Below are 72089 nucleotides of genomic sequence, written 5' to 3'. Positions count from 1 at the left end.
TCTAATTGCCCTTTTAGCTCTATAAATGCACAAGTATTCTGGACGACTTCACCTCTATTTAAGAACAATTATTCATAGAGTTATTGTTCATTTCAAACTCCTCATTGACTTGAACTCTCTTGACTTAGATTTCTAAGACTCCTTCTTCCATTCAAACTCCTTGCTTCTTTAGACTCTTTCTTCAAATCAAATTCATTGATTCTTTTGTATTGTAGCGAACTCCAACTCTTCAATTCAATAGTAACTTGAAGAGTTCTACTTCAATTAAGACTCCTTCTTCAATTAAAACTACTTACCTCTTTAGACTCCTTCTTCTAATCAAACTCATTGATTCACTTGTGTTTATCACGAAATTAACATTATCTATTTCTTGATTTCTGCACTCATATCTTTATTTATTTTAGAAGCTTTCCCGAATTCAACTGCTTGTGACAGTGTACCTTTGAACCATGTTGATTGACATGTTTCATTTTTCTTTGTCTACATAAATTTTAATCGTAGAAAATTTCATCGATTCTCGACCTTGTGATCCTCAAATTTTGAGGGTGGATACAAAGAAACTATTGTATTTAAAGATTGTACCAAGAAATCATATATATGTGGGGATAAAAAAAAGTACTGCCACGAAGACAATGGAGATCAAATGTGTAAGACTCATAATCAAATTGCAAATATTTTATGAAGCCTCTCAATCAGTAAGAAGATTTTAAAAGATTGAAATCATGATTGAGTAAAGAGCAAATTCAAACTTACTTCTAGATTTTGTTTTGGGATAAAGTTGAATGATGAGTTTATCTTTCTATCTTTATACAAGTATAATCTTATCTGGAAAGACCTAAAGAACTAACTTATAAGTATTATCTATCATTTGCACCAACCAAAAAAAGCTTCTTATTCTTCCTTTTCTCATTTCCTACCATATATTTACTAATAATTTAATTGGTAAGTATTATCTATCATTTGCACAAATATTGTATTTATTTCAAACTATAATTTTTTTTTAAATAATTCTTTAAACCCAAACTCAATGTCAATTAAACTATATCACATAAATTTACACGAATTTTTTGGTTATTGTTTGATGCACATATAAGAGAAAATACTTACCTCCATGTAGTGCTCGAGTTCAGTGCTTTTGTCCACCGTCATTGTTTCTCTTGCACGTGCACGGTATCTCTCAATTATCTTCTGCATGCTGAATCATCCCAAAATTATTAGTATTGTAAAGCTTTCATCAAGCCTAAATTTTGAAGTGCTAGATTTGTGCTTTTGTAGCAGTAGATGAAGTCATGAATATATATATATACACTCTCAATAGATGCTACTGAAAATATTATTCTTGCGGGTTGCTAAATTGTATCTTAATCAATATAGCATGCATGTTTTATGATAAATTTTTAGTCCATTGTTATTCCAGAATATTGAAATTTTATTTCGATGGGATGTACAAATAAAAGTTTCACGTTAATAGCTAGAAAAAAACAAAATTGTATAGTGCAAGATGCAACCTTCTTGCGTGCCTTTTGGGATCTACCGGAAGACACTCATTCAGTAGTTAACTTTAAAATTGATTTTGCTATGAAGGTGTCACTGTTTATATAAATTAACTGTTCTCTAAACTGTCAAAGAGAAGTATGCTGGAAAATGATCAATGAATGCCAGCAATTGAAAGTGTCGTTGTATGATCAGTCACCTGTAATTGCATTAGTTATAGTCCCTATTCCCAAAGAGTATGGCGCACCCTCCACACAAGCACCGCCCGACGAAGGGGAGACGGGGAAAGCTACATGCCCAAAACTTTTGACCCTTCTTTCTAAATAGGGTGCCCGAGGCACCTCATCTTCTCATTTTGTCGTTGCTCATTCCCGTTAGGCTGAAGTGTTTGGCCTTTCTTTCTCCGCGCCTGCTCAGGCTTTGCTGACCTATCTCGTGGTAAAAAGAAGAAAATACAAAAGAATAGTAAACGGAGCACACCACAGAAAGATTCTAAATATGAGAAGTCCCCCTTGAATTCGAGAAGAAGGAAATGAAGAACAAGAACGAAACGAAATAAAGTGTTTCTAACTCTAGTTTCGGATGAGCTTCTCTCAATTATGTCTAGTAATAGAATAGGGTGGCTTGCTCTGACCAAGACTCCACTTTTTGCTCTGTCCGTAGAGCATATGAATTTCCTGGAATGTAGATAGACCAAAAGAGGGAATGAAGGGATAGGAATAGGAATTATAGTACCATTGGAAAAACAAGCACATGTGGGAACATCTCTACTGACGAACCATTTCAATAGTACAGGTGTTGCCGTGCCACGAGGCACGACCACGAAAGTAATGAAAAAGAAAAAGTTACGTAGTTAGACCATCTGTTCTATCCGTAAGTCATATACATCGTCAGCAAAAAGAATATTTACACTATCATGTCACATTTATTTATATGTCAAAGTAAGTAATTTATCTTATTTTCAAGATATATGAAGACTTCCTTCCATATAAATATCTTTTTGATGACTAAAAAACTCTTTGGTACACAAAATATAATAAGCGAGGATATTACATGGGAGTAATCCTACCATTTTAGTACATCCAAAATTACCTAACACTTAAAACCAAACATGAATAAAATTAATCTCAAAATTATTATTCTTATTTCACGTAACAAATAACCTCTTTCATTCGGTTGAAGTAATTAGTGGAAGTAAGTATTTCCAAAACAATGTCACTAGCCCTTCCTATAGGCTAGGTAATAAGATCTCTTGGAAAAGGTAACTTTTATTTGTCTTCATTGAGAGTAACTTGTAATTAGTTTCTCCATTAATTAGTAGGTTTCCAAACACAACCAAGTAGACTAATTTTAGTTGGATTTTAATTATTTCCCCAAAAATGAGGGTATTTACTAGAGGAATTAAATAGGACGGTGACTTGACATAAAAAGATGCATATAGAGCAGTAGTAATCAACGCTATCTAGTACCATATATACTGCTCAAAAGGATTTAAAGCAACCAAATATATGTACCTCCACACCCACTCCCCACTCCCAAGAAAAAAGACTTTCCTCGATATACAACAACGTACTCAGTGAAATATATTGGATACATGTTGTAACTATTTCTCTGAAATAAAAAGGTTGTTTCAAAAAGATTCTCGACTTTAATTTTCCTCAATGCAAAAGAAGTGTATGTTGTATCAGTGATATCATACTGTAATAAATTTAGAGGCCCCTTTTGGATATTGCATAAAATAACACATCTGCATCTAGCATCTCAACCTTCTAGGTCATACCAATATGAACTTCAAATTCAATTTGTTTAACTCTCAAAATCCACTTGAATGGCTACTTAACTTTAATTTTGTTGATGAGTGTTCATTAAGTACTCATTTAATTTGGTTTTTAACATGTCCCTTCATATGCGAGCTTAATTCTTTTATGGGTTTAAGCACGTACGTTGTTAAATTTTTATTTTTATTTTGCTAATGGGGTACTGATTCAAACACAAGATCTATGCCTAGTCTGATATCATATTTAAGTTCTTCAATAAAATAGTAACACAGTTAACAATTAAGTTCGATTTCCCACCCTCTAATCCCATTCCCCTCCACATGATTCTATAAAACTATATATTGTGTTGTAATTATTTTTCCGGAACTCATTGAGTGTTAGTTATAAAAGATCAATATATATTTTTAAGGTCGTACATTAATTGGATCAAACTTGAAATCCAAGTGTTTCTCTGAATTTCTCAGGAAATCAAAGATAGAGAACACCTTAATAAGAAATACTATTGATCATCAGTATCTTAATCTATTCAAGTTACTTGATTCAAGATCAAGACAAATGCAAGGTTTGAACCACAGTCACTGAATTGGACAAACCCGTTAACTCATACCTTAACTCTTCCCCATAATCATCACCTGTAAAATTAGATCTTGAACCTAACTCATGCCTCAGAAACTAACTCAAAAATACGATAATTGTCCAAACATTATAAGGAAATCACTCGTCTCACTAACCACATATTTGAGATTTTTTTCATTTGTCAACAAAATTTATTTTTTCCTTGATGAATAATGCAATAAATGAGATATGAACAAGTTACAAATGTGTGATGAGAAGCAATTAATTTTTTCATTTGTCAACAAAATTTATTTTTTCCTTGATGAATAATGCAATAAATGAGATATGAACAAGTTACAAATGTGTGATGAGAAGCAATTAATGAACAACAATCAAGACATATATACCGAGTAGTGGTAAAACATAAATTGATGCAGACGAGGTTATGACTAGACCAACTTAAGAAAAAACAGTATCATCGTACTTTCAAAGTACATAAAGCCCACACCTCTTTAATTGGAAATCAGAACAACAATGGCAAACCCAGAATTAAGAAAAATGTATACATTGAATACAGTGAAATTAATAAGATTAATTTATGGAAAAAAAAAGAAAAAAAAATAGTACTTACTTGGAGCTAGCAAATTCAAAAAGTCTTCCTTTATGTGAGAAAATAATGAAAGCAACTTCAGCATCACAAAGAACTGATAATTCATAAGCTTTCTTCGCAAGTCCATTCCGCCTTTTTGAGAACGTCACTTGCCTGCTCGTTGAATTTTCTATTCTTTTCATTTCTACTTTTCCTCTCACCATTTCTATTCCTGCAAAGATTAATTATTATAGCTCGAAGGATAAAATTACAACGAAGAAACAAATTGATGGACTATAAGTACCTCAAAACATATTTCAGAAACAGATGAATTAATTTCAGCAAAAAAAAGGACTTTGGAAAACCCTAGCTGTGAAAACAAGCTAGAGTGCAGTAGCAGGAAAAAAAATAGTACTATAATGGCTTCAAAATCTCAGAAAAAAAACACATTTAGCTAGAAAAATTAAAGGACGAAGACATTGAGAATTTGCGTACCGATTTTCCGGGAAAATGGAAAGAGGATGGCAAAAGAAAATAATTAAGGAATTAGATTCCTAGAAAATATATATAAATATAAACAGAAGAAGAAGCAAGAATATATATGAAGGATCTTTATTTATGGGATTGATGTATGCATCTCTTCATTTGCGGACCACAAAACCCAAAACATTAATTTTCCCATATATTTGTGTAATGGGGTTTGGATTAATTTATTTTTAGTGATTTTTGACTTTTAAGCTATTTTTTTTTTATTTTGAAAGTGTTTGGATAACATAAAAAATGTACCTTTTTAAAGCTGAAGAGGTACTAAAATTTCACTTTTACCCTGTATATTTCATTTTTCAAGAGTCAAACAATTTAAGTTTGATGGAGAATAATTCAAAATATTTAAAAGATATACAAAATATTTACAGTAATAAATAGACTTATTTAAATTTTGAAATCCAAAATATATCACATAAATAAATAACTTATAAGCCACATACAAAAAGAGTCAATTCAAACACCTCTTAATTTGTTCTCTTATTTATGTCTTTTTCCATCACTCTTATTACCCACTAACTAAACCAAAAAAAAAGAGGAAAGAAAAGCACAAAAAAAATAAACCTTATTTTTATCTTGTTTTAGTCATCTCATCCTCAGAAAGCAACAGCATATATAGATTATTTTTTTTAAGAAAAGGAGAGACCGCTAATTCAGCCCATAGAAATGGAGATTACACTTTTATTTTATTCGATAAAAACAGTTGTTGTTAGAAATAAATTTATATTATCCCTTATAGTATACTATTTTTAAGAAAATATTTAAATAAAAAATTATTGTAAATGAAAACCTTAATTAAAATCCCTTGCCACCGAAAAAAAGAGATTTGCCTTCTGGGTTGAGCTCATCGCACCGGGCTTACCTAGTGCGGATCACCTTTCCATGTGGTTTGTGAGCTATTGCATAAGAACAAGAATTTTAATCTATGCGCATCCAAAGAATAGCGACCGCAGATTTCCCTTATCTTAAAAAAAATGAAAACCTTAATTAGTAACAAGCTAAGATTGGGAAGTAATAGGAGGGTCCACATAAATATATAAAGTGTATGTAGAGAAAAATTAAATAGCCTTAGAATATAAAGTTGGGCAGACACGGTAAAGCATTTTGAAACGTTTGGCAGAAAAATGGCCAATGGTAGCAAGCCTTGTCACGTGGCTCACTTCCTTAGGCCGAGTCAGCTTCTTCCCAACTGATATTTATAAAGCTGAAAGATTCAAATATGTCATCAGAACTTGGAGAAAAGATTCACTTATGATATTGGTAAAAGGTTTGGATTATCTAGGTCATTTTTGTTTGAGAAATTTTTTATTTATAATATTATTTGTTAACTAAAAATAATTTTGATTTATAAAATCAATTTTTATACATGATCAATTATGATTCGTCGACATCATTAATTAGTTTATTTTTTAAAAGGGAAGAGGCTCAACTATGCCAACAAACTTTGTGAAAAGGCTCAAAATATGTCATTCATTAAAAATTTGGTTCATCTATGTTATTCGTTAAAAGTTTGATTCATCTATGTCATTTCATTTAACAAATAATGACATGGATGAATTTTTTCTCAACGATAAAATGTTATAAATGAGTCAAACTTTTAGAGATCATTTGGTAGCTGGATAAAACAAATTGTATCCATGTATTAGAATCTGTATAACTTATACGACGTTTGGTAGGTGGATAAAAAAAAATATTCATGTATATAATTAGTACGTTGTTTGGTAGGTGGATAAAAAAAAGTTATTCATATATATATAATTAATACAGTGTTTGGTAGGTGGATAAGAAAAAAAGTTATTTATGTATAAAATTAATACGACGTTTGGTTGACAATTTTGAAACTCGCATAACTAATACATATATAAGTTATGAGGAAATTTGTGTATTATTTATGCGGAGTAGAAGGTGGAATAATTAATATGTGTATAGCTAATTGATATGTAAAAAATTAAAATGACAATATTTTACCCTTATCACTCTCACATGACTACTTTTTTCTTCTACATAATTAAAGAAATGTTTTAATTTAAGTACAAAGTTAAAGAAGGAAAAATACAAAGTTCAAGAAGGAAAGGATATAATTGTAAAAAATGTTATAGTTTTAAAATATATAATTTTACAAATTTTTAATATAAAAAAAAAACATCCAAAGAAATAATTTATGCATAACTAAACTCCGTATAACTAAACTCTGCATAGCTAATACTTGTATAGCTTATACCTACATATCTAATACATACATAACTAATACTCATATTACTAATACCTACATTACTAATAATTGCTTAACTAATACTCACATTACTAATACCTGTAGAACTAATACCCGCATTACTAATACATATATGATTATATCCAACTACCAAACTACCCCTTAATGAATGACCTTTTTCTCAAAGTTTGATGGCATATGTCAGTCTTTTCCTTTTACAAAATGTTGTTATACTAAACTTTCTTCGGTTCACTTTTATCTGTTCATTATTTCAAAAATAGATTTTACTTTATGTATTATTTTTAACATAACAAGGAAAATAACTATTTTTTTTAGGGAAAATGCATAAGTATCCCCTCAACCTATGCCCAAAATCTCAGAGACACACATATACTATATATACTAAGGTCCTATTACCCCCCAAACTTATTTTATAAATAATTTTTTATCCCTTTTCGACCTACGTGGTACTATCTTCTGGGCCCAGCGCGTGCTGACAATTTTTTCAAGCTATCTTGTTGATAGTGCCACGTAGGCCGAAAAGGGGTAGAAAATTATTTATAAAATAAGTTTGGGGGGTAATAGGACCTTAGTATAGTATAAGTGTGTCTCTGAAATTTCGGGCATAGGTTGAGGGTTTTTTTTTTTTATATTTTACCTTTAGCATTAAGTACTTATTCTCTAAGAAATATTCAAGATACTGAATATCAACTAATAAGGATAGTGTAGTAAAGATAATCATATCAGCGTTGTTTTTTCTAATGAGTGCTCCAAGTCCAAATGTAATTAGTAAAAGTGAATTAATGAAGTACTCTTTTCATTTCATTTTACTTGACTTCTATATCAAAATTAAATATTTCATTTTTCTTGTTTATTAGGAGAGTTTTATTTTTTATTTCATACTACCGTTGGAACATGTTTGGTATAATGGATAAAGGAAGATAATTTTAGGATAATTTTTTTGTACCTATTAATTCCTTGTTTGGTTACAAAGTTTGAAATAACTTAGCCCAGGATAATAATTAGTACTGGTATGAGTTCCCCCTGCATCTGGATTAACTAATAATCCTAAAATAACTTATTCTGCAGTAAAATAGTTAAAATGACAATAAAACCCCCTCAAACTCTTTTTGTACATCACTTTTCACATCAATTACACTTATGGGGAGTATATTTGAAAACAAAAAAAATGTTCTTAAAAATATGCAATGCATAGTATTTTTAATACAACAAATCAAACATTCACTATTAGGGGTTGTTTGATAGTTGATTAGAGTTATGCATATATTACTATAGCCATTAGTTCCGAGTGAATTTATATATTATTTTATGCATGTATTAGTTATGAAGGGATTAGTTAAACATATATTAGATATTCTATATTATATCCTACATAAAATAATATATAGAATTTCTCATAACTTATACATGTATTAGTTTATGCAGGTTTTAAAACTGTCAATCGAATATCGTCGTATTAATTTTATACATGAATAACTTATTTTCTATCTAGCCACCAAACGTTGATAAGTTATATGGAAATTAATATTGTTAACTTGTTTTAGTCTCATGGGACTATTGATCCAGCTACCAAACGACCCCTAAGAAATAATACCATAATAATTAATCCTATTATAACTAATCTTCAAACAAAACGACCAACCCCTAGTACTCCCTATGTCCATTTTTATTTGTGTAGTATTGACAGACACACTTCTTAAAGAGTAATAAATAGAATGATAATTTTATTGTATTGTCTTTTGAGTATAATAAATTCAATACTTTAAAAAATGCATTGGAAAAAGACCATATATAGTTAATTATAAGGGTAAATTGGGAATTATGTGATAAATTATTTCTTGATTTTCTAAATTGGACAAGTAAGAGTGAACATTTAATTTTAAGATTTATTTAAAAGTCTCATGGTTATTGAAATTGGTGTCATTCAAGGGTGGTAATTACACAATAGAGTAATTATAATGACCTATTAAATTAAGACACTGAAACATTAATTTACATAACTATCCCTTCTAACTATTTTTTAAAAAAAAAGACTGAAATTTTAATTTTCAAGATCCTAATACCCCTAACTTTTGTTCAGAGTGGTTTCATCTCACCCCTTATGAGCTGAGTGTATTGAACTGTCTATTAGCGAGTAAGACGAGCTAAAAAATATTTTTAAAAGTTATTTTAGTATCTGTTTAGTTAAAAAATTTATTTTCCTTAATTTACTCAATTTATTTTATTATATATTTTTAATTCTTTCTTGTTCTTCATCTTCTTAGACCCAAGTCATTAGCCGAGAGAAATTGAGTTTCAAACTAGGTACCTGAAGAGAGGGAGATCAAAAATCATGTTGAATATAAGATCACTAACAAGTTCTCAAAAAAGATCTAAGGTACGTGAGGTTACAACATTCAAAAATAAGGAGGAGTAGAGTAGAATTAATATTTGAAAATGATCTGGGTGTGATAAAGTGTGTAAGAGAATATGTATGCACTAGATAACAAAGGGATAACAAAGGCAATCGAAAAATCTTGAGAAAACCATATTTAGAATAACTTTTGTGAAGTAGTTGATATGGTGATTTGAAAGACAAAGAAAAAAGATATGGTGATATTTGATAAGTATATAGCAGTGTTAAATGCACGCTCTCAAAATTGAAATGGAAGACAAATATGAAAGAGAAGAGCAAGTCTTTATTTCAATTATAGTTCGACTTCGACGTTTTTTATGCACCATTTTTTTGAGATGTACAAGGACAATAGATACAATGATGAACATCATAATTTTATTTTTAAAAATTGGTACATTTTGGTACTCACCTCCCATATCGATTTTGGACTGATTTTATTTTTGTTTCAAACTAAGTTTTAATTAAAGATTTAAATTGAGTGAAAAATTAACAGATTTCCGATTTATGTGACATAAAATAAATATATCCAAATAAATTTAGTACAATCATCAATGAATAAAACAAAGTAGGAAGATCCATTAATAGAAGGAACGGGTGAAGGTCCCCAAACATCAAAATAAATTAATTGAAAAGGGCTACTGCTAAAAACACAAGAATGGAAAAAGTATAAGCGTCTACTCTTGCCTAGTTGACAAAGTTCCCAAACATTAGCAAAAATAAAATTAGAAATAGATGGCCTAAAATGAGATATAAGCCGCCAAAGAAGAGCTTTATTTGGATGAGTCAATCGATGGTGTCAACTAATGAGAGAAGTGTGTTCACTAAGAAATACTGAAGGTTGGAAAGATTGAAAATGAGGTGATGAAGGTTGAAGAAGGTAAATGTCATGTGTTCCTTGAAATAGTTTCCTACCCTGCAAATCCTTCACATGACAAACACAAGGATAAGATTCCATTTATACATTGTTATCACGAATTATTTTAGCAACACTAAAGTAAATTCTTGAAAATTTGTGGAATATGGAGAATATTATTAAGATGAATGGACTCCGTCGTCTACAGATAGAATTGATGAGCCAATGTGCGAAATAAAATTTTTCATAACATTATCAATCGATAAATCATCATTGTTGGTGTAATTATGTCTATAGGGATTAGCTATGTTTGAGATCACGTGATGTGTAGCACCCGAATCAAAGTACCAAACATGATCAACTTTAGCTGAATAAGAAGCACTTGTTTGGAAATTGATCGGAACGGTGGTTGCCTGTTGGTGGAAAATTTATTGGAGCGATTATAGTAATAATGAGCATCATGATTATTTTTACCACATATTTGACATTGAATACGTTGCTTGAGATTGAATATTATTGGACCGAGAGGAAGATGAATATTGGCGATATACCATAGATTAAACGTGATACGAGAATTGTGGACAAGGTGAATATATAGTGAGGAAGGTCCAAGAATAGATAAATGGTTTGCGTTAAATAAGTGGAGCGGTTGAAGAAATGATTGATTGTGTTTTAACAGAGCACGAGAAGGAGAAAAGCCAAATTGAGTGTTGATGGTGGCAGAGCAAAGTTCTTCAACTAAGCATCTTTCTTCTTAAAGAAGAAGTCCAAACAGTTCTTCAAAAGTGATAAGACTAGAACACATACTAATTGTAACCTTGAAAATTTTAAATGAAGAATCAAGGTTATTAAGAACAAATGAAATGAAGTCATCATCTTGTGTAAAGTAGAAACTTTCTGTTAAAGAATTGACGATTGCTTAGTTTTTCTTAAAGTACTCTGCGATATAGAGATTGTCTTTAGAATATTTTGAAGTTGAGATTTTAATTGCTTGACTCGAGCACGCGTTTATGATTGAAACATCCACTCGATTTTGGTTCAAGCATCATAGGAAGAGGAGGCTCGAGTTAACTGACCAAAAAGAGGATCATAAATTATTTGAAGAAGCCAAACGAGAATAAGAAGATCGCTGCAACACCATTCCTCATAAATAGGGTTAGAAGTATTTTTTGTTTTTCTAGATAGCATATAAATACTCTTAAAATAAGGTTTTTTTTTTCTTTGCTTACTTATTAAATACTAAAAAAATTAATTTTTTTTGTAAAAAATATTTTTCTTCATACTAAACACACTCAAGTTAATTTGAGTATAGAGAAGAGTAATTAATAGCAGCATATAAAATTTTATCTAAAAATAAGATAACACTATGATGTTTAGTTATGTATTTGAGTAATAAATCTAAATCTAAATCTAAAATCTGTATAAGAATATAATATTTTGTTGGTGTCACCAAAACAATATTTGCATGAAATTATGGGAAATTTTTGTGTATTACATTACTAATAAATAAATATTTTTCAATAAAGGTATACCAACCAATTCAGTAGATCATTTTTGTTGATTCTTTTAATTAATAGTGACCCTATCTTTATAGGGTCAATAGAATATAAAATAAGAATATATATATATTACTTACTAGTATGCACGGATTAAATTTTCTAGCAACAAAACTATCATTTTAGATTAATTAATTCATGATCACAATATTTTCTTAACTATTAATCATAGTAAAATATCGTTAATTCATTTTAATTATCGTATAAATAATTTATATATTATTAATTGATAAAATAGCTAAATGCCCACCTAATTTATCACCGGATTTCCAACTACACACTTAAACTTCACGGAGGTCCTATCACCCTCCTGAACTGTTTAAAATTGAAATTATTGTACCCCTCAAAAACCACAACCACATTTATGTTGATGGGTGAAGCTCACATGTTTGACACGTGGAAATTCCATTAAAAAAAGTTTTTCTTCAATTTTTTCATTATTCTTTACTCTTTTCTTCTATTTTTTCACCATCTCTGCAAACCCAAAAATATTTTCACAATTTTCTCCATTACTATATACACCAAAGGTCTACCAATCACTACAATCTCTCGTCCATTAATTAATTTAGTGTATATCATTTCAATGAATGTTGACTTGGTACAAAAAAAACCTTAGGAAAAAAGAGAAGCCGACGATGTGTTCCACATCATCATCATCGGCGGCGGCGACGACTACAATATTGAAAAGGAGAAGGTCAGCAAGGATTTTGATTCCCATTTGTCGTTTCGCCCACTATTTGATTGGTGTTAAGATCATTTCCGTGAATGCTTATGTAAAATTTCTCAAATTAGCGTTAATGAATACATAACAATGGAGGAAAGTTGAATTTGGCGAGCCGGTCCGGAAAAGCTTCTCGATCATGTGAACAGATCGAGATACAGATCTTAGGCCGCTTGATGGTACAAACAAGCACTCCATTATTGTTTTCAATCGCCATAGCCAAAAATATTTTTATTCTCAAAATCAAATTTGGGTTTCATCGGAAATTCAAAATTCTTCGTTGGTTTGTGTTATGACCCTGAAAATGAATAGGTGAAACTAGAGCCTTACGAGTGTGTTGTAGATTTGATGTGAGGTTTTATGTTGCAAAATATCTTCCCGAACTTAGGTTGAGGGCTTTAGGGGTTAAACGTCAAGGTACGACCCCCCAAGGACCAACCAAGGGTCCTTGAGGGGGACCCTAAAGCCTAACCCCAAGGCTGCCCCAACTTAGCAAAATCTGCCAAAAATTCATGATCTACGGATGGCACATACGGGACGTAGGTCCATCCACGCCTCGTGGGGGTGGTCCGTAGGTCAAGGCCCCAAATGGTGACCCTTAGACCCAAACCACGGACCTGCAGGACGGGGCGTCACCCCATCTACTATCCGTAGGTCATGGGGCGTAGGTCACCACTGCTATTCTGTCAAGATTCGGCCAAGGTAAAGGTTAAATGGTAAATTCCTTTTAAGGTTAGTTAAGTGAGGGAACGGTTATTATTGATTTATTAGAGTTTTTAAAAGTATTAAAACACCTTTTTCAATTCATTATTTCCCAACACTCAAAATAGAAACTACCCTCTCCAAATAATTCTCTCTCTAGAAACCACCATTTGAGAAGAATGAGTCAAGGTTTCAAGCTCAAGATTTCATCTTCCTCACCCAATTTTCATGGAGTTTCTTCCCTAAAGGTATGGTAGTCTTCATCCTTGATTAAGTTCCATTCAAGGACCCCTATCAAAAGATGATTTCAAGTTTCCAAATCCCCCAAAAACCTAGGGTTTTCATTCTAAGCATGGGTTCAATTCCAAAACGTTTTCAAAGGTTTATATGTGATGAATTATTGAATTAATGGTGAATTATGATGAATTCCCTTATGAACCCATGTTTTTCCCAAAATACTAAATTGGAAGTTTGTGATTTGGGTTGATTGATTATATGATCATGTTGAATTGTTTATGTTTATATTGAATTAGTTATTGAATTATGATATTCCCCTTATCTAATGTAGTATTCTAGATGTTTGGATAGACATTGATTCATAGCCTTGGAGGGAAATATCATGAAGGATTTATGTATGATCATGATGTGAAGTATATGTGTATGATCTCAATGAAAGTATTATGATCATGTTTAGAATGCAATTGTGTTAGTATTGAAAGCTTATTCTCAATTTAACACTTATGAATGATGATGATATATGTGAAAGGTTATTCTCACATACACACACTCATGAATGAAGTTTCTAAGATTATATTAATGATGATGTCTTGATTGAAAGGCTATTCTCAATTGTACACTAATGAATGATAATGACATGTTGTGAAAGGACTTTCTCACAATATGAGGATTCTTAGTTGGAAGGCTATTCTCATCTTTGAATTTATGAGCTATCTAATTAATGAATGTTGGGTTTGAGATGGATACTCATCCATGAGTTGAGGCGGGGTATCTAGTAACAATTTTATCACGACCCAAGGCTAGCCCCTAGATGCGACATGGCATACTTGACCCCGATGGGGTTTCATACAAGCCTCATAGCATTTCATTGCATTCGATAATAGAAAATAGTACATAATTTAAAGCTTTCTTTAAAATCATACAATCAAAATACCCATTTAAAACACTTTGAAACAACGAAAGTCTATTGTCTCACATGGCCATCTAAAAACAACATCCGAAACATAAGTAGGGTCACGACCCTTTACAATCGAAAAGTCTAACAATAGTCTTTTACATGAAAGAAAATGAAACTTCTAAACACTTGTCCTCGATCTATGAGGACATACCACTTAGTCTTGGAGAATCTCAATCCAAACTTCAACTAGAGAGAAAGCAACTCACTTGCCGGAACCTACACTTGTAGTAAAACATGAAGAAAATATGGGTTAACACAATTAAGTACTAAGTATGATAGCCATGCAAAAGCATGCTTAAAATGGACATTTTATTTGAAAGTCATGCTTTTATGCCATTTTGATAAAACTCCATGAACATAAGTATAAGAGGCATAATATTCAAGCATAACCAACATACAAGTCATTTCATTACGATAGAGACATAATCAACATATAAGTCATTACCTTCACATTAAGCCTTCACCTCAAGTAACCCTCAAGCTATACCTTGTGCAAACTACAATGTATGGATAACTTCTCATACCACCATCCACACTAAAGTACCACCTTAAGGTCACCAAAAGTGAACTTACCATTCAACCTTTCCATCTTTAAATAATACTCATCCATAAGATACATAAACATTTCATAAGTCATATCATCACATAAAGACCATCATCTAGGGCAAATCTAAGTCATATTTGTGCAATGTACAAGTAGCATCTCATACTACTACTCACACTAAGTACTCATTTGAAGACACCATAGACAAGGCACATTCATACTCAATAGTCATGACAACAAAGTAACTCATAATACAATCCAAGTATAGCATACATCATCTCATTTAAGCATATAAGAGTCAACATTCTTCATTAGCTTCATTTAGGACACATTCATACATGTAACGACCCTTTTGGTCGTTTTGAGTACTAGAGCTTTTTATTTCATAAAATACTTTCTGATAGATTCTAAATGAGTATTTTGGACTATTCATAACTACATTTATGAATTTAGTGGGGTAGTTTTAGTAATTAATTTTGTTGGTGGTTAAAGAAAATAAAATTAGAATTAATAGTGGGCCACTTCTACCACTCCCATAATTAGGCTTATCCCATAATTAGGCTTAATAATAATTAGGGATTTCCATCGTGAGTTAGAAACTCAACAGAACTTCAACTACAACGATACAATTTGCAGAGAGGCCGACGAGTACTTCAGGTAAATCTAATATCCAATATGTATTTGGTGAATATGAACAAAGGTTTTATGATTATTATTAGATTATCGTTATTAGACGAGAATTTGAAGAGAACGAGATTTTAGTGGTAGTGTTAGGTTGACATCTGGTGATTAATGGTGATAGGTGGTTGAATTGTGATTAATTTCTGAGTGGTGATGTAAGGAAATTATGTAGTGCAAGGGTAGTAATATGGATTGTCGTTAAACTGTAAGGGAAATTGTGGGTAGTGATTATTGTTGCCTTGGGTTGAATAATTGGGTGAAAACTTTGGTGGAGACAAACTTGTCTCCATGTTCATTATTTGATTAAATTATTGTTAAGTACTAAAACAATAGGTGGCAAATTATTGTCTATTGAGTTTAGTGAGTGGATTGCAGGCGAAAACTTTATAAACTTGAATGGTCACTGTCATGTTCTGATAATTTTGAAATGGCTTTCGTGTGTTTGCTGCCACTGGTATCGTGACCAGTGGCTTCAGTTTTACCATATTATAAACTAAAATTTGATTTATTGAGATAGAGGTAATTAAATATAAGGTGTACTATATTATATGAATTACATTAAAGTTATGCTAATGGGAGGAATTAAGACTTACCCTTAGGTTTGAACTTTAGGAAGTTGATTATAGAATTAGGTGAGTTTTTGAGTATAGGCTGGACATAGAATAATATGAGTGTTAATAGGCTTGTTAACTTACAAATTATGCATATATACTTGATAGATTGGAAAGGTTCGGAGGCATTGAGGAAAGGAAAGGCATTGGAGAAGTAGCTTGCCTGACGTCAGTTCTTCGGTGGAGGTAGGTTATGGTTTATTCTATTTCGATAGTTAAACTCTTAATAGTGACTGATATGTATTGAGTGCTATTGTGAAGTTCTCTATGTACTTGATTGTGTGGTTGTGTGGTTTGGTTGTATGGTTTGTGATTGGTCTAAAATTCTGAGATCGTGAATTTTTTATAATATGAAACCCTCTCTATCGAAGTGATGCCTTGAATAAAAAAGGCTTGATGAAATAAATTAATGGTATAATTGGATCGGAGTGTCACGTTTCGACACGATATAATTAGATCGGAGTGTCACGTTCCGACACGATATTATTGGATTGGAGTGTCACGTTCCGACACGGTATAATTGGATCGGAGTGTCACGTTCCGACATGGTATTATTGGATCGGACTGTCACATTCCGACACAATAACATTAAAGGAAAAAGATATTGAATTAACTTAATGTACTCAATCTCAAAGAACCCATTTCCCAAATGAGCGTGGTGTGGAGGCATGAATCCTCATATGTGTGCTTGATATTGTGATTGATTGCGTACTTACTTTAGTATTGTTGTCACTGGTTCATGTTGTTCTTTGCTTGCCACCTGCTAAGTGTCATAGTTGATTTTATTATATTATTTACTGTATAATAGTTTCTATTTTGGGTTGACCGATAATACCTACTCAGTACGTGTTCCTTGAACTGACCCCTACTTGTGTTTTCTTCGTTTTTCTTTTGTGGAGTGCAACAAGTGTACCATCGACTTCGACTCGCCCTCAACTCTAGCCAGTCTCCAGCACATTAGATTTCAGGGTGAGCTATTCCTTCTAGCTCGTGCTGGATTCTCTCAGTCATGGCATAATGTCCTTAAATTTCGGACATGAACCATCGTATTTACTTTTTGGGGTCTCTAATACTTTTAGACTTGGTATTTTAAAAATAGATGTCCTTGATGTGATGACTTTCAGGTTTTGAGGATAATGTATAATAGATTTTAGAGGTTGATTTGATTGGTTACTTTAACAAGTTTTGAGCTCCGCATTTTACTGTTATTCGTAGTTGAATTATTGATTTATGTTGGGGTTTAGATTCTTGGTTCGCCCACTTAGGAAGTTAAGTATGGGTGCCACTCACGACTCGTTTTGGGTTGTGACAATACATTAGTCATTAAGACTTAGAGAACTCACTATGACCCCCTCAAAGTCTACTTATGCAATGCATGGATGACATCCCATACTACCACTCACACTTCATAAAACTCATCAAGAAACCATAATGCACATCTCACATGATGAGAATATGCATTAACCAACATAGACCATAAGAGCTAACCATGGAATCCGGTGTCATATGGGCCCACACCGTAAAAAGGTGGTCTACTTACCTAAGGTAGGGCAGGTAATTTTTTAGCTTGGATGGAAATCCACTAGCTAATATCCTATGTGGGCACATAGTTATGGGATAAGAAGATGTTCATTGGAACCCAAGCCTAACATTGGGAGAGTTTTCATCTTACCATATCCACTCGGTGCTTAGCCTCCATTCCCATAGAGTATTCATTTTCATTACATTATTGTTCTTGAGAGGAATGTCATTGGCCTATCGACCCAAGACACCTCATTACACATGAAAGGAATGCCATAAGCCTATCGATTCATGGTACATTACATGGATAGCTCATTGAATCCTCAAGAAGGGCCACCAACATTAGGTCTACCGATACAAGGTTCATCATTTCACACATGAAAGGGCTACCAACACCAGGACTACCGATTCAAGGTTTATCATCACATTAGTTTCTAGACCCATCATGAAAGGCCACCAACACTAGGTCTACCGGTTCAAGATATAGTCTAGAATACTTCATCATTCATTCATGAAAGGAATGCCATAATCCTATCGATTCATATCCATCAAGTCAATACATATTCATTACACAAGAGAAGATGCCTAAGTCTACCAACTCAAGGTTCAACAATCAACTATACTTACATTCATTTAAGAAGAGGATGCATAAGCCTACCAATTCAAGATACATCATCATATTACTTTCATCTATACAAGAAAAGGATGAATAAGCTTACCAATTCAAGATATACAATACATAGAAAGAAATCCTTCACATTTCATCATCCATCATTCATGAGTGTTAATTGAGAATATGCTTTCAACAATAACACAATTACATTCTAAACATGATTATCATACTATCATTGAATTCACACCTGCATACTTCACATCATAGTCATACATAGATCCTTCATGAACTTGCCTTTCAAGGCTATGAACCAACATCAATCCATAAATTTAAGATACTACAATAGATAAGGAAATTGACATGATTCAATCATTACTTCAATATAAACATAAACAATTCAACATACTTCCACAATCAATCAATACCCAATCTCATATCACAACATAGAGTTTTGGGGGAAAACATGGGTTCAAGGAAGAAATCATCTTAATTTATCTTTAAATCCACAATTCATTCATAATTCAATGCAATAAAGCCTTTGAAAATTGTTTGGAATCGAACCCATGCCAAGATTGAAAACTGGGATATTGGAGAAAACATAGGAGACTCAATCACTTTTGAAATTGGCTCCTTGAAATAAACTAAGTCAAGGATGAAGATCACCATACCTTTTATGGAAGGAATCCACGAAAATCCCTTGAAAAACTTGAATTCTTGACCTTGGAAGCTTGAATCTTCCCCTCCATGGAAGTTTCTAGAGAAAAAACTTTTGAGAAGAGAAGTAGGTTCTATTTGGGTTTTGAAATAATGAATTGGAAAATAGAGTTTAATACTTTTAATACTCTTAAAATACCATAATTAACCCAAAATAACCGTCCCCTCACTTAACTAAATTATTTAGTAATTTACCAAACCACTCTCACTTGGCCGAACTAAGACAACAAACCAGATGGTGACTCACGACACCAACCCACGGACCATGGATTGGGTCACGCCCCATCCTGGTCAACCGTGGTTCATGGTTGTGGCTTGGTTTTGGGGGCCTTGACCTTCGGAGGCCATCCATGGGGCGTGGATGGACCTATGGGGCGTGGTCCCCTTCCGTAGGTCACCATATTTTTGGGCAGTTTTGGTTTTCTTTGGGTTCTTGGGGTTAGGCTTTAGGGTCCTCCTCAAAGACCCCTAGGGTGGTCCTTGGGGAGTCATACCTTGACATTTAACCCCTAAACCCCTCAACCATAGCTCGGTACAACATTTTATAACAAGAAACCTTACAACAACTCAAACACACACTAGTTAGGCTCTAGCTTCACCTATTCGTTTTACGAGTCGTTACAAATCTCTTATTCCCATAATAATGAAATAAAGTAATGATTGTTAAGTACTCCGTGGGGAATAAAGCTAAGCACCGAGTGGATATGGCTTGAGATGGGTTCTCATCCGTGAGTTGATACGGGGTATCTAGTAGCAATCTCTTAAGATGGATGCTCATCCGTGAGTTGAGGCGGGGTATCTAGTAGCAATCTCCATATCCCATAACTATGTGCCCACATAGGTTATTAGCTAGTGGATCCACCTAAGCTAAAAGTAATGGTCCTACCTTAGGCAAATAGGAATCCATTATCCGATGTGGGTAACACCGGGATTTCATGAATTTGCTCACACTGTCTATGTCGATTAAGGCTTACCTCTATAAAGAATGATAATGAACTATGGCTTCTCAAGAATGCACTACTTAGTGTGAGTGGGGTTATGGGACTTCCTCCATGCATTGCACAAGTAGGCTTTGAGAGGGGCTATGATGTGTTCCTCTAATGTCTTAATGTCTAATGAATAAATGTGCTCTTAATGAAGCTAATGAGAATGTTGACTTAAAGGCTTATTGTAATGATGCATGCTTTACTTGAATTGTATTATGAGTTACTTTCCTTGTCATGACTTATGAAATGTGAAGGTTCCTTATGCATGAGTATTCTCTAAAAAATGAGTTTGAATAATGGTAAGTTCATCTATAGTGGCCTCAAGGTGGTACTTAGTAGGGATAGTAGTATGGGATGATATTCTTATATTGCACAAGTATAGCTTAAGGTTACCTAAGGTGACGGCTCTAATATGTTGAAATGACTTATATGTTGAATGTGATTGTATTTTATGCCTCTTGTGCTTAAGTTCATGAAGTTTTCTCAAATTGGCATATGACATGATTTTCGAATAAAATGTCCTTTTTAAGCATGGTTTTTGCATGGCTATCATACTTAGTACATTAAATGTGTTAACCCATATTTCTTCTATTTTTCTACAAAGTGTAGGTTCCGGCATTTGAGTTGCTTCCTTCTAGTCAAAGGGCTTGGATTGATTTCCCTCCATGGCTTGTGGTATGTCCTCATGGATCCGAGGACAAGTGATTTATTGATGTTTCATGTCTTTCATTGTACTAGATACTTCTTAGACTTACTATTATAAAGATCTGTGACCCTACTTTTGATTCAAAGATGTTTTTAGATGGCCATGTGAGACAAGTAGACTTCCGTTGTTTTAAATGATGTTTTCGATTGTATGGATTAAAAGAGTTTTAAATTCTGCACTATTTCTATTATCTTATGCGATGACATGCTATGAGGTTTGTATAAGGCTTTTCGGAGTCTTGTACAGTGTGTTACGTCCGGGGTATAGTGTCTCGGGTCGTAATAGTTTAGATTAAAATTACAAATTTGGAGCTTCGAAGAACCCAAATTAAAATTTGCCAACCGAATTAATCTTGTGGGTTGACCATGTACAAGATGATTAACAACTCCAATAATATTGATAAAGAAAAGAATAAGGAAAAAAATAATAAAAGATATATATATATATATATATATATCTTTTTGGTGCTCACTCTCTTAGGGAGAATGAAATACACTCACTTCGCCACATAAGCATATTTGGAGATGATAATTTCAATTTTAAACAGTTCAGGGGGGGTGATAGGACCCCCGTGAAGTTTGAGTGTGTAGTTGAGAATTCGGTAATAGATTGTGAGGCATTTGTTCATTTTCTCATTGTTAATTCATATATGAATAATCATAACGTATCATGACCCCTTATTTTTTAGAGCAACTTTCACATTTCCCGATTTTTTATTATAGCATAGTAACTAAATATTACTTCTTTGTATCATATTAGTTGTAAGGTTGTTAAATGATATATATATATATATATATATATATACTTGTCTCAATTTACTCTCTTTGTCTTACAATTGGTGTTTAAATTTTTTTTAAAACTATTTTTACTTGTTCATTCAAACAAAACAATCCGCTTTGCAATAATAGTTTATAAAGTTTGGCGAGACACAAATGTCATGTATTCTAACGTAAAATCCAGTTAAAAGAGGCCTTATTTCATACTCTACCGATAAGTAAGGGGCAATAGGAAACTATTTGTTCTTCGTAGGAATCATATTTTTTAAGATGTCTTAGGATACTTTAAGGAAAATGCTAGGAGCAAGATGTTAGTTATCACGGTTTTAATTATTTCATCATAAATTATTCTGGAATAAGTTATTCAATCGTTTATATGAAATAATTTATTACGATACTAAGGTATAAATAATTCAAGAATTATCTAAAACTTCCAATCAAATACAAGATAAAATAATCATGCATTTTTTTATGAGATTATTATACATTATACCTCACTTCAAACAAGTCCATATTAATAAAAATGGTAAGTAAATTGCCAAAAAGATAATATATTCAAAAAATATGATTAATCAGGTTAATTTAATAAAATAAAATCTAGTCATTTTTTTTCTTAAATGATATGCCAAGTCAATATTATTGACACTCCATGTTGACCTACTTTTTCAAAATTGGCACTTTAAAGTTTTTATTTAAATACTTTAAAATGCATTTTTGCAATTTTAATTTGTTTTATTGATAATAATTCTTATTTATAAACATTAACATTTTTATAACTCTAACAATGATTTTCTCAATTGAGCAAATACGTCCATAGTGACTATCAATTTATTTTAAATTTCATTTAATTTTAATCATTATTATTTTTGTCACAATCCATTGAATATAAATAAAACATTATTTCAATTTCACTAAATCATCATTTTCTTTCAATTGTTATAATTATTTATTAATAATTTTTTTTTATTAGCAAAGTTTATATAGCCCATGATTTTGTAAAAATATAATTTTAAACTAGTAAGTGCGGTGTGAAAAAGTTTTAAAGATATTTTTAAAATTTCCAAATCCAAATAAATTAGATAACAAATTTTAACACATAAATTTGTAATTTTAACTTGATATATGAGATATTGATTTCATTAAAAAAAATCCTTAAATAAGCACCGTCTAATAGCTATTCTTTTGTGTTAGTTATAATAATTGAAAATTTATGACTTTATTATCCATTCGAATGAGTTCTTTTATAGAGTTATGACATAGTAATAAGAATAAAAATAATAAATTTATGAGAAAAAGGAAGGAAGATATACATTTGATAGTAGATTAACAAAATAAGGATTTAGACATTACCGTAAGGATCAACTTAAATTTTGCTTCCATTAAAATCATGTAATTTTCTTAAGAATTGACATTCAAATTAGCATAAAAATAGTAAATTTATGGAGAAAAAAAGAGATAATTTCATAGTCTTTCCTTCAAATTTGGCTTTATAACACTCACCTCTTAATATTATTATATTACATTTACCTACCTTATTTCAATTTTCTTGTAATACTTCTAAGTAAATACAAATATAGATTATTGTTCAAAATTATATATTTGGACTAATATGTTCCTCAAAAGCAACTTAAGAATCTCAAACAAAGAATTTTCTAGGCAGCATCATACATATTGATAGAATTTTCATCTAGATTCCTAGATATTTAAATAAAATATTTGATAAAGTAAATAAATGATCAATCTTACATCTCTATAAGAAGAGTACTATTAAAAGCCTTTTTTTAAAAAAAAAAAAATTGCCCTTATTTTAACCTATTTCAGTAGTTGCCTTTATTGTGGATAGAAAACAGAGGTTTTAGTTGTTCATCAGTGATGAATCATCAATTTTTTCCCCTTTTTAAAAAAATCAAATTGGTGGAAGAAACTATTAGGCCTCTTCAATAAATGGAAAGGTGTAAATTTGAAGAGAGAAATTATTGGGAAAAAAAATATTAAAATCTCACAAAAAAATATATTACAATGTTAGACATGGAGAGATTTCATATCACCTTATTTATATGTTGATTTATTATAGACGTAGATATTTTTTTCCCTTATGATTATTTATTATATAAATAAACAGTAGATGAATATTAATTTGAAGAGAGAAATTGTTGGGAAAAAAAGTCCAAAATCTCACAAAAAAAGATATTACAATGTTAGACATGGAGAGATTCCGCATCACCTTATTTATGTGTTGATTTATTATAGATATAGATATTTTTTTTTTCCTTATGGTTATTTATATAAATAAACAGATTAATCAAAGAAAAAAAATCATAATCTTTTAAGAGATATGGTAAATACTAAAAGAGACAAAAAAAAAGAAAAGATATTACTCACACACAAAAATAATAATCATTATGCTTTAAAAGAGAAGTCATGTTATCATTCTATTCAAAGTATAAATTTACAATGAAGAAAAGATAACTATTCTTACCTAATATTAATACTTTGCCATCAAAAATGTAAGTGTTACCATTTTTGTTGGCAAAATGGCAAAATTTGATAACAAAACAATATGATGAAAATCAATATGTTACCACGTAAGGCAAATCACGAATAAAAACTAATAATTCAAGCTTGCCTAGAAAGAAAAAAAAATTGTCCAATGAGAATAAATTGAACAATTGAGATTTTCCTTTCTCCCTTCTCTTAAACTTAATATGGTAATGTTAACATTTTTTTCACCAACAATATATATCCCGCATTAATATAAAAAAAACAAAAAAAAACAAATCAATAACCTTAAAAAAGAAAAGGAGTTGTTATTATGGATTAATAAAAGGAGTGAAATTTTCTATGTTACGTCATTTTCTATACCTAATTTTATATTATATAGAGATAGAGATTTAGATATAGATCTATAGATTGTTAGTGGAAAAAAATAAAAATAAATGAGAGAAAATGTCTCTTGTCTTTGTTTCTTTTCCTATGGTCTCTTTGAGTAGTATGTTATGATTGATATATTTTCTTTACCCTCAAATAGAAATTAAGCAAACATTGAAAAGGATGCCAACAAAAAGTAAAAAAAGAATTGAAACGAAAAAAAATAATTAAATATATATATTGAATATATCTTCACCTTATTCCTCTCTAAAATTTTAAAGCATGAAGCTTCTGATTATTTTCTTACATTAGCTCATATAGAATTGAGTACTGCGGCCATTCACCTACAAAATCAAATACAAACTTTTTCATAATTTTAAACAAAAAAAAAAAACATAAAGCAAACAAAATCAAATACAAATTTTTTCATAATTTTGCAGAAAAAGAAATCACAAAAAGCAAAAAGAGAGGAGAAAAAAAATAAAGAGGCAGAGAAGAAGATGCCAACCCAAAAACTCCAACAAATTATTTGAATTCATACGCCCCTCTTATTTTTATAATATTTATATCAATACATGACCGCAACAAATCGGTAAATATCATTTACATTTTCTTTCATGATGGATATTAAAAGTGATAAATTAATACGAATTTTTGTAACAACAGAATTGCATATGAAAAGGTGGATAGTACTAACTACTCTTGATACACCTTAATTGTATGCATTAAATTTTGGCAAAAGGGTCTAGTGGACCCTTGTACTTGTACACATTTGTATTATGAACCCTCCTACTTAACGTTTTATCAATTGAACCCTTAAACCAAATAAATTGCAATATATCGAACCCATCATATGTGGCATTAAATTGGCTGAGTTGGCAGGAGTGTGTGCTTACACTCGCGTGTAAGCAAGTAAACATCATATTTGAATTAAAAAGAGCTATTAAAATTATAAAAGAATAAAATAGTAATTATTTTTTAAAAAAAAATCTTCTTCTTCCCCATTTTACTTTCTTTTTCAGATAACCCAATCCCTGCCCTAACCCCTGTCCCTAATCCCTTATCTCTTTCTTCTCTACACTTTAGCAGAGTTCTTAACACTAATCCATTTTTCGCTAGAACGGGAGGCGGCGAGGAGGTTTGTTGGTGGCCGAAGAGAATGGAGAGGAGAGGCAGTCTTGGTTTGCTGGTGGTGTGGTGAAAGGAAGACAATGGAGAGGAGACTGAGGTGGGTGAGGTTGAGAGGAGTTGGTCACGGTGGCGAAAAGGTTTGCTTGTCAAAGCTGGTAATGCGGCAACCTAGGAATGCTGATTTTGTGAGATTGAAAAAGGAGGAAAGGAAAATGGTGAGAATGTGCAGCGGAGATAGAGATGGATATGAGAGAGAGAATATTGTCTCGCTAGCAAGAAGAGTGGCGGCGACGGCTTTCTGATCTGGTGGCTTGAGGCTATTTCACGGTGGAAATGGGTTGGGGAGAAGAAGATGGCGGGTGATTTGGTGTGTGGAGTCCCAAATTTTATTTTAATTGAATAAATTAAAATTTTATTATTTCACTGGGTATGTTGTTGTTGTTGTTAATATTTTTGATTTATAATTAAAAATATAGTTAATGGAGATAATTATGACATGTTTTTGATTTATGTGACATGGATCTGACGTGTCATCTATTTATGGGCGAGTGAATTACACACATGGTAGGAGGGGTTTTAAAATCTTGTTTTGATTGAGTTTAAGGGTTCAGTTGGTAAGGAGTTATGTAGAAGGGTCTACAATACAAATTCAAACAAGTATAGGGATTTACCAGACTATTTCGCCTTAAATTTTGCTGTAATATCATAAATTACTGGGTTGGGTCATTATAGTTGTGGACGTGGGCTGAGCTTTACTACAATTTAATATTATCTGAATTTAATAGGTGTCACGTGGGCTGGAGCTAAACAATTAAGGAAAAATTATCGAAATACCACCTTTTAGTTCATTTATTACCATTATCCCCTATTAGTTTTACAAAAGGTTCATTTATTACCATTATCCCCTATTCGTTTTACAAATCTCCAAAACCCCTCATTTTTCTCTTAAGTCAAAAATCACGGATACAAAAATTAATAATGTATCCGCTTAATTAATAATGTATCCGACCCTCTTTACTAATATATCCGCTTAATTAATAATCATTTTTCTCATTTTACTAATGTATACGCTTAATTAATAATGTATCCGACCCTCTTTTTAATGTATTAACGCTTATATTATTGTATCTGTTTTTTTAAATTTTTGAGGGATTACTGTAATTATAAACTTATAAGGGATAAATTATAATTTTGCCTTAAAAGTATATGATTTCACAAATTTGTCCAACAATTAAATTGTGGGTATTTGTTATTTCATTTATTAAGCTATTATATGGAGGGGAAATTAGGAGAAAAATCCAAAAAAAATGAGAGAAAAGATAATTGCAAATGGTGGCCTTAGAGGCATGCACATCAACTGTCTCATCATTCAGCCTAAATTGGGTGAAATCCTAAAATCTAGCCCATTTTTTGTTGTCAACGACCACCGCCCAAAACCCCTCTTCATCCACCACCAGACCACCACGGAACCCCATTTCTTACCCTCTTCTCCGACCCACTAGAAAACCAACCAGCCACTAGTAACCATCCATCGCAGCTCAACTCCAGCCACGAGCTACCACCAAACACACCACCGCGAACCTCACTGTTCCCCTCCCTCACCCCGTTACTCCGTCTCTGGCGCAAGACTGCGAACCAGAAACTCCGGCAAATCAGATGCGCTACTGGCCAGAAACGATCAGATCCAGCGTTCTCCGGCGATCTATGTATCACTCTCTTTTTTTAAGTTTTATTTATTCTCTGTTCTATGGTTGCAAATTATTTGATAGTATTATTTTCTGGGTGGATTAGTTGTTCCAGTGATTTTCTTTGTTGTTTAGTTTTATTTTATTTATTTATGTGTTGATATATTTGCTTTTGTATAGATCTGTTCAGAGCTGTTAAAATTCTCAATCATTTTTGTGGTAGATTTTTCTATATTATATTTTCCGCCAATTATTTGCACTATGTTGTTATTCCCTCTGTCCCAATTTATGTGACTCACTTTCCTTTTTGGTCAATTCTAAAAAGAATGACACATTTCCTTATTTGGTAAATATTTAATGACATTATCCCTATTTTACCCTTCTTGAATCTTATTATTTCAATAGTTGCACTTTTTAAATTTAAAGAAAAAAAGTTATTAAAATGTAGTAAAGTACAACTACTTTTCTCTTTTTGCTGATGGTCAACGGTACTTTAACACTTTTTTCAATACTTTGTCATAACCTATTCTTTCTTTTCACCACTTCTGAAAATTCAACACTCATTTTAAAATCACTGATTGGAAAAACTGTAAAAGGAAGAATTGAAAAATTAAAGATGAAGTATCTCTACTTATATGGAGTCCATTAGCTAATATTTTAAAATTTGGCAAAAAATTTGACGCTAGAAACTGAAAATTTTAATCTTTTCCCACATATTTTTTTATGTTATCAATTTTTTGAAACTATAATTAAAATCATGAAAAAAAAATAATTTTTACCTGCAATGGCAAAAACTCAATCATTTTGGAGTCTTTCTTCTTCATTGAAAGATTAAGGGAGAGATAATGGAGAATAGAGAGTGGAGAAGAAAGAAGAGAGAAATAAATATATTGGACTCTTTTGGATTTATATTAATGACTGATGTGACATTAACTTATGAGAGAGAGAAAAGTCATAAATTTTTCTATTCAAAGTGAGATATAGTATTTTTTATTTATTTAACAATTTAGACTTATTAATAAGGGTATTTTCGAAACATTATAGAGTCTTTCCATTTTTCGTGAAGTTTGTGCCAAATCAAAGTACATCATATAAAATGGGACGGAGGAAGTACAATTTTACAATCTCTGTGCTTTGTTATGTTGCTACATTTTGTGCATTTGATTGATTTTATTAGGGGTATTCTGATTATTTGTTCTGTTAATTTTTTAAAAATTGTACTTGTCATTTTGTTGAAATTCCTACCTTTTCGAATAAGTCGTCATACTCAAAAAAAATTATTCAATTAAATTGATTTAAAAGAAGTTTGATTTGTTTTTAATAGTCACCTAATTTTTAAAAATTACTCTCTCAATTTTAAAAAGAATGACTAAATTTCTTTTTTAGTCTATTTTAAAAAGAATAACGCCTTTCCTTCTTTGACAACCTTTTAACTTCATTTTCACGTGGTATGTGTAAGATCACAAGATTAAAAGACATTTTTATATATTTGACATAATTTTAATTTAGAATCACAAGATTAAAAAGTCTTATTTATTTTTTTAAACTCCGTTTCAAGTCAAAGAAGATCATTCTTTTTTAAACAGATGAATTACTAATTATCTAACAAAAATAATCTACGAAACCAATTAGATTCTAGTTAAAAAGGTTCAAGTTATTTTGAATGATAGTGTTAGCACTTTTAAGAATTCCCAACGATGGGTCTTGTCTGAACTCATTTTTTCAATTGAAAATGAGTTGAAAATAGTGCACAAATATAATAAACATGAAATATACGTAAATACTAAATTAAATCATTAATATAAGAAATGGCTTAATATTTGTGTAAAATATATACATAAACAATAATAATGAATTAAAATATTATTCGAATGTCTTTCGAATTCGTTGGAAAATAATTATGAGTACTTGTGAATACACTTAGTAAAAGTGTTAATAATAAATTAATATGAATGAAAATAAATGATGGAAAGGGTGGTGGTGGTGGTTTTGTGTTGTGTTCGTGGCGGTTGGTTTAGTTGTTGTCGGAAAAGGAGAAAGGGGTCGTTTGGGTGGTGGTTGTTGGGGATTATCTGTCGTTAAAAAATATTAAGGAGAGAAATCCTTTAAAAAAATCTTAATATTTCAATCCAAATCTGAAGATTATCCAAGACCATTTACTATGGAAAGAAGTAAATAATTATATAGGCAATTCGAAATAATTATATCTCCAAAATCATGGGCTTAAAATCGTGGCTATCAAAATCATGAGTCAATTAATCTAGTTGTGCATATTCATCTATGTTCAAAGTGAATTAATAGATGTTTTAATTATAATAAAATAAATGATAACAATGTAAGTAATGGTATGTAAAAAATACAAGGGAAAATGCATAAGTACCCCCCCAACCTATACCCGAAATCTCAGAGACACACCTAACCTTTACTAAGGTCCTATTACCTCCCTGAATTTATTTTATATATAATTTTCTACCCCTTTTCAGCCTACGTGGCACATCTTGTGGGCCCAGCACGTGTTGACAATTTTTTCAAGAATAGTGCCACGTAGGCCGAAAAGGGGTAGAAAATTATATATAAAATAAGTTCGGGGGGGGTACTTATGCATTTTCCCAAAATACAATTAACAAAAATGTGATTTAATAAAATTGAAAAATCTAATTTTGATTAAATCACAGTTCTGAGCTCATGATTTTGTAGAAATAGTGGTTTTGAATGATCTAGTGGATAATTTTTAGATTTGTAATGAAATTTTCAGATATTTTTACTCTTTAAACATTTTCCCTCTTTACTATTTTGTCCCGTAACAAGGTTGCTGGAGTTCGATCAAATCATAAACTAGCCACCACCAACAGCGAACCAGCCCCCCCAATTTCCTTAACAGCTCCATCAGAGCAACAAATCAAACCCTTTTCCCTTTGTTCGTACATAAGCCGAACAACTAGGTCATTCAAACGAGCCCACCATTGTTCCTCTTCTCCCCTTTCACCATACTGGCGAACCATCCCAAAATCGTTGCCCTTATTCTACAAACACTCACCAAATAACCCCTTGTCTTTCTCAGTGAACACCAGATAACCAAACAAACCCCAACACTCCAACCTCATGCCATGCCACGCCACGAGCTCTAAGCTCTAGTGAACAACAACAGCCAACCAAACAACCCTATTTCCTCTCCCCATTACCCTCATCTCCAATGAACTAGAAATTGAAGCTAAATGCCAACAAACCAGTGAATACCTGTTGTTGGCCCCCTATTTCAAACTAGCCGAAACAGTTCACAACATAATATGGTTGTCACTCTGATTTTGGAAAAAAAATTGTTTTATTTTTCCTTTAGAGTCGCCACCTAAATTTTAAGGAATATATTAGGAAAATCATTGTTATATGTAAATGTAAACTCATTTTTGATTTGCGAAACCAATGAGATTCTAAGTAAGGGTTTTGGTTACTCGAGTGGAAGGTATTAAGCATCCCTCAGAGCCTATCCGAAAATAGTCTTTAAACTCAATTTAGAAAAACATAATTAGGAAAACTTGTTTATTTATTTGCTTTAAAAATCAATGATAAGTAAATCTCGTTAGTTTAAGAATAAGAGTAAAATACAACGTATTACACATATACGTCTATAAAATAAAATTAATAGTAGTATGCTTATCATATGGTAAAATAAATAAATGCACTTAAAATGTATGACAAGTTTTTATATGTTGGAAAATATAGATGTATCATAATAAACTTATCCTAAAAATATATAGATGTTGAATTTATGAAAATACGTCATTTTATTAAGACGTGAAAGAAAATTAAATAAGATAGTAGTTGAATGTAAATATATAGTAGTATGTGTGAAAAATGAAGTTTAATAAAATAAATGATGATACTAAGTGTTAAAATATTATATAAAGTTTGTGATCTTAAGTATAATATATTGGGATAAGGATCTGAAAAATACCCCAACTTTGGTTGGATTTGCTGTTGCAATACTAAACTTTCATGAAGACCTATTACCCCCCTAGACTATTTAATACTGTATTTTTTACCCCCTGAACTATTTAATAGTGTATTTTAAAGATATATATGTGCCCACGTGGACACATTACTATTTATAATTTTACATTATTTTTTATGTCCACGTGGGCAAATATATATGTTTAAAATACGATATGAAATAGTCTAGGGAGGTAATAGGTCCTCATGAAAGTTTAGTATTGCAACAACAAATTCGACCAAAGTTGAGGTATTTTTCAGACCCTTATCCCTAATATATTCATGTAAGTTGTTTAAAACATATGAACACTTGCTATTTATTTATATGTACAGACGAATTGACGATAGATTAGATGTAGTAAAATAATATGTATATTTAAGTGTAGAGATTTATAAATTATAAAAATAAATAACGTTCATAAAAGGGATAGTAGATAAAAAATAATAGGTTATGTGAAAAATATAGAATTTATACATTTATGTGTATGACATGTATATGTATATACCTTGTATTTTGAACCTGTTGACATATCTAAAATCTTGAAAAATCATGTTAAGAAACTAAAATAATATTCGATTTGAAAAGCAATAATAGTAAATATATTTTTTCATAAAAAGGGGTGATGTAAAAAAAATATAAAATAGGCCTAGCTGGAGTTTCTACTTGAAACTCATTTTGGCCTAAAATATTACTAAATATAAAATAGGCCTAGCTGGAGTTTCTTTTCCCAATGGTCAATTTGAAGATAAATGAATAGTGAACTGATGTATATCATTTTTTACACATGAGAACCGATTCTAATTGAGCTGAAAATGAGCACAAAAAAAATATAAACAGCCAGCAACAATTCACAAAAATAACCATCTGGACTACAACAAAATGAACCCCAAAAGAACTCATAATCATAGGACATAATATAACATGTAACCTTAACATAAGCAAGAATCATATCATATTTTTTTGTACCAAACGAGCCGAGAACTAACCATAGAATATATAAGACAACAAAGATACGAATACAAGTGGAGATAAATAGCATCCTATGCAATTACAAACTCAAACAAATCACACTAGTTATGATAAACAACTATAAGAAACCATATCCAATCATATAGCAAAAATATGCCTAAAGAAGAGCTCCCTATTACGAAGTGTGAAAATTGAAAACAAATAGCATCTAAGCAGAGGTTTGGAGAAACAGAACCATACTTGAAATTATTAGTAAGCAAATTTAACACAAAACATCTCAACTACGAGCAGCATAATGAAATCAAATAGAAAAAGGGAGAGATTATTGACCTTGTGTAGAGCAGCAAACTAAAGCTTCAACGTTTAGAGATTCCGACTTCGAAACTTCCTCCTCGACTCGAAACAAAAAAATGAAAACAAAGAACAAAAAGAGAGACAATTTTTAAACTCTAAAAGCTCTGAAGTGTTGGAGTTCTTCAATCGTTTTCCTCGATGCTGCTGGATTTTCTGGATGGTTGTTGGAGATTTTTAGTCGATTATTGGATGTTTTGTTGAGACCCGAAGTCCATCCTTTTATAGTCGATTTGGGCTCCAAGAATTCAAAATTTGAATTCTTGGAAACACAACTCTCAGAGGAAACAACAAAGAAATCATGAAGGGGAAGAAAAATTTCTCAAAAATTGACCTTTTCAAGTCGATTTGAGAGGGTTGAGTGATTGATGGGGAATTTTTCGGCGGCTCAGATTTGTTCTCTGACGAAGGGGATTGGGGAGCACGTGGGGGCGGCCATGGGGTGATGGGAGAAGAGCGCCTAGGGCGTTTGTGGGTGGCGATGGGAGAGGAGCTTGGGTCGTCGTTTTGGGGTGAAAAATTGAAAATTTGAAGTTGAAAATATTTTTTAAAAACAAACTTAAATCTTTTTTTCGGGGTTGGGGGCTAGTAGGGGGTGGGTGGGGGGGTCGAGGGTTGGGGTGAAAAAATAAAATTTTGAAGTTGAAAATATATTTTAAAAACAAACTTAATTTTTTTTTGGGGGGTAGGGGGGCTGGGTAGGAGTGAAAAAAATAAATATTTGAAATTGAAAATATTTTTGAAAAACAAACTTAAAATGATTTTTTGGGGGTGGGGGTGATAGGGGGTGGGTGGGTGGGGGGTCAAGGGTACGGGTGAAAAAATGAAATTTTGAAATTGAAAATATTTTTTAAAAACAAACTTAAATTTTTTTTTTTTGGGGGGGGGGGGGGGGGTTGGTAGTGGGTGGGTATGTAGGAGGTCGAGGGGTGGTGAGTAGGGGCTGGGTGGGTGGGGAGGGGGGTCAAGTGAAAAAATAAAATTTTGAAATTGAAAATACTTTTTAAAAACAAACTTAAATTTTTTTTTGGGGGGGGGGGTTGGTAGTGGGTGGGTGTGTGGGAGGTCGAGGGGTGGTGAGTAGGGGCTGGGTGGGTTGGGGGGGGGGGGGGGTCAAGTGAAAAAATAAAATTTTGAAATTGAAAATATTTTTTAAAAACAAACTCAATTTTTTTTTTGGGGGGGAGGAGGGGGAGGGGGTGGGGGATGGGTGATCAAGGATTGGGATGAAAAAATAAAAAATTGAAGTTGAAAATATTTTTTAAAAACAAACTTAAAAACAATAAAAAATTGATAGCGGGGGGGGGGGGGTGGGGGGGCAGGGTAGTGGGTAAAAAATAAAAAAATGAAATTAGAAATATCTTTTAAAACAATTTTTAATATTTTTTTTGGGAGGGGGTAGGGGTGAGGGTGGGGTAAAGAAATTGAATTTAAAAACAAACTTTAAATTTTTCATTTTTTTGGGGGGAGGGGGGTGGTTGGGGGCTGGTTTGAGGGTAGGGACAAAATAAATTGATTTTTTCAATAAAAAAATAATTGTAATTTGAAGTTGGAAGAGAGTTTTGGAAAATGTTTTCCTTAAGTTTCGAAGGGCAGTCATTTTCCTTAAATTTGAGGAAAATGAGTTGATTTGGAAAAACATTTTCCAAAAAATTTAACCCAACCAAACATGAGAAAACTGAAAAATATTTTCCGAAAAATGTTTTCCTTCATACCAAACACACCCTGCATGTTTTGTCGGAGTTGGTATGCATGGTTGGTTCGCTGGTGGGGTTCTGGTTCAGAGCTATTGCTCGCAGCTTCGTGGTAGTCAAAGCTCAAAGCTTATTTCATTTTTGGGTCGCTGGTGGCTCACTTTTGCTAGAACCACAATAGGATTGTGTTTGGTTTATTGGAACTTTGAAGCTTGCTGGCCGTGGTTTTGTTTGCTGGTGTTGTGGAAACAACAATGGTGGTTTATTTAAGGTGGTGGTGGTTGGAAGGGTATGGAACTAGGTGGGGGTGGTTTTGTGTTTATGGCAGTTGGTTTGTTGGTTGTTGTTGGAATTGGAGGATAGGGTTGTTTGGGTGGTGGTACCTTGACTGTTGGTTTGGCGGAACTATGAGGAGCTCGTCGAAAATAATTAAGGAGACAAATCCCTTGGGAAAAAAAATAATCTGAAAATCGTATCATATCTTTAAAAATTACTTATTATTGTTTACTTTGTGATCTAGAAAATGTTTAAATAGGCAATACGAAATCTCTCTTCTCTATAAAATATTTGGCTCAAAACCACGGGTTATTAAAACTATGAGCTAATTAATTATGTGTTTACAATATTAATTTGTGTTTCTGTAAATTAGTAAATTGTGCTAATAATAATAATAAAATAAATATGAATAAATCATAACAAATGCATGGCATATAAAAAAATCAAGTCAATGTTGGGTGTCAACAATTGTCATTTTGTTTGGCTAGAATTCTGGACAAACAAAGTTGATTAACTCAACTTTCATTTGATGATTTGTTATAATTTATTTGTATTCATTTTATTAGTACAATGTTTTAACACAAATGATTATTTTATACACAGATATTTAATTAGACCACGGTTTTGAGCTCATGATTTTGATAACCTATGTTTTTATAGAATTAGTTATTTTTAGAATTGTGGTCAATCAAATGATTTTGTTTGGTTGACTAACTTTTAATTGCCTATTTAAGCAATTTCTTAGTCATTAAGTAAATAATTGTGGATATTTTTTAGAATTTTGGTGCGATTTTCAGATTTTTAAAAACTCTTTTGAGCTCTGATCAACCATAAACCAGTTACCCTTGCTACTAGCAGTAGCATCGAACTAGACCCCTCATTTCTAGCTCCACTGGAGCAACTAACCAAAACCCTTCTTCCCCAACAAGTAAAGCTCAGAAAAGTGGATTTAGTATTTTAAATTTGTGGGTTCTCAATAAAATAAATTTATATGGAATAATAATCCAACAAATAATGAGTTTTGAATTTTTCATCACTTCACCACTCCAACCCCTATTTAAATTAAAAATTAAAGTAAAAATAAATAACTAGAACCAACAAATACTACACTATTTATTGGTGAAGGAAAAAACTATGAACAAACAACAAAATTAAAAGTAAGATTTCAAACAACAGAGCAACTAAAAAACGTTATGATGACAACAAACAATACATCTTTACTATATTATAATACAGATGGGACAATAAATTATTATTATTTTGTAGAAGTATAATGTGAGTTTTGACAAACAACAGCCAACCTAACAACCTTCTCCCTTCACCTTGTTATCTTCAATCTTCGGTAAATCAAAACTCAAAGCTTTGAATGCCTCCCAACCAGCGAACCCCTGTTCGAACTAGCTCTGGCAAAAGAGCCAAAGCGTCATTGCTGTTGCTTTATCTTCGCACTAGTTACAATCATTTGTTTGTTCTCCAGTAAGTATAATGTATTTGTTGCATTCTCTTATTTCTTGTTCAAACTATTGGACTGTTTTTTAGTATTTTTTTTTTTTTATTCCAATGTTGTTTCCAAAAAATGCTATTTGGAATAAATATTTTCTGGCACTTAATTTAGTGTTTGGTTGGAAAGTTTGAAATAGCTTATTCCAAAATTAATAAATAGAATCGGAATAAGTTATTCCTCCCAAGAAATGGTATAATAGTCTTATAATAATTTGTCATGGAATAAATTTATCGACAAAACTATCCTTTAATACTAGTTCTTGTTGATATTTTTGGTTCTCTGTTTTTTAAACAAAGTACATATCTCATTACGTCTCAAAAAAGAACCACTTTACCTATTCGTGCTTTTGCTAGTTCGTTGTGAAGAAAATGTCAATCACCCAATATATACACAACTATTAAGATGGAAATGGGCGAGTGTTTCAACTTTTGTTTACCCAAGACTCAAATTGTATTGAAGTTAATCATTTATTGGACTTGGACATATGGTATTGTCATATAAATATAGTGATTTTGGATGGAAAATCTTGAGTTCCTCTATGCTGCTGTCCATTTTACGTTTCTGTTGAGAAGAAGATAGATTAAGCACTAAGCACATATTTCATTTAAATCGTACAAATGCATTTTAAGCCAATTTATTGTTGTTGTACTGATTGTTATTGTTTGAGGCCAAACTCTGCTATATTTCTGATTATTCACAACTAAAATTTAAGTAATAAGTTGCTTCATCTTTATAGTAAATGTGTATGTAAAAGAGTTTTCTGATCTGATCACATCATATGTGTTGTGAATCAAGTCGACTTTGTACTGGCCTATGTGTTAGGAATTTTGAATGAGACTGATTTATATGGAATTATTGGGTCGAGTAATATGCTGGAGAATTTTATATGGGATTCAGGCCCAATTAGTTATTGTTAAAAAGGTCTAGGGATTAGAAAGAACGGTTATGTAAATTATGTCGAAACTTTGGCTTTCAGTTATCTCGCATCCCCTTTCTTTGTTCTAGTATCTCATCCCCTTCTAGTTACCTTCTTTTATGTTGATCTATCTGTAATTAGTATGTTATTACTTTGTTGTGTGTATTAAACGTTGTAATGTGTATCCAGTAAATATTATATATCAGTGTTTGTGTTGGAAATCAAGTTTGTTTCATTGGTGCTTTCATCCAGAGGTCTCTCAAATGGAGGACCATAGAGTACTCAAGGATTTCATTGATGATTCAATACGAGAAATAAAGGATTATATCCGTAAAGATCTCACAGAATTTCGTTCGATGTTGCTGAAGGTTTTGAGGGGAAAGGCTACATCTTTTGAACCTCAAAATACAGTTACAAATGCAAAATTATGACAGTTTCGAGGCAAGAATCCGAAGGCTTGGATAGTCCAAGCAGAGCATTATTTCAATTTCCATAAAATTGAGGAAGATCAGAAGCTTAACGTGGCGTTGTTCTACCTTGATGGTGAAGCATTAAAATGGTACCAATGGCTATTTAGAAATAATCAACTAATTGATTGGCTGCATTTTGCTGATATGGTGAGAATTCGATTTAAACAAAAAGGATTTGAGTCCACGGGAGGGAGATTTGCTAATTTCGAACATGTAACATATGTGACGGAGTACCAAAATTGTTGTGAGGATAGCCTCGGTGAGTCAGGTTTACTATTCCCAAGTCATACATATGTTCATCCACAATGGAGAAACATAACCAATTCACTTTTATCGCAATATAACGGTGAACGGTCAGAATGCAAAAGCAATACCAATGCGCACAAGGTGTTCGATGAATCGTCTGATAGGCACAAAGATGCAAATTCTCTCTATACATCCAGTAAGCCTATTGAATTTTTCATTACCCCTAATGATCTGGTAAGTTCTGTTTCCAAAATTGAAAATAGTTGTGGTGATGCTGTTGAAAATGAAGACAAGAATGATGAAGAGGAAATTGTAACCATCAGAAACATACCTATAGAATTTGTGATTGCAAATGCAAACAAGCTTTCATTCTGGATTAATTCTATAGTATCTACTACATGTGACCTTTCCATGTTTGATATATGCAAAACTTTAGATGATCGTTGGAATCAATTGTTTGCTTACCCTGTCGGGCTTGCTCAACGTTGGGAGGAGATGCCTTTTATTTCTTACACTTTCAATTATGCCAAACTTATGAGCAAAGTTACTAATGATGGTCGGAACTGGAACTATGTTGGCTGCTCTATTATTTTATCCTTGGACATGCGTCCTAAACTTGTTGAATGTGATGGTTATGATCTTAAATGTTTGGGGTCTCAAAGTAATTTAGTTGGAAAGGGTATATTTTTATATGTATGGGATCCTGGAATACATCGGCAGTTTGTGAAGTTAAACAATTTGAATAGTGGCATTTTGTTCCACATCCAAACTCAAGATGTTCCTGTGAATATAAAGCAACTTAAGAGACCTATTTGTGTATTAACTGTGCATCAACAAGAATCCTTCCTTGTTGGTGGTGGAATTAAAAAATGGATGGTGCATTGCTGGAATTCTCAGAAAGTAGATCACCAACAACTATTTGAAATCTTCGAACAAGAACATGAGCATGTTCTTGCAAAGTGGACGACAGAGCGATGTGGTAAATATAGATGGGTTGAAGATTTGGATGGTAATAATAAAATAAAATGCAATATGTGTCGTATAGTTGTCTATCAAAAATTCCAAGGAGTGAGCAATGCTCAGAATCTTACTTTATGGTTCTATCTAGCATGTGCAAAACTTGAATTTTAAAAAAGTTATTGCTTTTATCCAACCCCTTGTGGTATATTAATGGCAAGTGCTAATGTCTTTCTCTGGACTTATGTTACATTTGTATGGTCTCAGCTTGAAGTTGCTATCATAATGTGGATACAATGATGAACCACATTAACCAGTACATCAGTGTATTGACTAAAAACGAAATGGTAGCAACATTGTCATTGGAATTCCTGTCAGTCTGTATTGATGTATTTCCAATTACAACATATGCAAATGTTGATGAGAATGTCATCTTTGATATTGCCTTAGTCAAGTGGCTATTGATATATTTCCTCCAAAGGATTGATCAGGAAGATAGAGAAGATACAATATTTGTTAAAGCAACTTTTAACACATATCCAGGTCTTAACAAGTTTGCCGTAATAAATCAATATTGTTCTACCCGAACCTTGAGGACAAAGTTCTTATTGAGGATGAGAGTATTGTTGTGAATCAAGTTGACTTTGTACGGGCCTATGTGTTAGGAATTTTGAGTGAGACTGATTTATATGGAGTTATTGGGCCGAGTAATATGCTGGAGAGTGTTATATGGGATCCAGGCCCAATTAGCTATTGTTAAAAAGGTCTAGGGATTAGAAAGAACGGTTATGTAAATTATGTCGAAGCTTTGGCTTTCAGTTATCTCTCATCCCCTTTCTTTGTTCTAGTATTTCATCCCTTTCTAGTTACCTTCTTCTATGTTGATCTATTCGTAATTAGTGTGTTATTACTTTGTTGTGTGTATTAAACGTTGTAATGTGTATCCAGTAAATATTATATATCAGTGTTTGTGTTGGGAATCGAGTTTGTTTCAATATGTTTCCTTTAGCGTGGAGTATTGACGCCTCCAAAATTGGCACATAATTGAACACAAAGAAAATTCATACATAAAAATAATTAAGCTAATTAAGGTGGAGATTTGTTTTTAAGAATGAATAACTAAAACTCTATAAGAAATATATATACAAAAAACTAAATAAGAAGGTATTTTTGTAATCAAACCACTTATTTTAAAGAAGTATGTGATGGTTATTATTTTTAGTACAACAATCCAAACGATCAATAAGAAATAGTGTTAGGATAACTAATTCTAGCATACTTATCCCAACATAACTTGTATTCAAACCAGTGTTTTCAAAAATGTTTTTTTTGGGGCGAGTCTCGGGGCAGGACGTGTTAAAGTAGTTCTGAGCCGCAAATTGAAGATGTAGATCCATAGGGCGTATGCCCTAGAATTTGGGGCGTAAGCTCCAAGCGTAAAAACGTAAGCCCCGTGCGTTTTTTTTTCGGGGGGTGGGGGTTAACTTTTTTTTTGTTTTAAATCATATATTTTATTATTATGTAACGATATTTCTCAAATAGTAATTGTAATACTTTATTTCTTCATGGTTATTTATACCTTTCTCAAATAAAAATCAGAATATTTTTTCTATACATTATAGGTTATTTATTAAAATTTATTTGTAAAATAATTAAAAGTTTTACTTTTGCTTATATTTTTTAGTAATAAAATTAAATATACATGAGACTACGCCCGGTAGATCTATATGACTTACGCCCCGTATCTCGAGGCTTACGTCTCACCCCATACGACATAAAATGTCTCGTCTCACGCCCCTGCCTAAAATACTGATTCAAACCAAACGACCCCTTAGTTAGAATTGATTGGGTTCTTGGATTATTTTTGTTAAATAATTTATATGCTAATTTTAGAAAAGTTTTAAAATTAGGTGGTGATTCTCAATTATTTTTTTAATTATTAATTTTGAACCTCACGGCGTTGGTGATTTTTAAAAAAAAAAATAGTTTTGTGAAATATATCTTAATTTTAGAAGGCAGGTCATAAATATGAGTTTAGTAAAATGAAACGAAAGGAATGTTTGTCATTTTATGAAATCAAAATAAAATTAATTATTTTTATTCATTTCATCCTTATATTAGGTAATAGTTCATCATGCTCTCTATGTCCAGCCCTTGCAATTTCAATCCACTTATCTCCGGTTGAAAATTTCGTCCTTGAAATAATATTAGTTTCTTATTCTTAAAAAAAGTGTAGTTATTGAAAAGAGAACAAGATGAAATTGTACAAAATACCTTTTTAATTATAATTTCTTATAAGTTGTTTAGTATGGAGGATGGAATTGATAAAATTATCTCATCAATTGGGATATATACCAATGCGAAATTGATGGCTCGTCGAAGGTGTGATTGCTTGTCAGTCCTGTCGTTAGCTTCATTTTGCTTCCTTTTCCGTTTTAAGTGATTTTCTGTCTAATATAATAAAAAGAATATTATAAAAAAACTATCGTTGTTTAAAAACTAACAATTATTCATAGTTAAAAATATCAAATATGTTGTCTAATACCAATACATCATAGAAAAGCCTTTGATTTTTTTTGAAAATTTTCAAATGATTAATCAAAATATGAACATTGCAGAGATTCAATCAATTTGAGAGACTTTAGGAGGAGACATGAAAAGAAGAAAGAAGAGATTTCTCCTAAGAAGAGATATCTTAGGAGAAAAAGATGAAAGAACAAAGATTTTAGGTTGAGCGATGGAAAATAAAGAATAAAATTTTTGGACGGATTTGGAAAAAACTAAACATATACAAAAAATTTGTGGGTCATTATTTGCTACTTTTATTAGCCGAAGCAATATATATATATATATATATATATAACTATTTTGTGCCAATTTTTCAAATCGGGCTAATAGATGCAAATTGTCTCTCTTAATTGATAAAGAAAAAACCATCTAACACAATTATTTCTATTATAATTACTAAGTAATTTGAAATAATCAGAGTCTCGCTAATTAGTAATTCTATACTATTTAAAGTCAAATACATGTATTTTTTTTATACCAAATATATTTTGAAATATAGATACGTTGGGAGAGAGGCGAGTGAGATAGAGGAGAAGTGACCGAGAGAGTCAGTGTATCTCAAATATATATACCTAAAGTACTAGATACATTCCAAATACATTTAGAAAATATATATACATATGAAGAGAGACGAGCAAGAGAATAGAGTTACATATCCTAGATATATGTGAACGACGGTTGAATATAATGTTAAAATATCTAGAACAAATTACACCTAATTTGATCCATATGTATTTGAGTGTGCCAAGTACATGTATCTGACGAAATAAATATAATACGAAAGATAATTTCAAAAATTAAAATAAAGACACGTAATTAGACTCTAAATTAGTGAAATTTGTGTTGTTTGCTCACTATAAAACCATGTCAATTTATCCACTACCTTGTTTAATCGGTTTCGCGGTCCAAATTGTTAGGCCTTTTCAATAGAGATACCAAGCCCAGGAAACATGTCATCGCGGCCCAAGAAACTTTTAAACCCACCAAAAATATCATACTTTTGCAGAAATTATTTTAATTTTAATAAAAGGCAGAGGAAAATATAAGAAAGGGAAAAAAGGTGTGAATGAAGAGAAAAATGGCAGAAAGGAGGAAAGAAGGAAAAAATGATGGGAAGAAGGAGAGAAGAGAATCTGGGTGGCCATCAATCAAACTCAAATTAAACCTTGAGGTCAATCGCCTCAAAGATAACGATCTCATTACCGTACGGATTCATTCTTTCCCCTTTTTACACTAAAATTTGTTGTGTTTTCGCCTAAATTTTCCACTAATTTTTGATTGTTTGTTTATCTTCTTTATATTGGTTTTCTTTTGACGGGACATGCTGTTAATGATATGAAGCTTAGGCAAATCATGAAACTCGTTGTTTAAATAATTCAAGCATAACCCCTATAACTTGAGATTTTGATACATTTGTCATAATTGTGAGTGATTTGAGCTTAATTACTACTGCTCTGTTTGTTGATTTAGCAATTGTGTCATGCATTAGAATCACTGATGTTTTTTTGTTTAAATGATTATGAATTAAAGTTTAAATCAGGTTGGATTTATTGTTTCATGTTTATATTCGAGAAGCTCGTTACTTCTATTGTTGTTATGTAGTTGGTTTGCTAAATTGATAATGAGTTTCTCCAAAACAAGGAAGTTCATAGTTCGGGGGGAGGGGGGATAAGTAATAAGATTGTGTAGCTACTGAATTAGCTTACAATGTTTATGTGAAGCCAGAAGGTTGCTTAAAATTGTTGAAGGATACAGGTGTGTGTCACTTGTAAGAATTTTCAGTTAGATTGGATGATTCCACCTTTGATCATTGTTGTTTCGTTGGTTGACAATCTGAGAAATCTAAATAAGAAGTCTATCAAATAAATTGAGTTGAGAGAGTGTTTTGTTGTTGAAGAACCTCCTACCCTACTATAAACAATTAAAGTTTGCTACTTTCACCATGTTCAATCAAAATAACAAAAATAATGAACATCTCTTATGAGCTACGATTAGGATTTATTCTTGATGTGATTATCGGAACAGAGAAACTGTAGGAGAATATATCGTAGATAAAATCAACCAACTTGCCTATTTGACAAGAGTCGAACCGGACACCTTTTTGCTATCACATTAGGAAATAAGAATCTCTCATCTTTGCTTGAATCATGATGTCAAATCACAAGACCTTAATTTAATGATGAAGCTATTATTGGCTTCTAATAATTCCTCTATTTGCTTATATTGTTCAGGTTGAGAATTTCCTTACTCCAGCTGAATCAAAGGCTTTTGTCAAAACTGCAGAGTCAATTGGGTTTGTTCACCAAGGAAGTCGTGGTCCTGCATATGGCGAAGCTTATAGAGACAATGATCGTGTATCTATGCATGATCCTGATCTTGCAGATGCAATGTGGAGAGCTGGACTGAACAAATTATTTTCTGACATCAAAATTCGAGGCAAAGTTGCTGTTGGATTGAACCCCAATATTAGATTTTACAGGTTAGGTGTATTTTCGTCATTAAACTGTGATATTATTATGACATTTATGTGATCCTTTGCCCTGCTGTGTGGTAAACTTACTTATTTGGATAAAATGTGGCATATTTAAGAAATATACTTTATTGAGTTTGATAGACATTGACTAGATTGAACAGGTCATAATCAACCATGTCGTTTACCTACATGGTGGTGGTAGCGATCATCAGATGCAGGACGAGATAGTGAAAATCCAAAATACCATATGGCAGCAGATAAATAACAAATTGAATGCTGATTTTTCCTGGTTTTCTGGGGAAGTATTGATAGTTTCTTGCTTTGAAGGGTCATGAGGTAGTCAACATATAGGTGACTGTTTGAAGCTTATGATATCAAATAGATTGGGAACTCCTTCCAGTTTTATGAATCGTGTTTTTTACCTTCTAACCAAGTACATCCATCTTGTTTCTGTTTTCTTTCCAGTAATTTCAACGAAATGTCTAAACTGCTTTGACTGTTATGTACAAAATGCTTGTCAACTTACCATTCCCTTTCCTAATCTGAAATAGTAGCAATCACATGAATGTTTTTGAGGTAACACTATTTGTATCAAGAAAAGCGGTGTAGCCTTTAACTATTTAACTTGTTGCAGTTTACCCTCTTAGCATTTTCTTTGTGGCAAATTGACCCCTTCAGCTTTTCAAACGTAACCACTTGCCCTTACTTCAGTTTTCATTAATGGACTGTTAGGCTCTTGGGTATAATATGGACTCTTTACTGTTTTTTGTTTCTTCAGTGGCAGTTTGGCACAACACTGTGTCACCTCACTCCTCTTACTTCACCGTTGTTTGTTTGCTTTTTTCTTCCTCCACGCCCAATTGCTACCCATCCCACCCCAATTCCTCCAGCAGCAACTTCCTCTTCCAAGTAACTCCCCATCCCCAACTTCTTCTCTTCTTCCTTTCCTTTTTATTGTTTTCTCTTCGTTGCTTGTTTGAAATGAATTCAGACTTCGGTGCTAACCAAAAGTTCAAAAGAAAAAAGAAGAAGAAACCACAAGTCCACAAGAAGGAAAACCAGATTTGATTCCCAAAACAGTTTATAAACTCACAACCAATTTAAGTTTTCTCAAACAATCAGTAGCATAGATATAGCTAGGAAGACAAGCAAACCTTGGGGTATCTATTCTGCTGTGCTGGAAGAAAATGTGGCATACAAAGTAATACAGTCTTTACAAGATTCAACTTTTGGTTGGAGCTGCTGAAATGAAATACATGATATTTGAAAGTGGAATTTGGAATGAATAAGAAAATAACAAGGAATAAAGCAGTAAGTAAGAAAGGGATGATAAAAGTAGCAGCAAGAAGTTGCAACCAGTGCTGTGGTGTTTGAGGGAGCTGTTGGGGCAAGGAGGAAGAAAGAAGTAGGAAGAGGGTTGGTGCACTGGTGTTGTGCTGTGAGGAAGAAATTGTGTAAAGTAACTGTATAATTAATGAAAGATGACAGAAGGAGAAATTTACTATGTTATGTAAAGTTGACACTTTACAATAATTGCCACAAAATATTGTTGAGTTAAAATATCCACAAATTAAATAGTTAAGGGCCTTCACAGCACTATTCTCTTTATATTAGTTATCAAATTATATACTTCAATTATATATGGTTTGATGATGTCTAACATAACAATTAGTTGCTATCTGTTTAATAAACTTTTGTATACTATTAGTGTCGCTTGTTTGAAACATTCTCTTAGTTTTCCCTCTGGTGTCAGGGCCTTCGCAGCCATTTCTTTTCCTTTTCTCCACATTTGTGATTCTCATTTCCTTTTCCTGAGTACATGGTAAGGTGGACATTATAACAAATGTTTGGTCCTCATCAAGTAACTGTTGTTGCTCTCTAGGTACAAGGCTGGTCAGAGATTTGGACGGCATATTGATGAAAGTGTTGCCATTGGAGAAGGGAAGCGCACACACTACACTTTGTTAATATATTTAAGTGGTGGTCCCAAATCCAAAACCAAAGTTGATAAAGATTCTCAGGATTCATTGTCTGAGAGCCTTGTTGGAGGGGAAACTGTCTTTTACGGTCCAAGAAACGCTTTGGTTGCCGAGGTACTATTCTCCCCTTTTCAGAAATGCCACTCCCACTCTTTCTTCAATGTTCCCATTCCCGATTGCCCTTCACACATGTAGACATGTATTACTTATTTTAGATGTGTTTCTTCATATTTCAGTTACCTGCATAGAAGGCAATCAATCAATCATGATTTGTTATGCTATATATCCTATTGTAAACTGCATAATGTGGCATCAATTAGAGAATAATGGCATGCTTTTCTTGAGTAAAAATCTGATTTTGTTATGCTATTTATATTTAACATTGTATAGGTACCTCCGACCGAAGGAATGGCTCTTGTTCACATTCACGGGGATAAATGTATGTTGCATGAAGCTCGGAATGTCACTAAGGGTATCAAATATATATTACGATCTGATGTTGTATTTGCTTGAACAAATGCTAAGCCTAAATGAATCATATTTGATTTCTAAACTCCGTTGAGTTAATGAGCACAAAATCTCTTCAACTTGTTGTAATTCCTCTACTTCTATTTCTAACTTCATTTTATGTCAAACTACTGCTGTATTCTGCCATAAATCTTTTTGCTTCGGGCGTTGCCCTGTAAAGAATTTCAGTTATACTTCTGTATCACACTGGAAAAAGCACTTGGATTAAACATTGAATCTTTCATGAGTCTGGACTGGTGATAGGATTACTTTCATTAATATTCACAGGAAAAGGTGGGATGTCTGATATTTTTTCCTTTATAATTTTGTTGTTTGGAGGGAGTTGAGTTGGTTGCTTCTTACGTAATTGGCACTGTCAATCATAGAGCACAATTATTGTTTTTCTCGATTGAACTGCTGTGAAATGCTTTTACTTGAGCCGAGAGTCTATCGAGAACGTATGTTGCTCGAACTGTTTGTGTCGGATTCTCCAAAATTAGTGTGTTTTTGGTGAATCCGACACGGGTGCGACATCGCAAGTGAAGAGTTCGTGCAACTTAGTCGGAAACAGCCTCTCTACCTCCCAAGGTAGGGGTAAAGTCTGTTAACATTTTATCCTTCCTAGACTCCATTTGTGGGATTACACTAGGTATGTAGTTGTAGTAGTCATAGAGTAAAATTAATGTCTCTATTGCAATCTATTGAGATACTTAAGAAGAAGCTAATATTTGTAGGTGGAATACATTGATATGTGTACCCCATCTTAGAATCTACGAGCTTGTATTATATCTCAATTTTGATGACAGAATATTTGAAAGAAACTGTATGCGTACGGTGAATACAATTTAGAGGATAGATTATGAACAACAAGCAACATTGATGATATTATTCTTCCTCTGCTACCTCTTCACCTTACAAGGGAATAATCAAGGTGCATAGATATTTCATACTAGTATTTCATTAAGCCTCAGTTATTAGACAGCAAAAAGAACAAACATAGGTACAAACACACTCATTTCTCAGTTCACAGCTCTGCAGTTGAGTCTAACTTCTGCATTTTCAAGGACACCAACATTTCCAAGCTTGATCATTGAAGCAGCAAATTCCCTGAAGAACACAGTTTGGTCATTGGCAAATGCCTTAACAATCAATCCAGTCCTGTAGTCATTCAACAAACTCTGGTCTGATGCAAAAACACCTTTGCCTGAAATAATTTGCTTGTAATAGTTGTTGTCAAATACTGATGAAGTTGGGTCCAATAATTGTCCTGCATTGCGATCACTGTTGGGTTTCGGGCATTTCTGCTTTAAGCTCTGTGCAAATACTGCGTTCAAGCTCGGGTCAGTGTCGTGCACTGAGCTGAAGTTATGAAGTCTGCCTTCAAATGAAGAGCAGTGTGAGAATCCAAGTGTGTGTCCACCAGAAAGAGCAACCAAATCTTTCACTCCCAATCCCCTGTTGGCAAAGCTCTGAATGAGTTGGCTTGTGTTGAAGGATGGAGCAGGTAAGTTTACTGTCTCATTGGCCCTTGACACCCTTCCATCTTTTCTTCCTTTTAGTACATTCCAGTATGGACCTCCAGACTACAAAATTGATCAGACATGAAGTATTTATGAGCTTATGATTACAGTTTAATCAGTGAATTTAACTTATATACACTGACAACGCCTTGCTAGCTAGTAGTATATTTTAACTGGTCATATAGTGTTATTTACTGCTCGTGAATTAACAATTTAGTAGGGAGGATGATGAAGTAGTACCATGGCCACGACATCTCTAGCTGCGATGGCAACTATGTCAGCACAAGAAACAGTTGTTGGGCAAGCCTTTTCGAGGTTAGTTTTGACAGCATCAATCACATAGAAAGCTCCAAGAGAGAGGTTAGGCGGACCATCTTTCTCTGCTTTGTTTTCTGGTGTTGAATCCAGTAGAACTGATGCATCACATCCCTGTGAATAATCATTAACAAAACAGTTTCAATTTCCATCTCTTTCATGCATCTATAATATAATGACTTGCATTATGCACACAATTAATACATACTCTAATGAAACAATCATGGAAGAACATCCTGAGAATACGTGCTGGGACTTTAGGATCAAAAAACGAAGCATTGCGAATTGTTTGATAAATAATATCTTCAGCATGAGGACATGTTTGATCATAGTATTGAACTCCAAGAGTTGCACTGCATAGAGGGACTATTAACAAAATAAGAAAAAAGATTGTAGAAAAAGGAGCCATTAATTATGCTTAAACTGGTATCTAAGGATTTAATTAATTAATTGCAACTTGAAAGGAAGATGAGATGATTGTGAAACAGGATTTTGGGTATATATAGCATGGAATGATCAAATAAACAAATAGTATTTTTGGTGTTTGGTGCATGGAGATATTAATATGTACTTTCAAGTCACTCAATTAGTAAAAACAGGGAAGCCTTAGGAAATTTGAAGCTTATTTTGTGCTTTGAGACTAAGCATTTCCAGCGATGCTTTTTTATCTTGTACGATCAACAACATTACTAACAACTCCAAGAATAGTACATTCTTTTACTAGTAGACATTTCTTTTCTTTCAAATATATTTGCTTTTATTTCACTGGGATGATCAAGAGTCTACATCACCCTTTAAGAGATAGAGTGGTCTTTTTAATATGGCTAGCTTGGGTATTCCTTATTGTTTGACTCGAAATTCATTTCTTTATCAGAACATGAGTACTCATTCCAATTTTCATTTATGATATTGGACTCTCATATATCAAATATAATTGTTCACGCACCAGATGTCCGGTCTTGGCATGGGAGGGTGTGTGAAGAGTGGATTTCACATTGTCATTCATGTGTGTTTTTTTTAAGTCTGGTTTCCCATCACCACCTCTATTAAATAAATGTATTGACATATTAAACGAGGCAAACTAATAATGATGCGCTGGAAGTTACCTTGCATGCATGCTTGTTAAAGACGGGACTTGTTGAACTGATGATCATCTGATATATGCAATATGTTTTCCCTGCATAGTAACTCCGTAGTTACGATGAGAATTTGGAATTTAGATTTTGTAAATTTAGAATAAGCATAATCATATCAAATGTAAAAAAAAAAAAAAAAAAATCTTTTTCTTTTTGTACATATATAAATAGTTCACGAGTGGAAAGTACTGGTGAATCTATAAAACTCGTCTAGGAAAAAAAAGCTTCTCCATTAATGTCAAGGAATCAGGGTCGGACCAGAAAATGAGGTATATATATAGTTCGCCAAAGTAAGTAACTTTAGTCTAGATAATGTATATAGTAAGAAAAAAATTATATATTTATGTATGTACAAATTAAATTCAGAACTCAATTATGAACACTTGATATACTATTTACAAGGTAACTAATAAACTAATAAAGGTGTGTATATAGGTAATTTATCCAAAAAAAAATGAGGTAAGGGAAAGAAAAATGAGAGATGGGCCTCACTAACACCTCGTTTGGATGGTTGTTACATGTTGTATTGTATTGTATTGTTAGTTTAAATATATTTTTGTTTTAATTATTACTTAAATTATTGTGAATTGTATTATTTAAATATCGTTAGGTAACGACGAAAAGACCCATCTTATGTGATTTAGTGTGATCGCGTTGTTAGCTTAATATTTTCTTCCCATTTTGTCTTTATTTATTATTTAATACATTTCATCTTTTAGTGTACTTTTTCATACTAGCTCTAACCGTACCCTACTTTTCTTTAAAAAATACAATATAATACATTATAAAATAATACATAACAATCATCCAAACAAAGTGTAATGTGGTGAAAATTCAAATAATCAATCATGTAAATTCATGTAATTATGTGTGGAGTTTTTCTTTAACGTAAAACACAAAGAACATAGAGTTTTTCTCTGTTTTAGTCAAAGATGGAAAGAGTAAGAAGCACATGATATATATAGAGAGAGAGAGATACATATATGCTAAACAGAAGTAATTAACGCACCATGGAGAACGTTAAAAATCCTTTTGTCTAATGTATATAACATGAGAATATAGTCTCACTAATGAAGTCTGAGGAGGATGATGTGTACACAGTATTATCAAGTTGTTTCTACTTTTTCTAGGCCATATTAAGTGAATTGTTGAAATTTGGTACACCTCTTAAGAAATATATTTAAGGACATAAATTTAAGACTATTTTTCATTATTATCCTTTTGATTATATTTAAATTATTCTATTAAAAATGTCAAGTAATTAAGAATCTCATTAAATGAAGAATAAATATACTAAAAAGGAACAATTCTCTTAAATTTTAAGTAATTCACTTATTTTAAACTATGAAAAAAATCTCAGTCATTCACTTAATATCAACTAAGAAGAAGTAATAGATAACGGTTGTTAATCTGTTTCTTTCAGGTTGGTCTAAAGCTTCAAGGCAAACAGATGGTAAGGTACTAAGAGGTATACACGTATATACATACATAAAAAAAAAAACTTGGCTGTACTTGAAAAGATAGTACTTCTCCTAGATTCAAGGGGAAGAAAGAAAGAATAACTACCTTATGGTTGGAGTTTTTTTTCTTTTTCCTACCCGATGTCTGAGTCCGTATTGATGTCCTGATTAAATTCGAATCGTGCATCATTCATTTGGGAATGTCGTTCCCAACATGATTTTCTCCTTATCTAGAATTCAAATCTGAAACCTCTGATAATTATGGGTGAAACAGTTCCACCACTAAACTACTAACTTTCCTTATAGTAGGCGTACATTATAACAACAGAAGCTTTAATTATTCCAGGGTTTGTTATTTTAATGAATTAATTAAGAGTATATTGTACACGTTTTACACTATATATCAAGTTAAACTAGTATATAGTAATATTCAGTGGGTAATTAGTTTCACAAGAAGTCTGATATGTATGTTGACTTGTAAAATAGTGAAATAAGTGTTGGGATATATACTATTAACCATGTGTTAAGAAATAATATTTATTATAGAATAAATATTTGCTCAATTTTAATAGATCATATATTCGTTTATGATGTCTATTTACTTATATAGTAGATGATTTAGTGTGTAGAGTTTTAGCTTATACACAGAGGATTAAATCATCGGTTCTTATAAGTATAAAGTTTTTTGTTCACAATCTAGTATGGAAATTGGACATGTCATCGGTACGATTGTAGCACAAGATTATAGGTAATTTATCTTGATTATGGGAACGGTATAGTTCCAACTTCTTGTGCTAGTGCATTTTGTATGTATTGAACGGGATCGAGTAGAGATAGTTGTTTTAGACTGATTGACAAAACATATTCTCTAAACTATTAAATGTACTTATATTCTTAATCCTGATATAACTATTATGATTTGTATATATTAATTATCATTTTGATTTATTAAAAGGTGAGATTCTGAGATGGGTCAATATGTCTGGTAAGTTGGATGATAATAATATATATTGGTGAAATAATAAGTTAGTTGATGAAATCCATGTCTCGTTATAGAGATTGATTGAAATGTCTTTTTGAGAAACTTATAAGTTTTCATCGTGTCAAACCTTGCAAGTGGATTTATGAATCCGACACATGAAATAAGTTAAGTAGTGCTCTAAAGGAAATTAATCATTAAGTTAAATTCGTCAGTAATTTAATTTATTGATTAGTATCTGAAATCTTAACATGGGGAATTACATAAGTATTTAATGGGGAATTACGAAATATAAATAGAGGAGTGCAATTACGAATTTCTAGTGGAATGATTTGTAATTTATTATGGTAAGAATAATTCAAATCAATTATTTGGAATTATTTTCATAATAGGAAGCCTCAGTAATTAATTTTGTGGTCCCTCCAATGCCCATATTTAACTAGAACTCAGAATCCTAATTCTAAAGGGAAAAGGGGAGAGACGTTAGTTTTCTTATAAAAAGAAAACTAGCGTGTATTTTTCGATTGAAGAAAAATAACATGTGTTTGGTTCTCCTCTTTGGACTGTGAAGAAATCTCTATAATTAGGGATTCTTCTTGCCCTAGATTGATTAGTTTTCTATTCATACTTGCCCACCCAAGTATTGAGAGAGTTCAGATGTGAACTTGGGATCACTGTAGAAGACCATAGCTATCTTGCAGATTCACTTGAAGGTCTGTCTAACTTGGGGATTCGCTTGAAGGTATCTGTTCACGCTTCAAGAGGTATTTATCGAATTAAATTTCAATATGTTTATGTGTTCTAGCATGATTATGTGATCTAGCATAAATGATTATTGATTATCTTTTATTCATGTAAGCAGTAAGATTCTAGTATGCTTCCGCTGTGCATATATGTTTTCCAACAATAAGATGTGAGGTTAAAATTGCACTAATAATATAAAGAAGAAAAGTACATTAATAATGTATATAACTGAAGTCGTTGGATTTTATTGAAGACGAGATCATGTTTCTTGTGATAGGAAAGCCACGTACTGTAATAGATTTCATTGCCATGTGTAAAAGAGATATTTAGTGACAATAAATTTTCTGTTTAGAATTGTTGTAAAGATATTTAGTGATAATTGAGTTAATGCTATTACATTCCGAGTCACTAAAGTGTTTAACGAAATGTTGATTATAAATACTCATATTATATTATTATAGTTAAATATAATATAATAATATTAAGTATAAATTAAAGGAACCACATATTATAAGTACTAAATAACATCCTATCCCTTCTAGTTTTCTATTTACCAAAAATCTCTTAAAAATGATGTTTGCGGGATACATAGTGTTGTGCACGGGATACATTAGGTTTGATACATTCCACATAGCGGGATACATAGCGTTGTGCACGGGATACATGCGAGATACAGAGGCGTATCCAGGAATTCGTCAAGATGGGTGCATGAATACGAAAAAATGCATCTTAAATATAAATTTGATAAGTTTGACTTTTAGGTACTTAATATGAACCATTAAATTTTTAAAATTATAGGTCCAAAATATATAATACTATTAATTTTAAATTTTAATATACACATTTGATTTAATTATATAAAAATCTTATAGTGCAAAGTTTTAGGAACTTCCAATGTAAGGCACTTGAAAATTTTGAAAGATTAAAGGAAAAAAACAAAAGAAAAATTAGTTGAAATGTCAAAAGTATAATCGATAACCACTTGGAGAGGTGTTACTCAAAAGGACAAGATAGATATAAGACTTAAATTTGTATCCTTACTTAGAGAGGTGCACTCAATCATTATTGTATTATTATATGATACTTTAAATGTGGGTTCACACATCTATATTTAAATATTTTAAAAAAATATAACACTATTATATATGACTAGAGAGGGGAGCATGGGTTCACGTGAACCCACGGCACCCCCTCTAAATACGCCCCTAGCGGGATACATAGCGTTGTGCACGGGATACATAGCGTTTGATACATTCCACATAGCGGGATACATAGCGTTGTGCACGGGATTCATGCGGGATACATAGGTAAATAAAGGATTTTTGAAATTTTTGAAATAAGTAGAGATAAATGGATATTAAGGTAAGTAAAAGAGTGTAGTTAAGTAATTTGTCCTAATATTAATTATATTATTACCGCAAAATCTTTTGTTTGTTATGGTGTGATGGCTCAACATTGGCCCAATTGTATGGATTAGCATTTAGCAGTTTATAGATTAATATGATCGTAGCCCAAACCGATTTAAAATTGTGAGTAGTTTTTTTTTGGAAAAAGAAAACAAAAACAAAAATTGTATTAAAGTTAAAAAAATTTAAGTAGTAGTAAAATGTTTGAAATTTTTCACTTTGAAATAATTGTACTTTTCTTCTGTTTCAACTTGTTTATTTTACTATTCTTTTTAATTTGTCTCAAAGAGAATGCTTTTTTTTCTTTTTTTTTGGCATATCTTTAATTTAAAACCACAAGATTTAAAAGTGTTCTTTAATTTTTTAAAATTTTGTATTAAGTCAAAATAATTGGACAAATTAACAAATTGAAAGGAGAGAATATGTGTTAGTAAGTTAGTAGTTAGCTTGTGAAGTTTGTTATAGCTACATTATTAATTAGGTTAAGTGGTAGTTAGTTGGTTGCCTAATACACTATAAATAGCTTGTATTAACTCATTCTTGTGAGTTTGTAGTTCAAAATCGATGTGTCCTTTACAAATTTGACATTTTCTTGATTCTTGTTTTCTTTTACTTTTTGTATAACGAAGTTTCTTCCGTGGTTAAGATAATAAAGGTCAAAGGTAGGTTTAAAAGATTAAATTGAAGGACACATGCCAATGATCCTAAGAAAGAGACATAAATTGTGTCACAGGAGATCATTAGCACTTAACTCCAGCAGGGATAGTTGAATATTAGAGTTGTCAATATGAATCTGTTTAGTTCATACTAATGACATGAGCTTTATGACTTGAGGGTTGGAAACTTGGAGTGGTCCATCTTGTTAACCGGATGGACCTTAGAATATTCAACACAACCTAGCTCTTCATTATTTTCTTAAATAAATTAATGTTTTTATAATTTAAAAAATAAAAAATCATGATTTATTTTTACAAGATAATATTACATAATGTCGCTATTCAAGTCTTACTTTCATAATTAAATAATCCCAACAACACTAATCAAGTACCGTAAAAAATCCAATAAGACTTCCACGACACTTATATATAGCACATATACATTCAATACAAACACGTTATCTCTATCAAACACACTTGGATCCGATAGATATCAGCTAGGTTGTGTTTAACATCTTTATTTTCTTCTATATGTACAATGCATATACATTGTTAGTTGGTTAAACACAAAGAAATAACTAAATTTTAAGAACTAATAATATTTAAATTAATATAAAAAGATATTACCAATTTGGTTATCTACGTGATGACTGATGAGGCTATAGAACTTATTTAAATTGACTTTTTATGTATAATTTTTTACTTTTATTTAAGCTAAATCCAAATCAACTCTAAAAGAGAAGCGATACATCAGACATGGGAGGCGAACCCAACAAAATACTATAATAGTTATTGAATGATCGTGAGTTCGAATCTACCTATTTAGCAATTTTGATATTATAAATAAACCCTTGTAATAAAAAGATTAAAAATGAGTTGTTGGCTAAAATTGAACCTAGGTCGCAGGGATGGATTCTCTTACTTCTACCAGCAAACAACTCTATGTTTTTATATTCCTATAGAGTTGTTATATTCCTTATTTCTGTTAATCTCTCAAGATATACATACATGTAGGTCCGCCTCCAAGTGCAACTCATTCTTTTTAGAGTTTGGACATTTTATTCTTCAATTTAATTTCTTTATGCTACTACTGTTATAAATGTGCAAAGAAAAAGGCTGTAAATTTTAGGGGAGTTGAGATGATATCCTTCAAGATTATATTAAAACAGTACATCATATGCCACGTGTCAACTTTAGAGGAGGTAGTCCCTACATGACAACTAAGAGTACACCACGTGTCAGAAATTCCCAGCCTGTTCTGTTGTCCCCACGTCAAATAGGACCCCCCACCCCCCAAAAAAAGCAGCAGACCTAAAGACAAACCTGAAAGGTAGTCTTATTAGTAGCCAGTGGATCACCACGCGGGCCGCATCGAATACTGAGCATGGGGCCCATTCTCCTAGAAGTGGGTCCTACCCTTCACATGACCTAAATATCTTGCCCACTTTTAATTTCATTTTTATTTGGTGCCCGATATTCATATTGATTGAGAAATTTCAAATTAGGATCTCATACTCAAAAAAAACTCAAATTTAAAACCTTTTAATTAAGAATGAAAAAATAATTACCACTCTACCACAAGTATGATTACCTAGTTGGTATGTGCCCCACACCTGTACCATTCTTATTTATCAATTATCTAAACATATTTTCATAGACCTCGTAAAAAAGGATAGCCATAGCCTTTGAATTAAAAAAATCAATTAAATTTGAAGTTTTAAGACCAACCCCTCTCTTAATATTATTTTGGTAAATTATGGTCCCACTAGCGGCTATTGGTGACCCCACCTTCTACTGTGTATTGACTAGTATTCATTGCCCTCTATCCATCTTTAGTGGGCCATACTGTCTACGTGGGTTACTCTAAAGTCACATGTAATTTATGAAGTAATCCAAGTGCACGGGGCATATGGCCCCAAAGATAAGTGTTACACACGATAATACAAGAACAAAATATGGTCCCACGTTTAGTAAATATAAATAGGATTAAAACCAATCCAACCTAACCAAAAATCGGATTAATTATTTATTGAAATATATATACCTCTTATTATATTTTGGTACAAATTTTACTTTTTTTTAACTAAGATAGATAATGGATAGAGCACATTAACAAGCACTAAAAGGCAAAAAATTGAGTGCCCCAAAACTAACAAAACAGCAAGTTGACATTGAAAATTGACCAACCCATGTCATCACATCACAGCAGAGCAACCTCCTTTCCTACCGGAGGAATCAGATTCTAATTCCATTTGCTTTTTCTAACCTAATTTACAAGCAAAATGTTAAATCAGCTACGAACTAGACCCAAAAAAAAATCTTTTGAAAAACTACAGCTAGATGCACATTAAAAAAAACAAAAGTTATATGGGGTCTAGAACCCTAATCAGGATTTAGAAGAGGAAGTTTGATCATTTTCACTGGAGCCAGAACCAACCATAAACTGAAGCTCTCTCTTGTCATAAATCTCCAATGAAAAATCCCTAAGCATCTGTGTAGTACTTGTGGTTGTGGAACCAGTAGAACTCGAACTTGGAGCCATGGTTGAAGCAACAGTGCTTAACTTGTCTCCATTGTTATCACTTTTTGACACACAAGAGCTGCTCAAATGAACCTCATTAGCAGCAGAGACCCCTCCTGCTGCATAACCCATACCAGGTTGCATTGCAGATACAAAATTTGAAATGGGTCTTCCAGGTACGTTAAATATTGGAGTGGCCCACAACTGAGCCCCAACTGTTGTATTAGTGCCTGGCGGCAGCATATAGAAAGTTGCCCCACCGGTAAATGCAGTGGTTGGTACAAGTCCATTCCCAGAGCCCACTGGCCAGACAGGAACAAGACCTTGTGGGGCAATGGGAGCCACGGGTGCAAAATTTGACCCCTCATGTACGTCATAAAACTCGCTATTTGCAGCCCTTTTCCTTCTCTTCGTCGAGCTTTCTCCCTCGTTTGCCGCCGGAGAAGTCGTCGGTATTTTCAGCGTTCCGTTTACTGATACGGCGATGGCCGGAACCGTACCCGTTCCAGTAGCGGCAATGATTGCTGGCTCGGCGCGTTCTAGAAGCCACCTTATAGTTTCACCTTCCGATTTATGACCTAGTTCCCGCGTTAATTGGAAGATTCTAGCAGCACAAGCTGCCGGCATACGGATTCGCCGACCACGGCCTTCGACTTTCGTGTGCCGGTCCTTTGAAGATCTTTTCACCGGCTGTTTCTCTACCTTTTGCAATTGCATATTCATCCCAACTGACGTAGAAACTCGCAAATCGTTTTCCTCCGGTTCTTCCTTTAACAACAGCACCATATCGGTTGACGGCGCCGGAGATGGATCCACCCCTTCCGCATCCGTGACATTCCCTACCGCTGCAATGGTGTATTCATGAGAATCGCCAAGTAACGGATCAATCTTCGAGTCGTTCACCTCGTCATCTTCCTGTTCAATGTTTTGGTTGTTCTCAACACTGGCCATTTTGCAGAAAAATCCAAACACAGCAGCAGATAGCTGAAATCCGAAAAATAAAATAGTTACAAACCCCAAAATTTAGAACTGCAATTAAACCCACAGAAGGCATGAAAAACGATTATGAATGACGAAAAATCAGAACAAAAAATAATAATGATTTGCCAGACTTGATTCCGAAACAGTTTTTAAGCTCATAACCAACTTTTCATAGCATAGATCTATAATAAAAGGACAAAATGAAGTAGCAAACCTTGTGAGTATGTATTCAGCAGTGCTAGAAGAGAAAGTACGATAGGTTGGAAATCTTATGAAAAATACCTCCTTCTTCTTCTTCACGAACACTTGTATGGAATATATCACATGATACAGAGTAATGCATTATACAAGATTCAACTTTTGGTTGGAGGTGCTAAAATGAAATACATGGAAAGAATAAGAAAATGACAAAGGAATAAAGAAGTTGCAGGGGAGAAAAACTAGTGCTGTGGTGGTGTGTGAAGGAGCTCTTGGGGGCAAGAAGGAAGAAGAAAATAGGAACGCTGGTGTATTGTAACTGTGGTATGTGAGTAAGAAAGGAGGATTGAGTTCCTATTCTGAAAGCTTTAAAAAACAGAAGAAAATTAAAATAACTACAATATCCCAAAAAGTGACTGTGTAATTAATGAAAATTGACTGAAGAAGAAATTAACAATGCTATGTCGGGAGTGCTACTCCCAAATGGGTCATGAGTAATTCGAATTTAGTTAGAGCTTTAGGGATCGTTTGATAGAGTGTATAAGAATAATATAAAATATGGTGTATTAGTAATGTTTGCATTAGTAGTGTTCGTATTAGTAATACTTGCATTAGTTATGCAAACATTATTTCTTATACACTGTTTGATTTGATATATTAGAAATAACAAATCTTGCATAATTTCTATTAAAAAATATATGTTTACAAATATACCCTTCACACTTTATTTATTTGTACACTTCCTTTGCAACAAAGTTCTTTGCTAAAACATCAAAAAAAAAATCTTTGCTAAAACATCATTAACTCTTCTTCTTCTTCTTCTTCTTTTTAAAAATAATATTAAATAGTTGTACTATTGCGTCAAAATATTTTTGTGAAAAGTTGGCAAATACTTTTTTTAATCAAATTTATCGTCACAATAGTAAAAATTTTGATTAAATTATATTGAAATTGAATTTATTTTATTTTATTTTTAAAAAAAAAGATACTTAAGAGGTCATAAAGCCTATTAAGACACCAAAAAATTAAAAGACACCGAAAAGCAAATCAAAATAAAAACAAAAACTTATGACAACAAAGAAAATGAAAAGGCTTTAAGGGTAGTTTTGTAATTATTTAATTTAATGCAAGTGTTAAAATGTTATGTATCTAATACCTAGAATTCCTTGGTATTAGTAATACTCAAGTTAATACACAATAGAGTGTATAACTAACACTTGCATTAGTTATACATGACATGAATAAGCGTATCAAACAAAGTATTATTAATACACACACCTAATGCATGCATTATATTTTAGACACTCAATGAAAAAATAAAATGCGAGAAGAAAATTATGCTAGGTAAAAAGTTGATGAGATAAAGATCAAACTAGACCTTAATGGATTGGTGTTACTTTATTTTGATTCTTAATATATTTTAGATAAAATGATTTATAATTTATAATATAATAAAAGATATATTTTGATAATTTTACCCTAAATTTAATAGATTGTCAAAAAATAGTGTTAAGTTCAATAATGGGTTTCACATGACTAATAAAATCTATCAATTGTTATTTTCTTTTCTAGCTTCTCCTGCTCTTTGGATTTCTTTCCTTTTATTCTGCCCGATTTTCCCTAATAATATTAATAGCCACATGAAAAATAAAAAGTAATGAAGCACGATAAGTAGTTTAGAAACCTCTTTATGATATGTCTCTTCTCCTCATACATCTATTCTAATAATTTTATCAATCTTTTTGGAGATGGATACGTCATACAAATGGTGAATTTCGTTAGTTACGTAGATATACAATTAATGTTAACATTAGGTTTAGGATAAAAAATTAAAATAAATATAATTTGTTATATATTAATGATAATTTCAATTGTAGTATATGATGAATACTTTATAAAGTATAGATGTTTTAAATTGAATAGATACATATGTTTGTGAAAGAATATGACTGACTATTATAAGAAATCATGTGTTCATGAAAGAACGTGACAGTTATGAAAAGTCATATGTTCATAAAAAAACATGATTCTTATAAAAAGTCATTTGTTCATGAAACAATTTGACTCTTATAAAGAGTCATCTCTTAAGTTCTATAAATATAAAGGCTTTCTAGAAATAGCCTAAGAAAACTTTGCATGTATAAACCAAAAAAGCTTTGTTGTATATAATTATTTATATTTACCCCAATATGTATATGAGCAATATCTCTTTAAAAAAAGTGATTACACGCCTCAAAACCATCTTCTTCTTCAATTATATTTTCTACTATTTTTTTATAACAATATATATGTTAAAGAGTCAAGGAACACCATCATTTTGATAGTTTTTTCCCCCTAAAGTTTACATATCCGCCAATTAAATAGTTAAGGGCTTTTTCGACATTGCCGCCTTTATATTATCAAATTATACTGTTCAATTATCTGTGGTTAGATGAGGTCTTAACATAATGCAAATGGTTCAACATGTTTAATAAAGTTTGGTATACTGTTACGGATTATTTGATAAAGTGCATTAGAAAAGAAAATGCATATACTAATTTTGTAAATTATCCATATTTTGTTTCAACCTGTATGTGTACCTTTATTTGGTACATTAGCCTTAGATATATATATTTTATTTTATATTTTGCTATTTGTAATTAATACATGAAAATTTATGATATTAACATGTGAAATTTAATGCATTTATTATCATGGTTAAATAAATAATTATCCCTAATTTTTTTAATCTTTTCCACCGTATTATAGATAATATTATTTTTTAAACAAATATTCATTATTTTTTTAAAAAAACTTATGCAATAAAAACAATGCATATTATTTTTAATGTATCAAACTAAATATTGCACAAAAAAATAATTTCAGTATAAGTAACCCAAAAATAACAAATACTAACATCATCATTATTTGTACACATGCTATATATCCTATTGTAAACTCCATAATGGCATGCTTTTCTTGAGTAAATATCTGATTTTGTTGTGCTATTTATACTTAAAATTTGTAATATAAAATGATTTAATTAAACTTTTTATTGAAAGGAAAATAAATATTACTTATCAATTTTTAAATTTAAAATCAAAATAAATTTATTGAATCAAATTGATTTGATTTTCAATTTGGATAGTCTTAGCCAGTGGACCACCACGCGGCCGCCTGAAAAAGTGTGCTGAGGGCCCACTCTCCTAGAAGTGCCCCACAAATATAATCTCTCTCTACCATTCTTATTTATTAAGAAAGTCAAATCAAAATTTAATTAATCACTAAAATTATGTTCAATGAGTGAGTATATGTAACTTATTTCAATTGAATGAACATTTGTATGTTTGATAAAATAATTTTATTAGTCATTTTTAATTTAAATAAGTTTTTTTAGTTATGGACATCATGAAAATGCCTAAAATTTTATGAATTATTGAGACTAATTCATATATTGAATAAGGTAATTAATTAATATGTACTTGATATTGAAGATATCACTCAATTTTTGTTTTCTTTTTTAAATTGAAGTGAAAGTAAGAAATAAAAACGTTTTTTCATATATTCAGATGTTCGATTAGAATAAATTGAAATTTAAGTGTTTAAATGAAATTGATAGCAAATTTGACGGGATGTCTGTGTGCTAAGCCTTCTGAGGAATTACATCCAATGGGCTTGTAAATTGGTGATTTTTACACCAGATATTAAATTTTAACTTCCCAATATTTGTACTTAGTCATTAAATTTATTTAGATTTTCAAATATTTTAATTTTCCAAAAAATTACTCAGATAACTTTTCAATTTCGAGACTTTCACTCATAAAATTTTAATTTTTTTAAATTAAAATGTATATTCAAACACAACTTTAAATTCTAAAATCACAATTTCAAAATCTCATTTTTTAAAAAAATCTAAATTTATGGCCAAATGGGTCTTAACCTAGGACCCTTTGCTTGTTTCATGGGCTAATCTCTCAGTTTAAAGTCATTTTTTTAAAAAAAACTTGAAGTTCTACAAATAAGGCACCTAGGTCAAAAAGTTTAAAATCACTCACCTTTAAAATTATTTCAATAAATTATGAACCCGTCATTTAGAGTTGTTCAAAATTAAATTAAAACCAATAATTCATACTGAAAAGAGGTTATTGATTTTCCGGTAATGAATTATTGAGTTAGCAATTTCGATAATGATTTTTATTTTTCATATCGAGTTATATTTTTTTAATGATTTGAAATATTTTCTTGAGGGTGATCTAATAATAAATTAATAAATTATATTTATATCATTTGACATATAAAGTCCTTCACTTAAGATTTTAGTTTATACTTTTATTTCTAACTGTCTCATACTCTCAATTATTCCACAAGATGCTAGTGCTTGATTTTGAGCAAAATTGCAATCTATTAACTCATTTGCATGGTACATTTGATTATCACCTTATTTCACTAAATGATTTTCAATGTATTTTTTTTATGTAAAATTTAAATATTTAAACAATAACCAAACTGATAACGATCATTAATAATTGATAAATCAATATCTCAATAGTTCTATAATAATTTAACCTGCTGATAAATTAATAATTAATAAATCAAATCGATAAATTTTAATCGAACCGATGGATACACTGTGTGGTGTTTATTGACTAGTTTTCATTGACGCACCCCTCTTAGGATGGGGACCACTTACCACTCATCCCCTACTTTTTACGTGCGTTACTCTTAAGTCACGTGCATTTTCGAAGTAATTCAAGTGCACGAGGCAAATGACCCCATGAGTCATGACATTGACAAGCACTGCTACAAAGGGATTTTATAAAGTCGGAGAAAAAAAAGGAGATTCATGTGTTACAATACAAACACGAAAAAATGGCACACACTTTTATTAGTAATAATAATTTTTTTTATTAATAATGCTTATATTAGTTATGTTTGAATTATTATATATAAATTATTTTTTATGCATTGTTTGATTTGGTGTATTAAAAATAACATGCATCGCATAAAAATATTTACTTACAAAGATGGTCTTCACAATTAAGGTGAAAAAGATGAAAAAAAGATTTTAAGGGGCAATGGGGTCTTTAACCATGCTAATGCATGTATTAAGAATTATTAATACTTAAAAATCCATGATATTAGTAGAACATACTTTAATACACAATAGAGTGTATAACTAATGCTTGTATTTAATTATACATAGCATGAAAAAATGTATCAAACAAGACATTACTAATACATAGAGTTAATGCTTGCATTATTTTTGCTAATACACATGGGTCGTTTGGTAGAGTGTATTAGCAAAAATAATGCATACATTAGTTATGTGTATTAGTAATGTCTTGTTTGATACACTTTATTGTGTATTGAGGAGGGTATCATTAATATCATGGATTTCTAGGGATTAGTATTGCAAAGGGATTTAATACATGCATTGGCATGGTTAAAAACTCAAAAATACTTTTACATCTTTTCAATGAGTTAATATCTCAAAATGTCAGTCAACTTTGAAAATATATCTAGCAAAATCATTGAATTTTGTTTTATATCAATAACTTTTCTAGATAAATTTACTAAATTGAGTGACCTATTAAGATATTAACTCTCTTTTCAATCATATTTGTAGAGGATATTTTTATAAAAAATATCTTTATACAATGCATACTATTTTTAATATACCAAACTAAACAATTAATAAGAAATAATCAATGCATAATTAATGCAAGTATAACTAATACAATATTAATATTAATACAACTATTACTAGTATACTCAATTTAATATTATTTTTATACATTCTACCAAATTACGTGTTAGCTTTTAAAATCAATCCAACCTAATCAAAACCGTTTTGCTTTTCACAATCACAAAGAGCAAAAATACATAAAATTCAGAGCCCCAAAGCAAACGAAACAGGAAGTTGACATTCAAATAAATTTGACCAACCCATGTCATTACAACAAAGCAAGCTCCTCTCTAGAGGAGGAAACCACATTTTATTTCCATTTGTCTTTTTTAAAGGCTAATTTACAAGCAAACTGTTAAAGCTAAGACAAAGCAGCTATGAATTAGGCTAAAACTTAGCGCCTAATCAAGAACCAACTACATACTTATGGGCCTACAAGACTAGCTAACCCATTCTCTGTCCACTATTGAAAATGTAATCAGGATTTGGTGGAACCAAAACCATTCATAAGCTGATGCACCTTCTTGTTAAAAATTTCCAATGGAGACCCCCTAGTAGTTGTAGTTGTGGCACCAGGAGAAGTCGAAGTTGAACTCGGAGCCATGACTGAAACACCATCACCTAACTTGTTTCCATTCCCAGTACTTTTTGACACACATGAGCTGCTCAGTTTAAGCTCACTAGCACCAACAGCATTGACATTGATCAATGGGCTGGCCCGTAAATGAAGCCCAGCAACAGGTGGCAGCATATAGTACCCATTGCCCACTGGCCAAACAGGAACAACACCTTTTGGGGCAATGGGAGCAACAGGTGCAAATTTTGACTCCTTAAGCATGTCATAAAATTCGCTATTGGAAGCCCTTTTCCTCTTCCTCATCAAGCTTTCTCCCTCGTTAATTGTCGCTGGTACTTTCAACATTCCGTTAACTTGTACAGCAATGGCCGGAACCGTACCAGTTCCAGTGGCAGCAATAATCGCTGGCTCAGCACGTTCCAGAATCCATTTTATAGTCTCACCTTCAGACTTATGTCCCAATTCCCGCGTTAATTGGAAGATTCTAGCAGCACAGATCGGCGACAGACGGACTCTCGTTCCACGTCCTTCCACTGTCGTGTGTTTGTACTTTGCTGATTTTTTCACCACCTGTTTCTCTTCCTCTTGAGATGAGTCCGCTGCAATGGCGGATTCATGAGAATCGCTAAGTAACGGATCAACACCTAAAACGTTCGTCTTGTTAACGTCGTCATGTTCCTGTTCAATATTTTGTTTGTTCTCAACATTGACCATTTTGCAGAAAAATCCAAACTAGCTGAAATCCAAAAACAAAAATGGTTACAAGCAATTAAAACCTCACAAAATTAAACACGCAAAAGGCGTGAAAAACGAAGATTAACAATTGCAAATGGTGTGCTTGTGAGTGATGCAAAATCAGAAAACAAAATGAAGCGATTGAACAGAATTCAGAAAGAAGTTCATTGTTGTTGTCATCATCCTCATCGTTTGTTCTAATGGTTTGACTGATTGTAATTTTCTACAGTAAAAAAGAGTGAAAAAGGAGCATTTCACATGAAAAAACTTCTTGTCATCATCGTCAACGTTTGTTCTAATGGTTAAAGGATAGTTTTGTATAGTGAAAAAGTAGCATTTGACATAAAAAAAAAAAAAAGAACAGGAAAGAAGAAAACTTACAGAGGAGGATAAAAGACCTTGGGGAAAATGGAACCCCACTTTCGTGTTGTGGGTTATATATATACAAGGATAATTTTAGATGGTCATTAAAAAAAAAAAAAAAAAGGTCACGCAATAAATGAGGAGATAATATTAAAGTTATCGTTTAAGGAAGAAAAATGAAGTCATTTAATATATGAAAACATATTATTAAAGTTTTTTTTTTGTTTAGGACAATAGAGTCACTCAATTTAAGAAAATACATTATTAATTTTTTTTAAAGATAAAAAATCACTCAACTTATGAAGATATTTCATTAAAGTATCTTTTATTGTTTTTAAAACAACAAAATCATCCAACTATTGTCTTTTAATTAGAAAATATATGTCACATATTTAACATATCATATATGTTGTTTTTTATTAATAAAATGTATTTAACCCATGACACTACCTATTTAATTCACCAAAACAGAAAGAAAAGTTATTTTAAAAATTCCCAAGTCTATTTTCCCATGATGTACACATGACATCACTAAACTTTTTTTTATAATGTCATTGATGTACTTAGAAAATTTTTTTACACATAAATTTAGTTAATTATAAAATAGGATTAAAAACACTACAAGAAAAACTCTTATTTAAGACCGACATTTAGGGACCAGCTACTAATCCCCTCTAAAGATATATGTATTGGGACGAGATTATATTCCGGTCCTTATTTGTATACTCTATTGCGAAGATACTTAATCCGGTCCCTAAATAACATATTAACTGGTCCCAAAGTCTAATTCTAAGACTTTTAGCGCTCTACTGCCAGCCAAAATTTAATAAAGTATTAAAAAAAAATCACCAAAATTTAGGCGGCAATTTTTTTTACATTATATTATTGAAACTAGCCAAAAAGGAAAAACCCTATTTTCTAAAAGGTAAAAGCGTACAAAGGAAAAATAGCTCTTCAGCTGGTCGCAAGTCACAAGCTTCTCTATATCGATCGATCTCTTCAACATTATTATATCGTTGTTCTTCTTCGCAACTCTGTCTTCTTCATCAAAGTATTTCCATCGCAAGCTGCTCAACTCTGTCTTCTTCATCAAAGGATTTCCATCGCAGCTGCTCATCAAAGAGGTAAAATGTATAGTTGCTGCTTCTAGTTGCTCGATCGGTGAAACAGATCTTACAAGTTTGCTTCCTCTTCTAATCAAGCTTCTGTTGTTTCGAATTTCATAAACTGTATTGATAGATTTTTTATTGTTTTATTTAAGTTACTCTTCTTCTTGTTCTTCCTGTTTTATAACATTAGATAGGTTAAAAGTTTCATAATCTGATATGTTTTCTTATGTACAATCAGTAAAAGATTATTGGGTTGAGTTTCTAATAGTGACTCGTTTTTGTTAACTGTTGTATGTGTCTGAGGATTCAAATTTTGTATAGAGTGCATATTGTATTTGAAAAGTCTAATTATTTCGCCAACAACATATACTACTTTTCTGTCTTTGATGTTGATATTTTGTGAGCGAAATAGGAACTAGACCTGTTCCATGTAACTTTAACAGTAAAATATACTTACATAATTTTAATGTTTCTGTTATAAGTAGGGGAGGCGAGACTCGCAAACAGAATGTTTTGCTTATGTGTTCCAGAAAGTGCAAAATTTTTATCACTATATTGTTACATATTTTTCAGGTCCAAACTTTAACTTTTGACTATTTTTGCAGGTTCAAGATGAAACCATTGAAAATTGAAAATGAGGCCGGTTCTAATATGAAGAGTACTATCAGATATACATTTGTCGCGCCTGGTGCTATAGGAAAGGGACGGGGACGAGGGCTTAAATCTTTGGGTGAGAAAGGGAATACACCATCTAAGAGTTTATTGCCTCAATCAAGTGATCTAGTTAAGAAGTACATCAAAGAAATTGAAACAAGTAAGATATTTTGTATTCTATTACTTCAGACCATAAGAAAAATCTTTAATTGTGTTGAAGAGAAAATTCTTTTCTTGCATTCTGTATTTTATCTTGGAGGAGGAGGTGTGAAGTTTCAACCATTTCCGATGAAAATGACAGAACTTATTGATTTGTAATCTAAAATGTGATTCATTTTTACTTTGTGAGTGATTTTTAGCTAGTTATTTCTCCCTTGTCACCCCTGTTTCACCTAATAACTGTTGATAATACATCACAAATATATCATCCACTTTGTCCAGGTCAGTCTGTACTCTTAAATTCTCATCCGTCAGTTGTGTCACAACTTGTATCAATCTTCTGTATGTGATCACTGAGTAAAAGTACTAGGTGTTGTCGTCCTCAAGCCTAATCCATGTTGTCGTTCTTCTTTAAAGTAAGAAAGATTCTGCCATAATTTATTGACTCTCTCAAATACTTTCCTGTTTGCTACCTTGACTTGGATATCTAAAAGATTCTGATGTAATTTACCTTTCATCTCTAGCAGCCTCAGTCTCAGAAATAATCCCCCCTGCTACATCTATTTGATAGATCTCATCCTCCCCACCTGGATATGTACTAAGGACAACATTGTTGGAATATGATCACTCACCCCCTCGTCCAAGAAAGTAGTCCCACAGTCTCCATTTACAAATATCCAATTTGTCTTCGAATAAACTCTATTGCTTTCTTGCTTATCACTCCATGTATATTGGTTCCCCCCCACCCACCACCCCCCCCCCCCCCCTTAAAAATATTTTAATCTCAAACAAATGACTGTTTTTTTCTAGGTTCTACAGAGAAGGACAAAGGACAAGGACTTAAAAGGTCTACGATCTTCACTAGTCAAGGAATGCAAACGATTTATAAGAACTCCATGGTTCCTGAGAAAGAGAACAAGCAAATTAATCTTTCATTTCCTACATCTGCTACTAAAGTTGAGAAATACACCCAAGAAGTTGAAACAAGTAAGATATTTCAAACATGTGTTGTTTGCAAATTTGTTGTGGTCTATTTTTTTTTTATAAACTCTTATATTATGTTTAGTGGGTCCAGCCGCTATATGAAAGAGACTAGAGCAAACATCTGGATCTTCGAGCTCATCTTTTGAAATTTCTGAATATGATGCTGATTTTCTTGTAGTGAATGTCAATCATTTTCGATGAAAAATGACTGAACCTATTGATTTTATTGTGTTGAAGAGAAATGTTTTTTCCTGCTTTCTGTAGTTTTCAGAACTCCTGCAACAGGCAAGGAACCTGTCAAAAATACTAAATAAAACACATTGATTATGGCTTACAAAAACTGGCCATGGAGAGGTTTCAAGGTTTTCCTTATTTTTATTCTCGACTATCTAGCTTTCTGAAGTCTAAATTTACTGCAGAAAATAATCTTCTCAGTTTCTGATTTATCTTGCGCGCAATCATGCCTTCATCCAGTTTGGATTTCTCCACTATTGATCCATACAACTGCATGTTGTCAAACATTCTAAACCTACCAGCCCCATAGATTGCAGAATATACTTCATTGCATGAAGACATGAATAATTGCCACTTCCACTACTGACAAAATTTAAGAATAGTAATAGGTATATACAATCCTACTAGGTATCTAAACCTATCAGCCTCATATATATATGAATAATTGTCACTATCAGCCCTTAATAGCTATCTATTGTAGTGCCCTCTAAGATCAACATAGCTCCTTGTGATTGAGTATTCACCTCCCTTAGATGATAGAGGCAGTCCCAAGTATCTGATAGGGAATTTTCATAGTGTAAATCCAGTCCTTAACAGTAGCTCATATTTCACCTGATCTTTCACTTCGGCTACAAACTTTTTAATCTCAAACAAATGACTTTTTTTTTCAGGTTCTATGGAGAAGGACAAAGGACAAGGACTTAAAAAGTCTACCATCTTCACTAGTCAAGGAATGCAAACGATTTATAAGAACTCCACGGTTGAGAAATGCACCCAAGAAGTTGAACAAGTAAGATATTTTCAAACATGTATTTTATATAAATCTGTTATGTTTTCAATTTTTTTGATGAACTCTTATATTACGTTTAGTGCGTCCAGCTGCTATAAGAAAGGGACTAGAGAAAAGATCTGGATCTTTGAGCTCACCTTTAGGAATTTCTGAATCTGAGGTGGGATCTTTTAACAAGAGTGTTGTTTGTGCTAATCAACATATGCAAACTCCTTTTAAAAGCACAAAACTGAGTTCTACCTCCTCCTCTAGTCAAGAAATAAGAAAAATGAAAAATATTGTTCTTGAGAAAGAGGATATGCAAACCAATGTTTCGTTGTCTCCAACTATTAATCAAGTTATGAAGCACTCTCAAACAACAGAAAAAGGTATGATATCTTAAATTCATATATTATTAAGTTTTTGAATTGAGTTTGATTTCTATAGTTATTATCAAATTTCCTGCACAGTAAGCAACATAACTTTGCTACCAGCTTCTCTGTTTTAGATTGGCGATAAAACTCCTTCTTTGTTGCTTCCTTGTATCAACCCGTAAGTGTCCGCCAAAATTCTTGTACTTATATATCTTGGACATCCCCTCAATCTTCATGGCAGTCGCAAGGGCCGCAGAAATGTTGAAAGAAAAACCTTTCTCGTATACTTACAACATAAGTCGCTATTAGAGGTATCGAGAGGAAAGACAACTCAGAAACGTACACTAATCTTTGGCCCAACACAGTTTTGGAGGCTCTCCATGATGCTATTAGCTAAGGACAATCGCTGCGACTCTACTCTTAAGGTTCCATTCCTTCATCCATCTCGCTTTTTACAATATGAAGAAGCTTGAAAAAACAGTTCACTCCAATTGAATAAACTGTTTCAGATTGTTTTTTCATTCCTCCGATGAATTCTAGGACAACTGCTCAATTATAGAGCTTAAAGACTCATTCATTTTTGTTGTTAAGGTTCCTTGTGTCTCCAGTATATAAGCTTCTGATTCATGTTATAAAATTTCAAGTAGTGGTCTTACCCTATTGCTCTTTTAGCAACAAGAATGCTCCACGTGATTGGGCAATTGACTGATGAAGCATTCTACTGTTTCAACAACATGAACATACACAAATTACTAATAGCAAATATTACAAGGTTCAAATACAAATGAAATGCAATTTATTTTTCCTCAATTTATAGTAATACATGACTAATCTTGCATGTGTATCTGTTATTTTCATTCAGCTCCGATGATTTAGATTGGCCATAAAATTCCTTCTCTGTTGTTTCCTTGTATCAACTCGTAAGTGTCCGTCAAAATTCTTGTTCTTATATCTTGGACATCGCCTCAATCTTCATGGCTGTCCCAATGCGTTCGTATCACTGTTGTTAATTTATCTACACCTGTGCAACAAAGGCTATAGCCTAAAATATTATTGTCACATACAGTTTTCTTTAATTTGTTACAAAATCAGCTAATTAAGTTTCACTTCCAAATAGTTCATCCAAATTGTCTCTTAAGCTATCTTTTCTATCCATTTATTTCTAATTTTTACTAAACGTTAGCTAGGTGTGGTTCTCCAAAATAGACGTTGGTTTCTTGATTGATGTAACTGAAAGTGTTTCTAATAGATTTTTTTCTTATTTCTTGCAGGTTTTGTAGATGTTTTTGGATATCACATGACAAAGACTAAACTTTATGTTTTTTGCCCAACTTTTGTTCATTCTTCAGTGAATTATAGCTTGGAAGATGCACCAATTCATTCTTACTTTGCTATGAATGTTATGCAAAACCTTGGATGTTATCTTAGTTTTTTGGTTTATTAATTAAGAAAATATTGAAACTTACATCTTGTGATGCTCACAAATTTATTATATATAATCAATTGCACTCTTTATTTCTATTGCCCTGCAAACCTTTCTTTATCTTCTTTTGTATCCAGATTTTTAGTTGTGTAATTAATTTGATATTTTGTTAGATTCTTGTGATATCAATGGCTGTAGGATCAATGGTGATTCGTTTTAAAGCTATTTTAGGACCAGGTTGTTGTTCGTCCCTAAACCTACCTTAGGACCAGTTTGTTATTGTCGCAACAACTATTCTAGGAGCAGATTGTTAATGGTCTCTAGCGTTATTCTAGGACCAGATCACACTCGTCTCTAAAGAGTTATTGGGACTAGGTTGCGGAAGGTCGCAAAAGAGGATTAACGACCTGAAAACCAAAATATCAATGGTCCATTTGAGACTAGATATGCAGTCTCTAAAAGTGATTCACGACCAGCGTTTTTTCTCGTCTCAAAGACATTCAGGGACCAGTTTTTTGAACTCATCCTTAGTGACCAGTAGCGACGGCACTTTCTAGGACGAGTGGCAACCAGGTTTTTCTGGTCTCGATTGCTCTTTTGGGACCAGATTTCAACTTTCAGGGACTAGATTTCCCTTCCTTAGAGGCTGATTTTCTTGTAGTGAAACAAGTAAATCAGGTCTAATTTTTTTTTTCTACTAGGAGCTAATAATAAAAGGAAATAAAAACTACATTAAACCTTGAAAGTATTAAATAACTAGTTAATATCACAGATAAGAG

The 72089-nt window shown here is 32.2% G+C and overlaps 5 protein-coding genes across 6 annotated transcripts in view; 1 reads left to right on the top strand and 4 right to left on the bottom strand.

Annotated features, from left to right (window-relative positions):
• The window catches only part of LOC125828232 (MADS-box protein SOC1-like), an 11569-nt gene extending 6512 nt beyond the window's left edge, over positions 1–5057 (bottom strand). Inside the window, exons 1-3 of one of the 2 annotated variants that reach the window (XM_049507547.1) lie at positions 4912–5057; positions 4459–4648; positions 1108–1195 (exon numbers count right to left, since the gene is read on the bottom strand). In XM_049507547.1, coding sequence (XP_049363504.1) covers positions 1108–1195; positions 4459–4640 — 270 coding nt within the window. In that variant the 5' untranslated portion in view covers positions 4641–4648; positions 4912–5057. The remainder of the gene's footprint in view (positions 1–1107; positions 1196–4458; positions 4649–4911) is intronic. The other variant, XM_049507548.1, reaches the window with a different exon arrangement.
• A 37390-nt stretch (positions 5058–42447) lies between these two features.
• Positions 42448–46578, top strand: LOC125828228 (uncharacterized). Its single transcript, XM_049507542.1, has 4 exons — positions 42448–42593; positions 43621–43868; positions 45745–45955; positions 46232–46578. The coding sequence occupies exons 1-4, from the start codon at positions 42456–42458 to the stop codon at positions 46352–46354; spliced, it is 720 nt and encodes a 239-aa protein (XP_049363499.1). The 5' UTR covers positions 42448–42455; the 3' UTR covers positions 46355–46578.
• Positions 46579–47288: 710 nt separating this feature from the next.
• On the bottom strand, positions 47289–48605 carry LOC125828225 (peroxidase 66). The gene is made up of 3 exons (XM_049507540.1): positions 48392–48605; positions 48109–48297; positions 47289–47931 (listed from the first exon to the last, which is right to left on the bottom strand). The coding sequence occupies exons 1-3, from the start codon at positions 48590–48592 to the stop codon at positions 47368–47370; spliced, it is 954 nt and encodes a 317-aa protein (XP_049363497.1). The 5' UTR covers positions 48593–48605; the 3' UTR covers positions 47289–47367.
• Positions 48606–56950: 8345 nt separating this feature from the next.
• On the bottom strand, positions 56951–58048 carry LOC125828224 (transcription factor TCP19). Its single transcript, XM_049507539.1, has one exon. It carries the CDS (start codon positions 58034–58036, stop codon positions 56951–56953), a length of 1086 nt encoding a protein of 361 aa, XP_049363496.1. The 5' UTR covers positions 58037–58048.
• Positions 58049–64407: 6359 nt separating this feature from the next.
• Positions 64408–65220, bottom strand: LOC125828250 (transcription factor TCP9-like). The gene has a single exon (XM_049507566.1). The coding sequence runs from the start codon at positions 65218–65220 to the stop codon at positions 64408–64410; it is 813 nt and encodes a 270-aa protein (XP_049363523.1).
• Between the last annotated feature and the right edge of the window lie 6869 nt (positions 65221–72089).

The sequence above is a fragment of the Solanum verrucosum genome, unplaced genomic scaffold, assembly GCF_900185275.1.
Source record: "Solanum verrucosum unplaced genomic scaffold, falcon-dt-bn FXZP01000047.1, whole genome shotgun sequence".
Taxonomy (NCBI): Eukaryota; Viridiplantae; Streptophyta; class Magnoliopsida; order Solanales; family Solanaceae; genus Solanum; species Solanum verrucosum.
This window is presented reverse-complemented; position numbering and strand designations above follow the sequence as displayed.

Coding starts and splice junctions, on each gene's coding strand:
- LOC125828228 (XM_049507542.1), top strand. CDS start 42,456: ATGAAGAGAAAAATGGCAGAAAGGAGGAAAGAAGGAAAAAATGATGGG. Junction 43,869..45,744: donor CCCAATATTAGATTTTACAG/GTTAGGTGTATT, acceptor GTTGCTCTCTAG/GTACAAGGCTGGTCAGAGAT. Junction 45,956..46,231: donor GAAACGCTTTGGTTGCCGAG/GTACTATTCTCC, acceptor AACATTGTATAG/GTACCTCCGACCGAAGGAAT.
- LOC125828225 (XM_049507540.1), bottom strand. CDS start 48,592: ATGGCTCCTTTTTCTACAATCTTTTTTCTTATTTTGTTAATAGTCCCT. Junction 48,298..48,391: donor TCCATGATTGTTTCATTAGA/GTATGTATTAAT, acceptor GATTATTCACAG/GGATGTGATGCATCAGTTCT. Junction 47,932..48,108: donor CTAGAGATGTCGTGGCCATG/GTACTACTTCAT, acceptor TCAATTTTGTAG/TCTGGAGGTCCATACTGGAA.
- LOC125828224 (XM_049507539.1), bottom strand. CDS start 58,036: ATGGCCAGTGTTGAGAACAACCAAAACATTGAACAGGAAGATGACGAG.
- LOC125828250 (XM_049507566.1), bottom strand. CDS start 65,220: ATGGTCAATGTTGAGAACAAACAAAATATTGAACAGGAACATGACGAC.